Source organism: Trachypithecus francoisi, unplaced genomic scaffold (genome assembly GCF_009764315.1).
Source record: "Trachypithecus francoisi isolate TF-2019V2 unplaced genomic scaffold, Tfra_2.0 Lachesis_group5, whole genome shotgun sequence".
Taxonomy (NCBI): Eukaryota; Metazoa; Chordata; class Mammalia; order Primates; family Cercopithecidae; genus Trachypithecus; species Trachypithecus francoisi.
In genome coordinates, this window is record NW_022681470.1 from 49,662,010 (window position 1) to 49,734,098 (window position 72,089).

General features: G+C 38.5%; 1 long non-coding RNA gene across 2 annotated transcripts; it reads right to left on the reverse strand.

The window, feature by feature from the left end:
* Window positions 1–22,578: 22,578 nt before the first annotated feature.
* On the reverse strand, window positions 22,579–35,660 carry LOC117075109. 2 transcript variants are annotated; one of them, XR_004433849.1, is made up of 3 exons: window positions 35,526–35,660; window positions 32,842–32,920; window positions 22,579–22,945 (listed from the first exon to the last, which is right to left on the reverse strand). It is a non-coding gene; the product is annotated as an uncharacterized LOC117075109 (long non-coding RNA). The 2 variants fall into 2 exon arrangements; XR_004433850.1 differs by lacking the exon at window positions 22,579–22,945 and adding an exon at window positions 31,495–31,540.
* Window positions 35,661–72,089: the final 36,429 nt, after the last annotated feature.

The window sequence follows — 72,089 nt, forward strand, 5'->3', positions numbered from 1 at the left end:
TGTTAACAAAAAAAGGAAAGAGAGAGAGAGAGAAGGGAAAGAATTACAAAATGTGTCAAATACAGAAAAACTCTTAACTAGATGCAAATGCTGATGAGAATTTAGAAAAATAAAACTGAGCATCTATTGGATTTGGCTACACAGAACTCACTAACAAACACGGAAAAGTTCTTTAGGAAGTAATAGTAGAATACAGATTGGAGAAAATTCATCTAAATATGGTTTTCCTCCCTGCAGATAATTTCAAAAACAGTATTTTGGTTATTTTAGCTTATGCCTAACATTCACTATCAGGATCCTGGCTTATCCTTGGCCATTATCACTCATCTCTCATTTTGCTCTGTCAATTCCACCCACTCCTCATCATTCTCCTCAGCAATCCTGTCAAAAGTAATAGAATATGGATTGGAGGGGGTGGAAGAGTACATGAGAGGCGGGGAGAGGAAGGATGTGATTACAAAAGGGAGTTGTGAAACGAGGAGAGACGTGTTTGCAAGTGAGGTCTTTTTCAACATAGGAGATATGAAAGCCTGTCCTCATGCTGATAGAAAAGATCCTGTAGAGAGGAGCTGTGTCCATCATAGATAATATTGAAAGAACACTGTGCATTCCTAGGGAAAGCAGGAGAAAATAGGGTCTGTAACTCAAATGCGGAGAATAGCCATTAACACAAGAGGAACACTGCCTCCGTATTGTAAGGAAAAGAAGTAGAAAACAGGTGCACATGTGCATTGGTTTGTAAATTTGATAATGGGAAGGAAGATAAAGAAATTCGCTGATAAAAACAAAGCCAGAGTCTGAAGCCAGGTCTGTCTACAACAAAGCAGCATGGCCATTGAATTGACAAAATAGCCTTCTTAAAAACAGTTTTCTTAGCCTGGCCAACATGGCGAAACCCCGTCTCCACTAAAAATGCCAAAATTAGCCGGGCGTGGTGGCGATGCCTGTAATCTCAGCTGCTCAGGAGGCTGAGGCAGGAGAATCGCTTGAACCTGGGAGGATGTGGTTGCAGTGAGCCAAAATCGCGCCACTTCACTCCAGCCTGGGCGACAGAGTGAGACTCTGTCTCAACCAAAACAAAACAAAACACAACTGTTCTCAGCTGCTGAGCAGGGTGTTTGCAGAAACTCATTATTTTCTGAGAGCAAAAATGGCCATAACTGCCTCAGCCTAGCTAGAGACATTTCTGCTTGTTCCTCCCTCCAAACAGGGTCACTGCTCAAATATTTCAGGAAAGAACAGAAAGAAGATAGCTTGCTTTATTCTGAGAAAAAGGGCAAGCAGGCAAATTCCTTCCCCACCATTTGTGGGAGAAGAACCTGTCCCACTTGGTTGTCTTTTTCTTGCCTATTTTATGTGATCACTTAAAATTTGAAATATTTTACCCTTACTGGACTTTAAGCTGTCAGTGAATGTTGCTCCTGTCAAATTTAGAAACGGTTTCAGAGAACCATTTCTCTGAAATGTCAGTTGTTACAATGTTTGTCTCCTTTCTAGCCTCCCTCCACCTAACTTTCCTTCTTATTTCTCTACCCTTATTCCTGACTGTTTCTCCCAGTCTTTACTGAAGCAAGATCAAAGCCTTTCTCTTCCACCTACTCTCCTTCCTTCTCTTTGCCACCTATATTTTCTAATCTTTCTCTATCAAGAAATAGCATTCTTCCCATCAAAATCTTCAGGTTAAAGTCCCATATCCTACATGGTAGTATTTGACATATGCCACATTTTGTTTTACACAATGGTTTCTATGACGATCACAGAAAAGTCTTAAATTTAATTGTTTGAAAATCCATCTACATATGGTTTTCCTCCCTCTAGACAATTTCAAAAACAGTTTCTTTGTTATTTTAGCTTATGCCCAACATTCACTATCAGGATCCTGGCTTATCCTTGACCGTTATCATTCATCTCTCATTTTGCTCAGTCAGTTCCACCCACTCCTCATCATTCTCCTCAGTAATCCTGTCAAAAAATCAATTTGCTGCTTCCTCTGCTATTAAAGTGGATTATCCAGCAATTCTTTCCTTTTAAGGAAGAGAAACGAGGGTGGAAATAAGCTTGCCCCTGTTGATCCCTAACATAGGCATGACTGAATTTCTAATGCAGGTACTGTACCATTTTAGATAATTTGCAGAGACTGCTGCACTTTAGTGGAGCCTTATTAAAATGGAAATGCTTGTTATAATTCAAGAGCACTTGCTGAGTGGTACATTAATGTGTTCACTGAAAGCATTTACTTTCACGTAATATGTAATTACTAACATGACTCTAATAAATGCTATTGAAGGTGATGCCCAAGACTAGGCCAGGGACAAAGAAATCCAGTAATAAGTAAAGATTATAAGCCTGTAGGGAACACAAAATGTTAAATAATAAAGCAGTTTAGTTAGGGCTGCGGCTGCCATGGATTTAGTCCACCTAGGAGAAGAGAGGGTAAAGATATTATCCATATTTGGAAGTTATACTCTAAAACTTGAAAATCAGGACCGCGGCCTGAAAAAAATTAAACTGAAATTAACACTGAGAGGTGGAAGTTGTTCCTAAAAATATCAGGCACTGCCCTAGGCAATGACTTGTAAATAGGAAGCTGAAATTGTCCTTGAATCAGAGTGCAGCTCTAGTAGGGATCTCTTGGTATTTAAAACTGTGGCATTGATAACCATATTAAGATATCTAAGGAGGCCGGGCGCGGTGGCTCAAGCCTGTAATCCAGCACTTTGGGAGGCTGAGATGGGCGGATCACGAGGTCAGGAGATCGAGACCATCTGGCGAACACGGTGAAACCCCGTCTCTACTAAAAATACAAAAACTAGCCGGGCGAGGCGGCGGGCGCTGTAGTCCCAGCTACTCGGGAGGCTGAGGCAGGAGAATGGCGTAAACCCGGGAGGCGGAGCTTGCAGTGAGCTGAGATCCGGCCACTGCACTCCAGCCCGGGCGACAGAGCGAGACTCCGCCTCAAAAAAAAAAAAAAAAAAAAAAGATATCTAGGAAAAGAACAAAAAGAAAAGGAAAAATACAGCTACCAGATCCTCATGCATTCTTCACACTAACTCCGGAGATTAACCCAAAGGACTTGAAGAGTTCCGTTTCTGGGTATAAGTTCTTTGTAGAGAGCATTGATTCACACTAGTGACTGTTTTCACATTTACATTTTGATATAACTTCCAACTGACAGAAAAGCTGCAAGAATAGTATAAAGAATTCTTGTTTACTCTTAACCCAAATGTTAATGTTAGTATTTTACATTTGCTTTATCATCTTTCTCAGTATATGTATTTTTTTTTTTTAACTATTTGATCGTAAGTTGCAGACATAATACCCTTTTACTTCTAAATACTTCAGAGTATATTTCTTATCTAGCCATGGCACAATTATCAAAATCAAAAAATTAACATTGGTTCAATACTGTCACCTTTTCCAAGACCTTATTCAGATTTCACTAATGTCCCATTAATGTCCTTTGTAACAGAAACACAAATCCCAGCTCAAGCATTGATTCCATTGTCATGTCTCTTTAGCTTCCTTTTATCTGAAACTGTTCCTCAGTTTTTCATGGCAGTGACATTTAAATCGTACACATCACTTGTTTCATGAATGGCCCACAATTTGGGTTTGTCTGGTGTTTGTGATTAAGTTACCTTTATGCCTGTTTTGAGGAATATCACAGAGTGATGTTCCTATCTTTCTAGTGCATGATGTCAGGAGGTACTCATGTTGATTTGCCCTATTATTGGTGATGTCAACTTCAATCATTGTGTTAAAGTATTTTCTGCCAGGTTTCTCCACTGTAAAATTATTATTTTCTCCTTTGTAATTAATAAAAATTTGATGGGGAGCTAATTTCATAATATGGAACTATCCTATTATTTCTCAAACTTTTATCCATTAATGGTAGCATTTATCAGTGATTTCTGCCTGAATTAATCATTATTATCATGGCTGCCAAATGGTCATTTCCCCCATTCCACTGTCATTTGTTGTCAGGTTTCTACTATAAGGAAAACCTTTCCCTCCTCTCCTTTGATTTTATTTACTTACATATCAGTATCAACTCATTCAATTGATCATAATTCATACATATAAATACAATGGATAATAATTTTGCTATCCTTACTTATTTCGATGGTCAAATTTGAAACAGATTTAACCACAATGTAATGATTTTTTCGAAATTCAGAGTTCCGACGTTTATTGAAAAGTCAGTGCTCTGGCAAAACTGGGGCAATAATGCTTTGGATCAGAGTGACCGAGAGAACCTTAAAGAGGCCTGACTTCTCCAGTTTCCAAATTCCCCTCCAGGTTGAATGTACCCATTTACATTACCTAACCTAGATTGATAATTCTTATTCTATATGACAGAGAGACCCTTCATAAATTGATGGAAATTATTTTTATTTTGGCTTTACTCTCACCAGAAGAAATTTCTAATTATGATTCCTGTGTAGATTGACTACACGAAGAACATGAGCTGACTATGAGTTGTCAACTTCTCCCTTCTGCTGTTTCTTACAGTAAATTATTAAATAGATATTTTGGAATCTACTTAAGTTTGTTTGGATTTTAGCTATTGTTACTTAGTCTCCCAAGACCCTTTTAGACCTGGACATCAACTAGAGTATGTCGTGGGCCTTCAAAGGACAGGCTAAGTTCCATAGCAGCTAGTCAAGATACTACCTGGCCTTCTCTGCTTTAGTCAGAATCTTGTTAGACCACTGGCACACTTTTATCCTCAAATGTTTACAGAGACTGAAGAGTAAATTACAAAGCAAGAGTAGTTGTTTGAGGAGGTGGGATGTTTATGGTGTGCTAACATAGATAGAAAAGATGGTACAAATGGAAGCTGGTGACCTTAAGCAAACAACTTGCTTAGGAAAGGGAAGAGAAAACAAGGACATTAGAGAAGAGAATCACAGAAGACTGACTAGAAGCAGTGAAATGATCAGAAAGCTCTGATCAAAAAAGTGGAAGAGGGGAAACAAAGCATCTAAGGAGAGGTTAAGTTCCAAGCAAACTACCTAGGATGGTTTATGGTTCAATGTTGTTCTTTTTTTTTTTTTTTTTTTTTTGAGACAGAGTCTCGCTCTGTTACCCAGGCTGGAGTGCAGTGGCGCGATCTCGGCTCACCTCAAGCTCCGCCTCCTGGGTTCACACCATTCTCCTGCCTCAGCATCCTGAGTAGCTGGGACTACAGGCGCCCGCCACCTCGCCCGGCTAATTTTTTTTTTTTTTTTTTTTTTTTTGTATTTTTAGTAGAGACAGGGTTTCACCGTGTTTGCCAGGATGGTCTGGATCTACTGACCTCGTGATCCGCCCGCCTCGGCCTCCCAAAGTGCTGGAATTACAGGCGTGAGCCACCGCGCCTGGCCTAAACTCTCACTTTTAAGAGTTTAAGAATATGAGGAAATTTCAGGTTGAGCAACTAGTCACCACGTTTGTTTTATTTATAAAATGAAGTTGCTGGACAAGATTAGTAAAGGAACTCAAAGAAAAATGTCCAAGCACTAAGCATTTTCTGGTTTTAACTTGTGGTCTTTCTCTTGAACTATTTTCTGTTATCATACTTTAGGGCTTAGAAAAATGTACCATTAGTTATTATTTTCTAACATAGTAATTATTTTTCTGAATATTTTGTCAGTAAAGACAGTGAGACAGAATCCAATCATTTATCAATGACCCAAGTGATCTTTAAACATTCATAAGCCAAACATGTTCAATATTGCCTTGTATACTAAGTGATAAAATAACAAAGGTATCTGTAAACATTGGACTATGTCATTTTGTATCATAATTCCCTAGAGCCTGATACTGAATGTATTTTAAGCCTTTAAGCAATGTGACCCGAGACTGACAAGCAGTAGGTACTTAATACATTTTTAATAAATGAATAAATAAAATAACAAATGCTCTTAAAATTCAAAATTTTAAATGAATTTAGGACAAAAGTATAGTATTACATTACAAATGCTCCAAGTTGGCCGGGCGCGGTGGCTCAGGCCTGGAATCCCAGCACTTTGAGATGCCGAAGCAGGCGGATCACTTGAGCTCAGAAGTTTGATACCAGCATGGGCAATGTGGCAAAACCCTGTCTCTACCAAAAATACAAAAAAAAAAGAAAGAAAGAAGGAAGGAAGGAAGGAAGGAAGGAAGGAAGGAAGGAAGGGAAAAGAAAGAGAAAGAAAGAAAAAATCACCTGGGCATGGTGGAATGTGCCTGTGGTCTCAGTTACTTGGGAGGCTGAGATGGGAGGATTGCTTGAGCCTGAGAGGTGGAAGTTGCAGTGAGCCAAGATTGTGCCACTGCACTCCAGCCTACATAACAGAGTAAGACCCCATCTTGAAAAAAAAATTAAAAAAGAGTTCCGAGTGGCTAGTATAATACCAAATAAATAATCCTGAAAACGATATACAGTTTCTCTATTTAAAATGTATAGAATAAAGATACAATTAGAATAGGATTATCCCTTTACCTGATTTTTATCAATGATTAGTTATATAATTTACATTTTATTTTATTACATTCTTTCAGTACTTAAAAATAAAACACCTGGTATTCTAACAGACTTTAAAACAAAGTACTATCTGTTGAGTTATTGTTGAGGCAGAAAAATTAGGAATCAAAAACTGATTAATAGGTGATTTAAATCAGTGTGTCAAGAAGTTGGGCTGCTTGCTAGAAATAAGAAACTGACATCTGTTTTTCAAGATATAAAGCAGAGAAGTAGAATTGTACATGTAATAGAATGTGATTGATTCTTTAGAAATTGAGTTTATAAGCAACAAGGTAAAACAATTCATCAACACCTGCCAAAAGTAATAACTATGCCAACAACATGCTAACTGGAATTCTTTATCTTTACTTTTACTCATTACTTACATATATTTGGAACTCTGTTAGATAAGAAGCTGTACTTCAGCAAGCAGAACTATGATCCATTAACAGGAAGTGGTGTTGCGAGGAGAGCTGGACATTTAGGATCAAATATGAGAAATTAGACAGAAATGATGTGAAAGAAATCTCACCATATAGACTAGCTAAACTCTTTCAAATATATAACTTAGCTTAGTATTAAATACATTGAAAAATCAGTAATGATCCTAGCTAGGGGCTTTGAAACTTTTCATCCAGTCATTTCCCCAAGATTTCCCTTAATCTTCCCAAATCTCCAATTTGTGACATAATAACAAGTTTGGTGTTTGAATTCTCAGTGCCATAACTAAGCCACTTCATAGAGAGGGTTCAAAAGTCAAATCTCCCCTTTCATAAAGCTCACAATGCTAGCCTGCTACTACCAAGCTCTTTAAAAAAAAAAAAAAAGAAAGAAAGAAAAAAAAAACTTTCCTGTAATAAATAATATTTATTATTATAAATATTTTTTAAGGTAGGCCAAGGACCCAGGTTTTCCCCTTTCTCTGAACTCCCTGCATCCATCACTTCTTGCCCTTGTAGCCCATAGGGCAAGAGAGATGATGGCTTCACCAGTTGCTCCTTAAAAAAACCTGATGCTTGTTACCCAAGAGGCCCTATGAAGTAGGAGACAGAATGGCTGGCTTTGGAACATGGAGATTAGCCTTTGACTCTGACCTCTGCCGCTTGCTATCTTGCAACTCATCCTCTTCATGTTTCTCTTCCTCCCAGGCAAAAAAAGTAGTATCATCCTTTCTACCAGGGTGCCATAGAGATTAAATAAGATAATATAAGCAGAGCACTTTAAACAAGATGCTCAATAAGTGGTAGTGATGATGAGTTATTTTAACTATTTAAACCTATGTTAATCTGTGTAAACATATCGCAGGAGATAGGAAAGTGAAAGATGAGACCATCCAAAACCCCAAAGATAGGCCTGCTCAAAGAGCTCCAATTTCAGTTTATCTCCACCCAGTTAGGGTGGAGGCTATGTCTGCTTTTTCCCTACAGTCTGAAACATGTCCAGCATATAACTGTTGAATTCATTAATTTGAAAACCAATGACCTAATGAAAAAGTAAAAAGTATCTTAAAGAGAAATTATAAAATTAAAGTCCCAGCTGGGCATGGTGGCTCACCCCTGTAATCCCAACACTTTGGGAGGCCAAGGTGGACAGATCACCTGAGGTCAGGAGTTCAAGACCAGCTTGGCCAACATGGTAAAACCCCATCTCTACTAAAAATACAAAAATTAGCCGGGCATGGTGGCAGGCGCCTATAATCTCAGCTACACGGGAGGCTGAGGCAGGAGAACGCTTGAACCCGGGAGGTGGAGGTTGCAGTGAGCTAAGATGGCGCCATTACACTCCAGCCTGAGGGACAAGAGTGAGACTTCATTTCAAAAAAAAAAATTTCTTCCAGAAGTTGAATCCCTGAATAGACCTCAGGCTCTGAAATTGAGGCAATAATTAATAGCCTACCAACCAAAAAAAGTCCAGAGGTACAAGGAGGAGCTGGTACCATTCCTTTTGAAATTATTCCAATCAATAGAAAAAGAGGGAATCCTCCCTAACTCATTTTATGAGGCCAACATCAACCTGATACCAAAGCCTGGCAGAGATACAGCAAAAAAAAGAGAATTTTAGACCAATATCCCTGATGAACATTGATGCAAAAATCCTCAATAAAATACTGGCAAACTGAATTCAGCAGCACATCAAAAAGCTTATCCACCATGATCAAGTGGGCTTTATCCCTGGGATGCAAGACTGGTTCAGCATACACAAATCAATACATGTAATCCAGCATATAAACAGAACCACAGACAAAAACCACATGATTATCTCAATAGATGCAGAAAAGGCCTTTGACAAAATTCAACAGCCCTTCATGTTAAAACTCTCAATAAATTCGGTATTGATGGAACGTATCTCAAAATAATAAGAGCTATTTATGACAAACCCACAGCCAATATCATACTGAATGGGCAAAAACTGGAAGCATTCCCATTAAAAACTGGCACAAGACAGGGATGCCCTCTCTCACCACTCCTATTCAACATAGGGTTGGAAGTTCTGGCCAGGGCAATCAGGCAAGAGAAAGAAATAAAGGGTATTCAATTAGGAAAAGAAGAAGTCAAATTGTCCCTGTTTGCAGATGACATGATTGTCTATTTAGAAAACCCCATCGTCTCAGCCCAAAATCTCCTCAAGCTGATAAGCAACTTCAGCAAAGTCTCAGGATACTAAATTAATGTGCAAAAATCACAAGCATTCTTACACACCAATAACAGACAAACAGAGAGCCAAATCATGAATGAACTCCCATTCACAATTGCTACAAAGAGAATAAAATATCTAGGAATCCAACTTACAAGGGATGTGAAGGACCTCTTCAAGGAGACCTACAAACCACTGCTCAATGAAATAAAAGAGGACACAAACAAATGGAAGAACACTCCGTGCTCATGGATAGGAACAAACAATATCGTGAAAATGGTCATACTGCCCAAGGTAATTTATAGATTCAATGCCATCCCCATTAAGCTACCAATGACTTTCTTCACAGAATTGGAAAAAAATACTTTAAAGTTCACATGGAACCAAAAAAGAGCCCGCATTGCCAAGACAATCCTAAGTCAAAAGAACAAAGCTGGAGCCATCACGCTACCTGACTTCAAACTATACTACAAGGCTACAGTAACCAAAACAGCATGGTACTGGTACCAAAACAGATATACAAATCAATGGAACAGAACAGAGCCCTCAGGAATAATACCACACATCTACAACCATCTGATCTTGGACAAACCTGACAAAAACAAGAAATGGGGAAAGAATTCCCTATTTAATAAATGGTGCTGGGAAAACTGGCTAGCCGTAAGTAGAAAGCTGAAACTGGATCCCTTCCTTACTCCTTATACAAAAATTAATTCAAGATGGATTAGAGACTTAAATGTTAGACCTACAACCATAAAAACCCTAGAAGAAAACATAGGCAATACCATTCAGGACATAGGCACGGGCAAGGACTTCATGTCTAAAACATCAAAAGCAATGGCAACAAAAGCCAAAATTGACAAATGGGATCTAATTAAACTAAAGAGCTTCTGCACAGCAAAGGAAACTACCATCAGAGTGAACAGGCAACCTACAGAATGGGAGAAAATTTTTGCAATCTACTCATCTGACAAAGGGCTAATATCCAGAACCTACAGAGAACTCAAACAAATTTACAAGAAAAAAATCCCATCAAAAAGTGGGCAAAGGATATGAACAGACACTTCTCAAAAGAAGACATTTATGCAGCCAACAGACACATGAAAAAATGCTCATCATCACTCACCATCAAAGAAATGCAAATCAAAACCACAATGAGATACCACCTCACACCAGTTAGAATGGCAATCATTAAAAAGTCAGGAAACAACAGGTGCTGGAGAGGATGTGGAGAAATAGGAAGCTTTTGCACTGTTGGTGAGAATGTAAACTAGTTCAACCATTGTGGAAGATAGTGTGGTGATTCCTCAAGGATCTAGAACTAGAAATATCATTTGACCCAGCCATCCCATTACTGATTATATACCCAAAGGATTATAAATCATGCTGCTATAAAGACACGTGCACATGTATGTTTATTGCAGCACTATTCACAATAGCAAAGTCTTGGAGCCAACCCAAATGTCCATCATTGACAGACTGGATTAAGAAAATGTGGCACATATACACCATGGAATACTATGCAGCCATAAAAAAGGATGAGTTCATGTCCTTTGTAGGGACATGGATGCAGCTGGAAACCATTATGCTCAGCAAACTATCACAAGAACAGAAAACCAAACACCGCATGATCTCACTCATAGGTGGGAATTGAACAATGAGAGCACTTGGACACCATAAGGGGAACATCACACACTGGGGCCTATTGTGGGGTGGGGGGAGGGGGAGGGATAGCATTAGGAGATATACCTAATGTAAGTGATGAGTTAATGGGTGCATCACACCAACATGGCACATGTATACATACATATGTAACAAACCTGCACTTTGTGCACATGTACCCTAGAACATAAAACATAATAAAAATAAAAAATAAAAATAAAAAAATTTAAAAAAAGAATATTACACCCCTAATAGTTATTGTCAGATAATTCTGTACTTTTAGATATGAAAACAGTTATGAAAAGTCTAATTTATTGACTACTAGACTTTGGGATTTAAGAGACCACTTAAATATAACAAGCAAGATAAAGTGGATGGCAACAATAAAATTATCAACTTAGAATTTTCTCATATAAAGATATTTCCTTACTCATATCTTATTTATAGAAGATAAAAATTAAACTGTAAATAATTTTTTAAAAAGTCCCAGTCAGAAGTCTGATTGATATTTAAGCAATTTATTTAGCTTCATTTGTCTTAGTTTATCTGCTAGCTGGAATTAATAATGTTTACATCTGCTTATCTGAGAGAACAGTCAGGAGAAGAAATGCAAGCAAACCTGCCATAATACAAATGGAAACTGACAAATTATAACATATCTTACTTTCTTTTGATAAGGATATTATAACGTAAAATAGGTATAATAATACCCAGCTTTTATAGAGTTGCTTTGAGAATTAGAAGTAATGCATGTAAAACCTTTGCACAATGACTAACATAAAATAGGAGACCAAGAAATTATAGGTATTATTTTTATCATTATTATTACTGAGAGACTTTGGAGTAATTTCTGTCTCCTGTAAAAGCGATATGACAGAACAGCTGTGCAAATAATGTACAAGTTCCTTGAAACTGATAGAAAACGTTCACGTCTCAAGCTTCAGGAGTCCATTGTGTTCTTGTTTGCTAAGTGAGAACACCACGTACAATGGAAATGACTCAGTTCTGTCCAACCTTCCTTAGGATGTTATAAAATTTGGCATAATGTTAATTAGCAGTAATCATTGCTCTTTAAGCTCACAACGATGTATTTCATCAGAGCTGCATCACAAAATAAATAGGATGTTTATTTTTATCACCACACCTGTAGAGTCATCAATGATATAGAAGTCAGCCTAAGAAACTAAGAAACTCCCAAAGCAAACAATATAAATATGTCTCTATAGGCTTATCATTTGGCCAGTCTAAACATGTTACAAGTTTAAATGATCTTTTTAAAAGTTCTCTAGCTTTGTTATAGACATAAAGTATATTATACCTATCTAACATGTTTTCATCATCATTAGTCTATTTTATCTTTATACTGACCATATGAGAGATTTAAGTAGATATCATGATCTCTATTCTACAAGCTGAAAAACTGAGATGTTATAACATTAAGCAACTTCTGCAGGGTCAGTGATTAAGACAGAACTATAATCCAAGTTTCTGGGTCTGGCTTCTTTCTACTGCATTTGGCTATTTTCAGATATCTCCAAAGCTCCAGGAAAATAAAATGCCTCTAAACAATCCACCATTTTTCAAAAGTGACTACAAATAATACATCCAGACAAATATAATACAAATTATTCTAGAGAATTGATCTAATCTTACTATTAACAATATATAAAATGAGGCTGGGTGTGATGGCTCACGCCTGTAATCCCAGAACTTTGGGAGTCCGAGGTGAGTGAATCACCTGAGCTCAGGAGTTCAAGACTAGCCTGGGCAATATGACAAACCCCTGTCTCTACAAAAAGTACAAAAAATTATCCAGGTGTAGTGGTGTGTGCCTGTAGTCCCAGCTACTTGGGAGGCTGAGGCAGGAGAATCACTTGAGGCCAGAAGGCAGAGGTTGCAGTGAGCCAAGATCATGCCATTGCACTCCAGCCTGGGTAGACACAGTGAGACCCTGTCTCAAAAAAAAAAAAAAAAAAAAAAATATATATATATATATATAGAGAGAGAGAGAGAGAGAGAGAGAGAAAATATATTATATATATAATAACTTGACATCTCAGAAGAGAAAATTCAAAAATGCTAAAGATAAGAACTAATCCATGGGAAAATTGACCCCATGTAAGTGTGAAGGCAACAGGAAGAGCTTCAGGCCAGAAATCTGGAAATCTGGATTCCAGGCTAATTCTGGCTCTAATTGTGTATATGACTTTAGATGAATTCCTTATTTCTGTAGTGTTCCAGTTTTATCATCTATAAAATAAAAGAGTTGGTCTAAGTGTAAAATTTAATTGGCAGAATGTTGAAATTCTCAAATCTGCAAATCAATAGTTGACTCCATTGATGGTGGTGTTCACTCCTTTAGTAATGATTTACTAGCATAAACACTGATATACATAAATATTAGCTAAAGCTAATCAAGTTTACAGTAGTGTTCTGTATAGAAAAACATGTAAACTATTCTTGTGAATAAGCTGCTATAAAACATAGGGTTGCACCAGCAAGCATTTTAGAGCCTTCTGAAGGTTAGAATTAAAGACATTTATTGGGCTAACCAAAATGTCCTTGTAGCTGCAACTTTTAAGAATAAATAGATTTTCATTTCCTTTTTTTTTTTTTTTTTTTTCCTGAGACAGAGTCTCGCTCTGTCGCCCAGGCTTCAGTGCAGTGGCCCAATCTCGGCTCACTGCAAGCTCCACCTCCCGGGTTCACGCCATTCTCCTGCCCCAGCCTCCCGAGTAGCTGGGACTACAGGCGCCCGCCACCACACCCAGCTAATTTTTTGTATTTTTAGTAGAGATCGGTTTTCACCTTGTTAGCCAGGATGATCTCGATCTTCCGACCTCGTGATCCGCCCGCCTCGGCCTCCCAAAGTGATGGGATTACAGGCGTGTGCCACTGCGCCTGGCCAATTTTCATTTTCGTGCTCTGTTCATCCTGTGGTTTCCAGACACTGAGGAGAAGAAAACAAACCAAGATCATCCTGTGCCTGGAAGAGATCTCAGTTGTATGGAAATAATCAGCCAGTATGACCATCTACTTCTGGAAAAGCATCTGTAAGACAGAGTGGGGACTGTATCTCTTCACTTTGCATGCATAGTTCTCAATATGTATTTTTTTAATTGATTACCTTTTCCCCTTGAAGGATTTCATAAAATCTATTTAAACTTACTTTTACCTGACCTATGTCCCAGAAATTGTCTTTTTTCCTATTGTAATTGCCATTGAAAGTAACAAAAAATACTTGGGGAAAAAGTTCATCTTTCTATAGCTTTGTAAATATGGAGCAAATATATCTTCATTTGATGAATGTCCATTTAAACCAGCATTGAGAGAAATGAATTATCATCTTCCACAAAAGATCATTGAAAAAAGACCAGTAAATGAATAGTAGTGGATCCTTAATGCTGCCCTAGAGGAAGAAGAACAATTTCAGATGGCAGGAAAATAACTTTTATCTTTTGTTAAAAATTCAAACAATTATTTTACCAACACATACCATTGCAGATAACCTCAAAAAGAGTAAAACAAATTTTCAGAGTTCTATACTTCTAGAGAGTGCTCCAGAGGCAACTGTGGTGTTAATTTAATTAAAAATTGTTAATTCAAAATTCAGAATTGTTCCACATACAGGTTAGCCTCTCATGTAGTAAATATATAACCTAGGTTTTCTATGACCAGCCTAATATAAACAATTCTGTCCCACTCTATAAATAAGTGAACTTCGGCTTGTCAGACCATGATTTGGATATAATGTCATGATATCCACTGACCATATGGAAAATGCCTTCCCTTGGAAATACTCTAACCTCCTAGTACAGTAGCATAAATAACTTATACCAAAATATTATACTAATAATTCTTAATGATATTTCAACTTTTTTAGGACTATGAAAATCAGACACGGTATTTTTAATTTGCACAGTTGTCTTCCTGTTGATGTTGGTTTGCTAGTCTCAAATGGCTTACAAATACGAAGTGAAGGTATCTCTATGCTATAGAATTTTACCAGGTGACTTTTTACGCTCCCCTGGCCTAAGCTACATCTCTGTGCAGATGACTCTTTAATCTATACTTTGTAGTCTACTTTTTCTTTGACCTGTCTTATGAACTCCAGAACTATATTTTTAGTTGACTTATCCAACTTACATCCTAAATTCAACAAAATCATACTCTAATCATCAGATATAGATCCTTCAGAGTTATTTCCTTCCATACACTGAGTAGTCCATTGGTCACCAAATTAAGAAAAATGTTCATAACCTTCACAGCCCTTCAAACCAAACTGTTATGCAGTCACCACAGGAAAGTGGTTCAACACATGGATTTTGATGTCAGATACAGCTGGGTTTTAACCACCATTTTGCCACTGCTGGTGTGAGAGTAGACTCGTTATTCAGTTTCTCTGAATCTCAGTTTTGGAAAGACAATGGGGATAAGAAAACTATCCTTTAGGGCTGTGTGAGAATTTATTTATTTATTTATTTATTTATTTTGAGACGGAGTCTTGCTCTGTCACCTAGACTGGAGTGCAGTGGCACAATCTTGGCTCACTGCAGCCTCTGCTTCCCAAGTTCAAGTGATTCTCCGGTCTCAGTCTCCCAAGTAGCTGGGATTACAGGCATGCACCACCATACCTAACTACTTTTTGTATTTTTAGTAGAGATAGAGTTTCACCATTTTGGCCAGGCCAGTCTCGAACTCCTGACCTCAAGTGCCTCAGCCTCCCAAAGTGCTGGAATTACAGGCATGAACCACCGCACCCGGCCCTGTTTGAGAATTTTTTTTTTGAGATGAAGTCTTGCTCTTGTCCCGCAGACTGGAGTGCGATGGTGCGATCTCGGCTCACTGCAACCTCCGCCTCCCGGTTCAAGTGATTCTCCTGCCTCGGCCCCCGAGTAGCTGAGATTACAGGTGCCTGCCACCATGCCCGGCAATTTTTTTTATTTTTAGTAGAGACGGGGTTTTACCATGTTGGCCAAGCTGGTCTAGAACTCCTGATCTCAGGTGATCTACCCGCCTCGGCCTCCCAAAGTGCTGGGATTACAGGCGTGAGCCACTGCACCCGGCCCTGTATGAGAATTTTAAAAGGTAACACATGCTAAGAAATTAGCATAGTACCCAGGGTGCTCAGAGTAAGATCATCATCATCTCTCTCTTTTGTAGACAACTATAGTAAATAACTTTGATAGTCTCACTGCTTTCTCTTTTCTTCTCTTAGTCCCTCCTACAATCTACACTACCACAGTGAAGATCTAACTACAGTACTCTCTTAATTAAAAGCATCCTGGTTACCAAGGGAAAATTATAAGTCTGTACTGGGGGAATGAAGCTGCTCTCACTGCAATCCAATGATCAAACTTGGCACCACTAATCATGGTGAAATCTTGCATGTATTATCTCTTGAAGTGAAAAACAGGAAGCACCCAATATTGCATGTGTTATATTAAAGAAAAAAATGTTTTACTAGAATCTACTCAGGCTTATAGGTCTAATTCACACTTGATATGAAATACAAAGAATAAAGTAAGAAGCTAAACAATACAAACAAACCAGAGAATCCAGAAGGTAAAAGATGGATATCTGCACTGGTCTATAAATTCAGTGACTGCCGAAAAATAAGGGGGAGGGAAGGAGCTAATCTAAGTTAAAACAGGTTCAGGGACCATAACAACAAATATAATAGTGGTCCTGGATTGGATCCTGATTTTGACAAAGCAACTATAAAGACATTTTGGGGACCACTGAGACATTTTTAATATAGACTGAACAACAGACAATGTTAAAGAGTTATCTGTATTTAACAATTTGATAGTGTTATTTGTTTATATAGAAAAGTAGTATTTTTAAAAGATACAACCTAAATCATGATAGGTAAAATTATGATATTGACAACTTTGAAGTACTACAGAATTAAAATCAAAAAGTAAATTGTAAAAGTCTACAATTTGAGTACATTACCATTGTCCAAAAAATAATGCCACTAAAATGGAAATATAATGTGAGCCATATATGTATTTAAATTTTCTAGCAACCACATTTTTAAAAAATAAAAAATCTGAAAATAATTTAATAATGTATTTTCTTTAGCATATCTAAAATATGACCATTTTAACATATAATCAGTATAAAACATTATTGGTGAGATGGTCGACATTCCTTTCTACTAAATCTTTAAAATTCAATGTGTATTTTATACATAAAGCACTTCTCAATTTAAAGTAGCCATATGTAGTTACTGTCTTTGGTACCGGGCTGTAACCTGACCTCAGAGCATGTTTCCAACCCTGTCTCCGGCTCTACACACGGTGCTTCAGCCATTCCCTGACTTGACCAGTTTATCCACACTCACATGCTTTAACATAGACCACAGCCCTCAGATAGATTTAGCCCTCTGCTTTTCTCAGTCTGAAGAACTTCAACTCACCTCGCCCTAAAGATGCTCCTTTTATTGCATCTCATCATGGCACCTGCCATTTTTCAAGTATTTGTTGCCTTCTGACTCTGGCTAAATAGTGAGTTCTGTAATAGAGAGCCTGTCATAATTATCTCTGTACTCCTAGCATTTTTGAAGAATAAATTAGTGAATGAATCTAGAAACAAATGAAGCATGCTACTAAAACATGGATGTAAAATGTAGCATTTTAGATTTTCCTTTTTTCTCCCTATATGAGGTTCTTTGTTCCTTCTAGTTCTTCATAGTTTTATTCCTATCTTATATAACCACAGAAACATAGAATACAAATATGTTTTGAATTAGTCATACCAAAATTAAGACATCAAATTAAAAGCATTGGCTATAACAATGATCACTTACAGATTCTGATGTGATTAAAGTGGCCACAAGAATAAATAATTTCTTGGGAAAAATTTTTTTTATCTTTTAATTTTGTTTTTATGTTTTAGAATAGAAGAATAACTAGCAGTTGGAGTTTTGTGGACCTGAGCAAGACAATTAACTTAGGCCTTGGTACACTGAGGAGGCTCTAGTGAAATGAAGAGGTTGAATTAAGGAATCATTATAATTTAGTTTAGCTTTAAATGTTTATGATTTCAGGATTTGTCTGTTTGTAACATATTCCCAAAGTAAACTGATTTATAACCATTTATGAGGATAGATACTTGCCTCAGGATGTGGTAAAATGTTAGTTTTTTTTCAAAGGCAGAGAATATAGAATTGGTTCATTTAAAAAAATAATTTACAAATTTAACTTCATGGTTTTACTAATTCTGCAAGCTTATAATGTTTTTGACATTCTGGAGTGAACTCAGCAAAGTAGCTTTTCTTATGACTCTTCAAAGAACATCTGGTGGCAATTTATACAATTATTTGTGTTTAAATTTTAGATAACTAAATGTTGGCACCTCATTTATTTATTTATTTATTTATTTATTTATTTGAAAGGAGTCTTGCTCTGTTGCCCAGGTTGGAGTGCAGTGGTACAATCTCAGATCACTGCAACCTCCACCTCCCGGGTTCAAGTGATTCTCATGCCTCAGCCTCACAAGTAGCTAGGATTACAGGTGCCTGCCACGACACTTGGCTAATTTTTGTATTTTTAGTATAGATGGGTTTTCGTCATGTTGGCCAGGCTGGTCTTGAACTCCCGACCTCAGGTGATCTGCCTGCCTCGGCCTCCCAAAGTGCTGGGATTATAGGCGTGAGCCACTGTACCCCGCCAGATGTTGGCATTTCTGTACATACATGTAAAATATTTATGATTGCACTAAAAATTAATCATCATAATTCTTTGTGGGCAGAGAGTGCGGGGACTGAGTGAAAACAATGTTGCTTTCAGGGCCAAAAGAAAGGATTTCAATGAAGTCAGGTGGGCTTGGGCTTGGCTGTAGGACCCTCCCACATCAAACAACATTCTAGAATTATCTCTGCCTTTAAAAACACGCAACATTCTAGGTTGGCATCATCCCTTTTTCTGTCTAAGTCCACTCCCAATTTTTGGTTAAGACTTGCCACCCGCTATATCATGAAACACTTCTGTGGAGTAAGCATGGCACCATTCGTTTCCAAGACACGTAGTTAAAGTCCAATACTGGGCTTCTAAGACAAGACAGCAAAAACTCCTCACATTTTTCCATTGGGCCTTTAAGAAACCAGGTATCCAGTGAACAATGAATTAATATATTATTATGAAAGATAGGCAATTAAAGTAAATTGCAAAATAAGTCTTTGTTTGTTTTTAAAGATTTTGTTACAGCTTCTTCGTTTTGATCATGCTTCTCAAAGCAGTTGTTAGTTCCACAGCTTGGGGTGAGAAGGGTCCAGATAAAATCTTATTAACACTGGTATGATAGGTCTGCAGCACATTACACTGTGTTCCAATAATATATGATATCTGCATTCATTAAGAATCTCTTGCTAAAAAATCATATATATTTATATTTTTTTAATGAGGAAAAGGCAGCTAGAGGCTGGAACAGTGTTTCTCAATGTGTGGTTTGAGGTTCACTTGCATAAGATTATTTGAGGAACTCGGTAAAAAGGCAGATTCCTAAACTCTTTCCCAGGCCTATTGTATCCAAATCCTTAGGGTGGAGCCTGAGAATCCTGGTTTTTATCAATTTTTAAAAATATAAATTGCATGCTCAAGGCTGAAAAAAACAAATCAAAATAATTTCTCATTTGTCCTTTGATTGAAAAACTCATGCTGGGCCGTTGGCCCTGACCTTGACTTATTGCTTGTAGTACAGTCACACTGTCATCAGTAAACAGAAAAACAAAAGAGCTAACAAGGTACCAGCTACCAAATAAAAAGATCTCATTTCCATGCTTTTCATATACCAGCATTTAACTTTTTTTTCATCCTTGGGAGGTGTTGTTGCTAATAATCTTATAACAAGCAGTTATGATCATGATAATGAAACATCTGAATTATTTTATTATGATGAATCCAGTTCCTGTAATGAATAAGCATGCTGTAAAAGAAATGCTTGTATTGTATCCAGTTTCTATCAATAGACCACCAAATATCTGTATATAACAACATAAATGTATTCATATATTTCTAAATATTTAGATATGTCTAATATTACACAAATAGCTGAAATGTGTGGATTCTTACAAAAAAGGTCCACTTTTATTATTTATTTATTTGAATTTTTTTCTTTGTAGTGACAGTCTTGCTTTGTTGCCCAGGCTGGTCTCAAACTCCTGGGCTCAAGGGATCCTTCTGCCTTGGCCTCCCAAAGTGCTGGGATTACAAGTGTGAGCCACTGCACCCACCTACTTTTCTTAATCATGTTTTTAAGTCCTCTTACTATCAAAAATTATATCCAGAAAATTTTTTGTTGTATACAATCTATTGTAGAACTGAGCTGTACAGATAATAAAATTAAATAGTTGTTTGCCTAAATTTGCTCTTATAAAAAAACTAAAATATTATTAAACAATTGGGAAATTATTATCTAAAAGGTTATTGTATTTATGTTGATTTTCTTTCCAAACAATTCTACCTTGGAACAACCTACAGAAGGGATCTTTGTTGATATAATGTATCCTAATGCTTCTTTGAATAGAAACTTTGTGAGAGCATAATTTTCTTTTAATTTAAGGACATTAAGCTTAAAATGATTCATGATACCCTTTGAAATAACTATATCAATCACACATTTAAGAATTTGCAATAAATGAGTCTGAGAAGATCAGAATTGGTGTTCTTTTATTAAATTATGTAATTTTTTCCCACAAGCAGTTGTTGAGCACTTTCTCCATGATATATATGGCATGATGGAGGGGAGGAGATAGACAAAATTCCTGCACTTAGGTGGTTCACATTCTCAGTGGAGATGAAAGACAATACAGATGATGGTAGCTATTAGAAACTAGAATAACATACAGAAACTGTGCCCATCATTTCTCAGCCTCTTGGCTAAGATCAAGTGTAAAAACTGTGTCCAGCTTTAATCATTAATTGTAATTATTTTCATAACATCTTTTGGAAATTAAGGTGTTACACCTTCCCAATAATATTTACATTTTAATCAACTTTGCAATGTCATTATTAACTTTTTTGTTATTAGAGAATGTATTGAGCAGATGTGGTAGCTTACTCTTGTAATCCCACAGCACTTTGGGAAGCAAAGGCAGGAGGATTGCTTGAGCCCAGTTTTAGACTAGCCTGGGCAATGTACAAAAAATTTAAAAAGAAAAAGAAAAAACTAGCCAGGTGTGGTGGTGCATATCTATAGTCCTAGCTACTCAGAAGGCTAAGGTGGGAAGATCACTTCAGTCTGGGAACTTGAGGATGAAGTGAGCTTTGATTATGCCACTGCACTCCAGCCTGGGCAACAGAGTGAGACTTCGTCCCAAAAGACAAGGAAAAAAAAAAGAGAGAGAGTGTCTTAATTTGTGTTATCTTAGAAACTTACCCTGAGACAAGATTAAAGTACACATTGTAATTTTGGAGATGATATGGTTTGGCTCTGTTTCCCCACCAAATCTCATGTTGAATTGCAATCCCCATTGTTGGAAGTGGGGCCCGGTGGGAGGTGATTGAATCACGGGGGTGGTTTCTAATGGTTTAGCTACATCCCTTTACTGCTGTCTCAGGACAGAGTTCTCATGAGATCTGGTTATTTGAAAGTGTGTGGCATCTCCCTCTTCGCTTTCTCTCTGTCTCTCCTGCTGGCCATGTGAAGATGTGCCTACTTCTCCTTCACCTTCTGCCATGATTGTAAGTTGCCCAAGGTCTCCCCAGAAGCAGAACTCTATACAGCCCACAGAACCATAAGCCAATTAAATTGCTTTTCTTTATAAACTACCTAGTCTCAGGTATGTCTTCATAACAGTGAAGAACAAGCTAATACAGGAGGTAATACCAGAAATTGTAGAACAGTGGAAGAGTGAGTGGTAGAGAAGTGATAGCAAATAAAGCATGAATTATCAGACAATTCCCCACTGCGTGTAAATAGTGCATAATCCCTCTGAGGAACACTGGGCACCGGTAGATGACACACCTCAAAATAAAGCAGGAGCTGGGGTATTCATACACCAACTACCACCTACAAGCTGCTCCTGAAGAAACATTCATTCTCTGACACTTTCAGCCTACCACACATTTCACAAAGTTGACTCAGATGACCAGACAATGCCTCAGACAAAGAAATACAGGAGCTGACAGTTGCAAGTTGGGCCATTGTGCCCTGAAGTGAAGGACGAAAAATAAGCAGCAGCATTTGCTACAGAGAGTGAGCACAATTTGAAAGCAGTTCAAAAGAGATAATTGTTTCAGTCATTCATCATCTTCTTTCAGACTACCCTTATGTAACTTTTTGCATATAACCATCCTCATGTATTTTTTACAAACTTGAAGTCAAAATGTGTATACTATTTTATATTTTATGTGTCACATAATAATCTATCACCTATTTTTGTATTTTCACATTGAAGATCACATAGTATTCTTTACAGATCTACTTAGTATTCATTTCTTTTGATGTTCATTGAATGCCCAGGCTCTTATTGAGAGCTGTGCATAGGTGCTGAGAATGGGTATAGAAATGAATTTGAAAATTTTGAAGAATTGATTGACCTATATGCACATGTGCACCAAGTTCAATGCTAGAGATGTGCTCAGTTGAAAGAGATGAAAACTCAGAAGATGGTGGTTAACTGAAGGCCATCAGAGAAGGTCCCATATAGGGGGACAGATGGACAACTATGAAGCAGTGAGGACATGCCAAGCCAGAGGAACACCTTGTGTGAAGGACGGAGGTGTGATGGTTCATTATTGTTAGAGTATTACAAATAAAGAGTATAAATCATTCATTTCACCATTCTCCTCATACGGGCTATTTTTTATTATTTTCCTCTCTCTGTTATTAGAGGTAATATCTCAGTGAGCACCACTGTGCTTCTAGCTTTTTATTTCTCTTAGATTATTTTTAAAATGTGAACTTCAGAAACTGGAATTAACTGGTCAAAGGAAAGGCTCTTTTGTCAGGATCTTATTTTATGTCTTAACTTTGCAGAACGAATAATGTGGGAATTTCAAGCACAGTGATCCAGCGGGCTAAAGGTAGCAACTCCAGTACAAGACAGAGCCTGCAGAGAATTTTCTTTCTTGCTTGCTCTTCTGCTTCAGCTCTTGGCCTTTCTTACAACTTTCTACAGTGAAGTTCAGCTGGAGGCTCACGTGCTTCCTGAGTCTATTTGGGCAAAAGGTAGTAAATGGAAGAGAACAGCAGAGTTAAGATGACAAATAAACTTAAATTATAATAGGGCTGCATTTTAAATTGCTTCTTTTTCAAAGAAGAAAGAATTTTGTATCATCCAAATTGAAATAGCAACCAAAAAGCAAGTTGTTGTCTTATATAAAAGAAAAAAAAATAACTTTAAGACTATTTCAATGATTTATATTTTCGATTTCTGAAGAATTTTAATAAATATTTTTATAAAATGAATTTCATGGTTTCTCTCTACTCATCAAATCTTCAAATTAAAAGAAAAGTAACAAGAGAAAGAAAAAAGCCTTCTAAACACTTTTTCTATAGTTTTTACATAAATAATAAAAAACAGCATAGAGCAAATTACTTTTAAAATTATATAAAAAGTCAGATAAAAATTTTGGTCAATATGTAGAGATGTATAATAATTTGAAACAATATTCACCAAAATCACAGTGTAAATCTGTCATTAAATTTTAACCAAGTCAAATGCTTAAAAAAATGCACTGTATATATATATATATAATATATATATATATATATATATATATATACACTTGTTTTGCTTCATTTTTTTTTTCAGAATTCAAGATGCAATGCTTGATTTGGTTTATTAGTCACATCAAAAAATGAAATTAAGTAAGTGATCCTGATTCACACAATTCCTAGCTCTTATACTCAGTAGTTTTGCTTATTTTCCTGTTTTCAACTTTTCTTGGTGAGTTACATACTGGAAGTAATTATTGCTTCAGATGAAATTGCTTCAGAGCATTTCCAAAATGACTTAGGTAATATTCCTCACTTCTTTGATTTAAAAAAAAATCATTGTTTTCAAGTGTGTATAAGAAAAATGTAACAGAAAATCTCTCCACATCAGTTTACCGAGTCTAGCATCCACCCAGGGTTGAAATTCAAATTGTCTTTTGGGTCATTCAGTCTCCACTCCAGCAAAATTATTTTTAAGAAGCCATTGGAGATTTTACTCATCTCTTCCTTCCTTGCTTTGTTTAAACAAAATTTTTGAGACAGAGAATCTCCGTACCCACGCCTGGCTCCTCAGAGCCACCCTGGCTGCAGCTTGTATCTTATGCATCTCAAATCCATCAAAATGACTCAGTATGTGGTCCTCATAATTGGTGTCACTATTGGATAATTAGTCTTTGCTCAGATATTAAATGTTGGTAATGGCTCAGTGTAATCAAGCACCATATTAGAAAGAGTTGTGTATCTGGAATCAGAAAATAGTCTCATAATCTTACACCACCACTAGCCAAGTTATCCTGGCAAGTTATTTCAAGTCTTTCGGAACCTCCATTTTAACAGTGTAGCTCAACATTATTGAGCACCTATTACGAGACACTGATCTAGGTACTTGGGATACAAAAGTAATTGAAAATGCCCTGGTCAATGCACTTGAGTAGTTTATCAATATTAGATGAAACAGGAAAGTACTACAATATGATATGTAAAGATATTTTCTGCAGGGAGGGAATGAAAATACAATTGTCTTCCAGAGCTTTTGTTTCCAAAATATTAAGCTTTGGTAGCACCTCTCAGAAAAGTTCTCCTCTTACTGGAACTTGAAAGTCTTTTGACTTTTTCTCATTAAATCTTCTTTGCCCTAGTTTAAAGATATTGTATGAAGTAGTTAGAAAAAAAATGCACATTAAGGGGATTTTGCTGCTGGTTTAGGAAAGATTTGCAAGCCCTATATTAAGTCCCTGCTTCACTGGGTGTAGGTCAAAAGTAAGTGGATGAGAATATCTAACCTAAGTATTGAAAGCAAATGAGGAATCATCTGACCCCTCGCTTATTTACAGGTAAGGAAACGGAGGTTGGAGAGATCAAATGGCTCTCCCAAGCCACACAGCTAGTGAGTGGCTGAGTAGATGCAAAGCTGGATACTGACTTTTCCTCATTCTCTCATTCATTCCTTTAACGAACACTCACAGAGTATTCAATGCATACAAATTGTGCAAAACACTTCAGGGAATTTCTTCATGTATGAGACAGGCTCTCTGCTCTTCTCCTTCAATCTAATGCTGAATGTTAGCAGCACTTTATGTCAGAGATGAAGAGATAGTTGGAAGATTGTCTATCTGAAGAGATGAGTTGAACAAAATTAAAAAGTCTGGATTAACGTGAAGTACACAAGGTGACATGAGTCCTCAGGGTAATACAATTAATGAGCCATCACATACTGGTAGAATCTAATGAATATTCACACTCTAATCAAAATAGTAGCTCGGTTGAGTGAGGATAAGTGACCTGAACTGTGCCTTTGATCTTAATCTTAGGGAAAAAGAAGACAGAAAAGCAGCAGCAGAGAAACAGTTTTCTAAACAAAGGATTAAGGAGAAGGCTAAGATCGAAAATTTGCTGCTGTCAAATTGACAAAAAATGGGGAGAGGCTTATTTTGTGGGTCCTATATTTCCTTGAGAGCTTCTTTGGAGGTTCTAGCAGGGGAGTGCAGTTACTTGTATACCCTTGACCAAAGACCAGTCCTCTATTGGAAATGGTCCTCCCCTTTGACCAAGCATGCAGCTTCAGAAAGGATGCACATGGAGCAATGAGGGAGGAAGGGGAGACTCACCTAGGTAGCCAGAGCAGCCAAATCAACCCTGACAATCAATGACATGAAAGACTGCTGCAGCCAGATCGCCCTCACATGCAAAGTTGTCTATTTCCATGTGTCACCTTTACAGACCTTGACTGTAATGGAATTGTATTAGAATTCCAATTAAAATCAGCTCTCCTTTAGGGGAAAAAAAAAAAGGTAGATGAGAAGAAAAAAAATAAGAATCTCTGTGAATACTTTATTATGTTGCATATTGAACCATTCCTGGATGTGTTTCAGTAGATTCCACTGTCAAGTACAGCTAGTGGGAGGGTCAGTAATAACTCTCTTTTCAACACTAAGCAACTGGATTCCAACCAGAAATCCTATCTGAAAGATGTGTCTGTTGCTCCATGGATCTTTGATGATTTGAATCTCTTTAAGAACTTTCCCTCCGGTTGCAGGAGACAAAGAAGAGATAATCACAGCTATCCATTTCAATACAAGACTGCCTGAGATGTTGTCATTTTCTTCAAATCCCAGAGACTGTCAATTTGTGAGTTGCTATTTCCTATCTTTTTCTATCTAAATCTTACTTTGAAACTAGGATTGGTCACTTCACGCTACATACTGCCCAATTTCTTTATTTTTAAAAAATTTTATCTTCGATTCTTTTGTTTTTATTTTCTTATTGTGTGCCTTCAAGCAGATATAGCCAGGACACACTGCATGATTTCATTATGATAAATGGTCACAACAAAAAGAACAAAGCACCCTGGGAAGAGTCTTGGTGAATACCAACCACTGTGTTGGTTTTCCATATACCATGTCAAGTGGCTGCAGAATTCCCACAGTGTGTTCAGAAGGCTTGAAGGCAAGTACTCTGGGTACTGAGACTCTCCAAGGCCCAGGACAATTTTGCTGCTGAAAACCCATAGTGGACCATGAGTTGCAGAGAATTCACGTGGCATTTTCCCAGCCCTTGAAATAGGTTGGTTGTTCTCCAGCTGTGATGTCCCCAAACAGCTCATGGTATTAAACCAGAGTTAAAGTCTGTTGTATACCATCTGTGACATGATAAAATAACCTAACGTAGAAGTAAGGGCCCTACGTGTGTTTTATCTTATGTGAATTCCTGCTTTTCCAGTCACTGCCAGGCAGGATATTAATATACCTGTCTTTTTTTCTAAGGAAACTTGTACTTGAAGGGAAGAAATACGCACAATTCAATTTCATATAAATATTCAGAGTTAATCCTTCCACAACGCAAATGGAAAGAGTGTGACAATATTAATCCCATTTCTAAAAAATTACCTTTGATGAATGCCTTTGAACAACTAGGGTTGTTTTGAGTCTCTTTGGGGAGAAGAAAAAAAAAGTGTGCCTAGAATAAAGCACATCAGGCTTCTTAGCTGCAACAAAATCATCCACAGTTGTGGAATCTTTTGAGGTAGTTCAAGTCTAGGAACAGTTTTTCAGAAATGAGATGCAGGGTTTATAGTGTAGCCTATAAATTTCCAGTGCAGTTCTTGAAGATACACCAAATTCAGTGACTATATTTGGGCACTAAATCATATACAAACAGGCAGTGGCATGATTTCCACCTTATCTTCATCCAGATCTCCAATGAAAACAAGAATTGCATGAATGCATACTATTTATTTGTTTTTTGGGGGGGTTGGAAGATTTTTGCTATTTCGTTTTTTTATTTAAACCGGAGCTTGGGGAACCTCTTAGGAGTTCAGCTACCGGTCAAGCTTTGGGCTGAAGCAAGCTGAACTGAGCCCTCTTTCCTAATATGTTTAGTTCCTCAGACTAGACACATTCTGTGCACAAACAAACCATGAGAAAAGGGCACTAGTGGTTGACCACAAAGCAGATTGGGCCAATTACCATAATGCAAGTTTACTAGGCAAAGACCACAGAGGTGACTGACTCCTGCTTCTGTATGTGGCCCTTTTCACTACTTTATGACAAGATAACTATAAGGAATTTAAGCTATTTTAGGGGCAGTCAGGCTAGTCTCACTGCCTTCTTCACTGTTCTAAACAATTCCAATGTGTGGATGAGACAGGAGCTTTCCTAGTCACCCAGTCTACCATGGAGGTATTCCTGATAGTAAGTTTATTGTTTAATTCAACCTGGATCATGGAGGTAACATAATGCGGTGGAGTCAGGCAGTCTGAATTCAAATTCTGAACTCAATTCCTTACTCGCTGTGCAACTTTGATCAATATACTTGAAATTCTGAGAGATTTCTCTTTTTCATCTGCAGTTCAATTCTGTTAAATCCAGTGCATTTTGGATCAGTAAGTACTTATGAGATACAAAAACTGTGCTGGACATAGGAAAATAAAAGCTACAGAATCTGTATGGTCCAGGCTTGATCAGTTGGGGAGAGGCACAAAAGTCACATCAGGTGGCTGCAGAATTCCCATAGCATATTCAGAGGGCTCAAAAGCAAGCACTCTGGGTACTGGGACTCTCCAGGACCCAGGACGGTTTTGCTGCTGAAAATCCACAGTGGACCATGAGTTGCAGAGAATTCACATGGCATTTTCCCAGCCCTTGAGAGAGACCAGTTGCTCTCCAGCTGTGATGTCCCAGAGCAGCCCACGGAACTAAACCAGACAGCCCAAGAGGAAACTTGCCAGGAGCTTCTGCCAAGTTTGGATAAACTCAGACCTGGACTCTCCTCTAGAAACCACAATGCATTTCTCTTTTGAGAAGAAGAAATTAGTAAGGGGGCCTAAGGACGAGCAAACTTGGCAAGGAAGCAAAGGGCATCCATAGGAGGATCTCCCCTTTGGATGTACAGAAAATCCTCCTCCCAGAGAGGAAAAAAGAAGCACATAATATTGACAGCAAAGAGTCCTGGGACTGATTTCTCTGCCACTGGCCACTGTGGGAACCTAAGTCACTGTTTTTTTATTGGTCCAAAAGTAGGGTTAAACCAGATTACTGTTCAGGTTCCCAAAAACCTCGACATACCCCAAACTATGCTATGCCCAGCTTCCATCAGCTCCCAGCAAATAATCATTCTAACACACGTTCCTTCCAAATGAACATTGAGCAGGTCCCATATGTAGACTTGCTGAAGAGAAGATCATTGACAGCAGAATCATCACCAAACCTGCCAGAAATGAACCCAGCTACGCTCTGACACAAGAACAATCCAAAATTTTCTCCTCTGCTATGTTGTCTTGTTAAAACAGAACAAGAAATTCCATGGTCCAAATCTCTGGCAAGGGAAAAATGTCTTCCTTGAAATTAGGAGAGGAAATTCCTCTCCTCTTCCCAAGGCCTATCACAGGGACCTGTAGCTTGCTTGACTCTAGAGGAAGGGACCCGAAGACCTCTTGGGAAGTCTGTGAACCAAGTGCAGCACTATGGGGCAAGGTTGAATCCCAGAGGCAAGGAGAAAGATGAACAGGTAAGAGCCAGACAGTTACCTGGGTCCTAGCTTGGCCTCTGTGGGCTTTTGGACAAATTACTTTGATTCCCTAAGAGTTGGTTGATTCTCCCTCCCCACCTCACAGGATTATTGGGAGGGTAACTATGATAGTCATTAGGGCTCTTTATAAGTATTCTGGTAACTATTTTCCTTGCAGCCCTTTGGTTAAATTGTACTTTCCATCCCACCTCTCCCCAGCAAAAAATAAAGTATGGGCATGTGATTTGGTTTGCTCATGAAATGTGAAAAGCAGCTTGTGTCACTGCTGAGCAGAAGTTTCAGAGGCTGTGAACAGTTCTTTGTGACTCACCATGCTCTCTTTCTCTCTGTTTGGAGATGAGCAATGTTACAGATAGTGACTGTCACCCCTGGGTCCCAGAGCATACAGCTGACCTCTGGTGGTTATGTAGCATACTGTTGTTGCTCTTGACCACCAACATTGGGAATAATTGCAACAGCAGCATAATATAACCTATGCATTCTCAACAGGGGCAGTATTGCCCCCCAAAAGAACAAAAATCTGTTCTTGAGTTGTGAAAAAATATATAATGGTCTATGGCTCTCCAAAAGACCATAGTGCATAAACCAATGTAAGGTATATTTGTGGTATTAAAATGTCATGGAGGGGAAGGGGGAGTTGGCATGGATTTAGAGAGAGAAAAAAAAAAAAAGCCTGGAAAGACTCCTTAAGGATGCAATAATGAAAAAAAAGAAAGATTGAGAAGCATTTAAGCCTGTCCTTGCTTATAGAGTAGCATATAGATAAAGGACCTAGCATAGAGTTATTTCAGTTTGCCTAAAAGAGATTCAGAGAGAGTCACTATATTATATACAGTATATTTTATTTCTTTCTCCTGTTTATTATCTTTCTCCCCAGCTCATGAAGGTAGGGAGTTTTTCTATCTTGTTAGTTGCTGAATCCCTCGTGTTTAGGACAGCACTAGCACATAGCAGGTGCTCATTAAAACATTTGTTGAAGGAATAAATAAATCATTAAGACAGAAATGACCCCAGTTCTCACTAAACTTCCAAGCATAATGAGGTGTCAATCACATGCTGATGCAGACAGAGCAGGCCACTGCTGGGGCGCATGGGAGAAGGAACTAACCCAGATCTGGGAAGACTCCTGGGAGGAAACGATATTTAAAGTATGACCTAAGAAATGGAGAAGTTAGACAAACAAAAAGCAAAAATCAAGGGTTGGTGTAAAGTGAATTAAGTAAGAAGAAAAAAAAAATATTTCAGACCAAAGGAATAGTACAAAGATTGCAAACCGGCAGCTATTGAGTTGGAGTTGGATTTCACCAACAGAGATGTTTTATTTGGCCAGAGTTGACTCATGTTTAAAAATCAAAATTTACATTACAAACATGTAATTCCAGCTTGTCTTTAAATACTTGAAAGATTTGGGAAAAAAAATGGCTACATGTGAATAACACTCCAGCTTTCAGTTACATACGGCCTCTAAGGGAGGAGACCACCTCTCATATTGTCTTATGCCCAATTTCTGCCTTCAAAGAAAGAAGAAGTAAAAACGAAAAGGCAGAAATGAAATCTACAAGCAGACAGCCCGGCGTCACACCCTGGGCCTGGTAGTTAAAGATCTACCCCTGACCTAACTGGTTATGTTTTCTATAGATTCCAGACATTGTATGGAGAAGCACTGTAAAAATTCCTGTCCTTTTCTGTTTCGTTCTGTGCGTTCTGGTGCACGCAATCCCCAGTCACGTACCCACCGCTTCCCCAATTGATTAGGACCCCCTCACGCGGACTCCCTTAAAGTTGTGAGCCCTTAAATGGACAGGAATTGCTCACTCGGGGAGCTCGGCTCTTGAAACAGGAGTCTTGCCCATGCTTCCGAATAAACTCCTTCCTTTAACTCAGTGCCTGAGGGGTTTTGTCTGTGGCTCTTCCTGCTATACCTCCATTATGGACCTTGAGACTGAAAGACATTGCTTTTTATAACTGTATATATCCCGTTATTTACTTCAAAAAGAATTAGGGCACCAACTGATTATATACCACAGCCATGTGTCTATCAACAGTAGCAAAATGAAGGATAGATTGATAGGGCTACAAATTTCAAGCAAAATATACATATGTATTGATGTTTGGAAGAGAAGAACATGACCATGCAAAATTCTAACCTGCTTTATTCAATATTTTGAAGGCATTTCAGGCTGTCTTCCTTGGAACAGTCTAAATAAAGTCTGAAAGATGAAAGAGCTAGGGTACATTTAAGGAACTGAAAATGTACTCTGGCTCACATATGTTTATTGCAGCACTATTTACAATAGCAAAGACTTGGAACCAACCCAAATGCCCATCCATGATAGACTGGATAAAGAAAATGTGGCACATATACACCATGGAATACTATGCAGCCATAAAAAAGAATGAGTTCATGTCCTTTGCAGGAACATGGATGAAGCTGGAAGCCATCATTCTCAGCACACAGGAACTAACACAGGAACAGAAAACCAAACACCACATGTTCTCACTCATAAGTGGGAGTCGAACAATGAAAACACATGGGCACAGGAGGGGAACATCACACACCAGGACCTGTCAGGGGATGGGGGACAAGGGGAGGGAGAGCATTAAGACAAACATGTAATGCATGCAGGGCCTAAAACTGAGATGACAAGTTGATAGTTGCAGCAAACCACCTGTGTATACAGGTGTACATGTATACCTATGTAACAAACCTATACATTCTGCAGGTTTGTTATACAAACATATATATAAAAGACTTTCTAGTAAAAACTCACCCTCCCTCCCTCATCCTTATTTGGAAGCCAATGGGTACTGTATGGTGTTAGGAGGGGACTTGAGGACCTATTGCAATTTTAGAGTTTATAAAATGTATCTCTGAAAATCAGAAGAAAAAATAAAAGAGTGATACAATGGACTTCGGGGACTTGAGGGTAAGAGTAGGAAGGGGGCGAGGGATAAAAGACAACAAATACAGTGCAGTGTATGCTGCCTGGGTGATGGGTGCACCAGGATCTCACAAATCACCACTAAAGAACTTACTCATGTAACCAAATACCACCTGTACGCTATTAACTTATGGAAAAATAAAATCAAAAATATAAAAATAAGTAAAGAAAGAAAGAAAATGTGATCTGGCTAAAACATAATTTGTGACATGGAGATGGAAGATGTAATAAACTCCAAATTTTGAAGGCTTTTGAATACCATTTTAAAAAGTCTGAACTTAGTCCTAACAGCAATGAGAAGTCACTGAAGTGCTTAAAGCAAATGAGCGATGTGTTCCTGTTAGCGTCAAAGAAGACAGATCAGTCTGCCAGAATATAAAGAGTAGACTGAGGGCTGAGCGCAGTGGCTCATGCCTGTAATCTCAGCACTTTGGGAGGCCAAGGTGGGCAGATCACAGATCACAAGGTCAAGAGTTTGAGACCAGCCTGGCCAACATGGTGAAACCCCATCTCTACTAAAAATACAAAAATTAGCCCAGCGTGGTGGCACATGCCTGTAATCCCAGCTACTTGGGAGGATGAGGCAGGAGAATCCCTTGAACCCAGGAGGTGGAGGTTGCAGTGAGCCGAGATTACACCACTGCACTCCAGCCTAGGTGACAGAGCAAGACTCCATCTCGAAACCGAAACAAAACAAAAACAAAAACAAAACAAAACAAAAAAAAGAGTGGACTGGTGTTAAATAAGACGAGAGGCTGAGTGGCAAATTATAAGACAATTGCAGAAATTCAGGCAAAAGAGGATATTGATCCTAATGAATAAGGGGTGATAATGGTAATGGAGAAATTCTAGAGGCATTCATTTTGTCCTTTATCATTAATATTACCCTTACTTATTTACAGTGTTATGCCCAATAAGACTTACCCCCTCAGATGCCTTTGCAGAGCCTTGGTAACTTCCTAGAACAGTTGTGCCAGTCCTGGACTATTTTCCTGGATATTGTCTGTTAGGTTAAAATAAATAAATCTTTTTATTATCAACATGCATGAAGTGCAATGCAATTATTGAGACATAGAACTGACAGAATTTAGTAGATGTAGGATGGAGACTTACTTTGCAGAATTTTTGTAAGGATTTAGCATAGGGGACCCCAACCTCCGGGCCACTGACCTGTACTGGTCCATGGCTTGTTAGGAACCCAGTCACATAGCAGGAGGTGAGTGGTAGGCAAGCAAGTTTTACTGCCTGAGCTTCACCTCCTGCCAGATCAGTGGCAGCATTAGATTCTCACAGGAGCACGAACCCTATTGTGAACCGTGCATGCGAGGGATCTAGGTTGCACACTCCTTAAGCAAATCTAACTAATGTCCAATGAAACTGATGGAATAGTTTCATCCCAGAACCATCCCCTGCCACCACCACATCCATGGAAAAATTGTATTCCACAAAACCAGTCCCTGGTACCAAAAAGGTTGGGGACTGTTGATTTAGTGTATCGACTACCTAACAATGTCCAAAATAGAAGTAAGCAACAGGTATTAATTCCCTCCTTCTCTCTTCCTGTTCCTAAGATCAGAAACCACAAATTCTAGTTTTCTTTGAAAGGTATCTACACTTAAACAGTATACACACAAAGAATTTGGTACTTGGTTGTGGCTGATAGACTAGCAATTTTAATTAATGTTTAAACATGATTTAGACATAGGGAAAGCAATGTTGTAGCAAATGTTTTCAGACACACACATAAATTACAGATGGATTATTCAGGCTAATGCAGCTACAGAAGATAATTGTACCAGGTGAGTTTTATTCTGTGAGATATTTAGCTCTTCCAGCAATTTGATCAGTTTTGACTGAGTCATGCTCAAAGCTGAAACAAACTTTATTTTTGAAGATTTTATTCTGATTAGATAATACTTTGGGTAATATCTGATCATTGAAGAGAAAGTACAAAGTAGAAAGCAAACACAGAGCACAGAGAAATAGCAAAATAAACGATAAACTATATTACCTTCTCTCTTAATGCAGTTATATATGCAGTTTTATGTAAAGAAGAATAAAGATTGCTTTTGTAAATTTGTCCTAATCTTCTTTTTGTCTGCTAAGGACAAAGTGTAATAAAGCAAAAATCAATTAAAAGGTAATTATAAATATGATCTCAACTCTGTCGCAAAAGCAACTGCTTATCTATGTGCATATTGAAGATGTCCACGCAAAGAGAGGACTGGAAGGAAATGCACAGGAAGTGATCAGATATTCTCATGGAATGATATACTTTCGTGTAGTTTGCTATATTTCTATATTTCCTGTGATGGCATGTATTGCTTTCATAATCAGGAAAAATGTTAACTTACTACAAAATTTTTATGCAGCATTCCTTTGACTTAGTAAACAGAGTTGTTTATGGATTTTTAGTCTTGGCAAGTAATTAGAGTAGATTCCATCACTGTTGATATTTATCCCCTCTTCACAACAATACACAGAAGGGGAGAAAATAGTATATTTCCTATACAAAATGTGGACAAAAGAATACAGTTAAGAGAACTAGAACAAAACCATAGACTAGGAAAGCAGCCAACAATATTAGCTTTGCAAATTTATCTTAATAAACCAATGAATGCTTTGAGTTTGAACCTGTAAAATTATTTATTATTTGCAAACCTATTGCTTACAATAAAACAGAATTATAATGTAAAAAAAATTTGTGATGAACAGGGTTTATGCACTGTGTTGCTACACTAAGTAGCATATGAATGCTCTTCAGTAACTGGAGCAACCTAGTCAACTATAAATAAAGCATACTATGATGCCCTCAAACCAAAATTCATTCATCTTACTTGAATGAGCAATTCTGTTCAGTGAAACTTGACCCCCTACTGTTAACTAATTATATTTTCCAGAGAAAAACACATCCGCTGAAAAAAATAAGTTGTTCTCTGCAAAGAAATAAGATCTTCCAAGCACATCTGGTAAGATGTATTTTACTTTTAATTTTTTAATCTTTGGGTACAAAGATTTGACACATTATTTCAAAAGAATACAACTACTCATGCAGTGGGAATAAATTCAACAAACAACTGAGGAGCAAAGTACTGGCTTTAAAAAAATAAACTAAGTAAAAATTTTTCCCTTGGATAATAAAATAAGAATAAAAGAAGAGACATTGGGTTAAGAACCCTTAGGGCAAAATAAAAACACAATTGGTTTCTCAAAAACTTGCTTTTGACATGTCAAAAAGAGTCATGCTAGGGAAATGAGCTAAGAAAGCACATTGTTATTTGTACGTGATAGCGTGACATCCTTGCCGTGTTGAAGGTAAGACCATCTAAATGTCAGGACAGTACACAGAGACTATAAAAACAAAATGGAAATAAAAAGCAGGATAATAAAATGAAAGGAAAAGTAGAAACTGCTAGAAAGAAGCAGAAGCAGCACAACTGTCAAGGAGACAGTGTAAATTCAGATGCCATCAAGTTTTACCACAAGGAGATAAAGGAAAAGGCCAATTTTGATGACAAATAACAAAGTGTAACATCCAAAGAGTAGCAGGGAAGAGAGAGGTCGTATGCCCTCCTGTGAACATTTGAATAGTTCTCAGATACACTTACTTTGAGCAGAATTATATGATTGCTGAGTTCTTCCCTCTCTGCTTGGCAAAAATGATGGAAGTCTTGTCTCCAATTTTAACCCTATTTGCCTTTCTGCAACGATATGGCAGGTTGTTTACATGCTGGGTGGGGAAAGGGAAACTAAGAGTAAAAACCAACCAGTTGTTACTTTGCAAAATGGAAATGTAACTCTGAGGACTAAGCAATCTTGACTGCTAACAAACTTAATTCCTGAACACTATGAAAAAGGACAAAATGCATAGAGATTGATACTTTAAATATTCAGCAGGTTCTCTTATTTGGCAAAACCATTTTGAAGCAAAGCTGATCTCATTTTGGTTTAGATCACACCAAAGGATTTCCACCAAAAACGACTGAATTACTGCTATTTACTAAAATGGTTTTCATTCTGTGACATTTTTCTCTTTCAACCAAAATTGGTGTACTAAAAGTCATTTTTGGCACTGACCATCTAGAGTTAGTGCAGTCTCCATAAGTTAAGGGCTTAATCCTTCACAAATCTTCCCTTACTTCAGATTCCAGCTGTACTTTGGGGGTCTCCAGGTCACCCACACGTCTGAACAACTAGCTATAAATTTGGTGATTCCCATGACCCCCTTAGGTTCAATAATTCACTGGAACAACTCAGACTCAGGAAAGTGTAGTACTTAGGATTAGAGTTTTATTATATAGGATACATTCTGGATCAGCCAAATGAAAAGACACATGGGGAAGGTCTGGGAGGGTCCCTAGTGCGTAACTTCCATATCATCTTCCCATCAAATCAAGTAACGGCACCATCCCAGCACATCGATGTGTTCACCAACCAGGAAGCACCACTAAGCTTTGGTGTTCAGTTTTTATTGAAGTTCCATTAGGTAGGCATATTTGATTAAATCAATGGCAACATGACTGAACTCAGCCTCCATACCTTGTCCTCCCTGGAAGTCAGACTGGCTCAAAGTTTCAAGTTTCAACCCTCTAATCACATGATTGGTCTTTCTGGTGACCAGCCCCTGTCCCAAAGCTATGGAATAGCCCACCATGAGTCACCTCATTAGCATAAACTCAGGAGCCATCCAGGAGGCTCAGGAATAACAAAACAACTTCTATCTCTCGGGAAAATTCCAAAGGTTTTAGAAGCTTCATGTCAGAAACCTGGGGCAAAGACCAGACATATCCTCCATTATGTAGCAGACATATTAAACCAAGAATGGCAAAATGACATAAAACAAACAAATATTTAAAAGACTTATAAGAATTCTGTGTTTGTTATTTGTAGTATACATCTGAAGTATGAAAGTCATAAGTCTGGTGTAGATCACACAAAGATTTTGTGACTTGAATGTGTACCTCCAGGGTAAAAAAGCATTGATTCTATCCTAAGGAGGATTTACTTGGGCAAAAGACAAAGAGAAAACTGTTTTCTCTTGAATACGCTTACTTTCTATTTCAATGCCCTCCCATTTACCTAAATTTCAGTCTTGCTTATAGGTCCCAGTCAACTCTTTCTCCAAAAGTGTTAAGTTCAATAAACATTTATTGAGCAACTTCGATGTACAAAGCACAATGTACAAAGGTCCCAGTCCTTACAAACCTGTCAGTCTAAACAAGATGACAATCATGTTGAAAATTAAGTGACACGACAAAGGTAGAAACAAAATACTTTGCAGTGTTTGAAACATAAGCATTTAATGAGACAAATCATGGGGTGGCTAGAGGGAGGAAGCACTTCAAAAGAGTCTTGAAGAATGAGTAGGATTTCAGAACAGGATGGAAAGTCAAGAACTCTACCAAGCAGAAATGCGAAGACCCAGGAACCTGAAAACATGTTTGGTGAACCCACATGGTTGCAGTAAAAGGCATATGGCTGGGTATATTAGGAGCTGAGGCTGAAGAGGTGATTGAGGCCTTATCATGGGGTGCTGTAAATTCTTTGCTGAGGAGTTTGAATGCTGTTCTTCAAGCAATGGAAAGCCACTGGAGATTTTTGAAGAAAGATACTTCGTTGTGTCTCAAATTCCTCTTCTTTAAGTCTCCAGGAACTCATAGACAAAAAGTGAACCAATGAGGATATTATATAAATAATCCAGACAATAAATGGCAAGGTGCTGTGGTACTGAACACAAAGCAAGAATACCAAAAAAGAGAACTAACAGAATTTAGTAATGGATTGTGGGGGCAGAAACGGAAGTTGAGGATGATTTCCAAACATCCAGCCTGCCTGACTGGGAATATGATGCCACTGAAAGAAATGCAGAACCATCTTAGTCTACTCAGGCTGTTATAACAAAATACCATAAATTGGGTGCCTTAAACAAGAAACATTTATTTTTCACAGTTTTGGAGGCTGGGAAATCCAAGATCAAGATGCTGCCAATTTAATTCCTGGTAAGAGCCTAATTTTGGGCCCATAGATAGCCATCTTCTTGCTATGTCTTTACATGGAAGCTAGAAAGAGAGAGCGAGCGAGCCTTGGTCTCTTTTTATAAGAGCACTAATCCCATCCTGAGGACTCCACCCACATGACCTCATTTAAATCTTATTACCTGCCAAAGACCTTGTCTTCAAGTACCATCAAATGGTGGGTTGGCGCTTCAATATATGAATTTTAGAGGGACAAAATTCAGTCAACAGCAGGAAACCAGGAGAAGGATTGGAATGGAGGATGAAGGGCTTAGTTTGGACACATTGAGTTTGTGGTTTCTTCTCATTACTCAAGTGGCAATATCTAGCTGGCAGCTTGGAGATAAGGAGTAAACAATTTTAAAAGGAGATCAGAGTTCAAGTGTTGCGCCTTCCTGGATATATAAATTTTGGTAGACATTTCTTAGAATGGAAAACCTCATTACCCAAAGGATTAAATATCTAATGGGAGTGGCTACCTACACTGTCTATGTGGTATTATTTGAAAAAGATAAATTCATCCTTAACTCATTATAAAGAAAAGTGTGAGGGCTCGGGAGTCAAATTGTTTGGATTGAAATCCTTGCTGTTCTTATTACCATCTGCATGACCTTACATAAGCTACTGGAACTCTTAGTGCCTTAATTTCTTCATGTGTAAAATGAGCATAGTAATACCCTTCTTACACAGTTGTTGGAAAAATTAGAAGGATTAATATGTGTAAAGGATTGAGCCAGTACGTATTAGCTCCTCAATAAATATTAACTACTGTTGTTTCACAAAATTATGTTTCCAGTACGCTCCTAAAATCTGAAATTCCACCATTAAAATTTTTCCTTTGGTTCTAAGAAGATTTCCATTATGTATTTTCTACCTAAATCCGTAAATTTATCTCTGGTATTATGAACTGAATCTGCTTTGATGTATTTATATATCTTTAAATATAGGCCAGTTTTCCCAGAATAAATGAATCTTTGTGAGCATATTATGCTAAATAATTTAGAATTGAGAGGAAATAATTCTAATTCATTGAAAAGAAATTTACTACTTTTACCCTGAGAGTCATGTAGCAGTTATCCTCCCTAAACAGAAGAGAAACATATTATAACGCCTAATAGCAGCAATAAGTATAGACATCTTGATGGAGGTCATCTTACAGAGTGAGCAGAAATTCATTACCAAGTTCAAATGGCTTATGCTGAATCTAGTTAGGCCCAACCTTGACAATTTTGTCATTTGGTTAGTATACAATAACAACTACTATTTCTTGAATAATTATTTTGGTCCAGAAATTTATACATGTGGTCTATTGTAATCCTTCCATCTGCCCAATGAAACTATTATTATCATTCTCATTTTCCCAGATAAGGAAACCAAAGCTCCGAGAGCTCATTACTTGTCCCAAGTTACACTGTTGATTAGTAGCAGAACCAGGGTTTAAGCTCCCTGTGCCTGGCCCGACACCAAAATCCTTGCTTTTCTAACCACCAAACCTTCTTGCCTTTCCTTTTGAACAAGCACCAGCAGACACTGTATTTATGAATTAAAAATAACTTTTAGTTATCCATGACAATGAGTTCAGGAGAATATTACAGAATTTTGGAGCTGAGATGGATTTTAGGGATCAGCCAGGTCAGAGCCCTCATTTTCACAATTATAGGAATCAGAAATCTTCACCAAAGAGTAATTTAGAAAATATCCAATACAATCCCTTCATTTTACAGATGAGGGAACCAGAATCTGTGATTTGTCCACAGTCACATTCTAGTCGATAGCACAGTTGTATAACCATGGCCGATATTCTTTCCATTCTCTATCTAGTAATATTTCCATAATGTACAAGTACTCCATCCCCTCTGGGCACAGTACTCCAGAGGCAGATTCCATTTGCCCTTGTGCTAGGCGGTCTAAAACCACATGGGGAAAGCAAAACTAAATTAAAACCTAGGTAGTCAACCAGGGCCCACAGTGGCTTTGAAGCAATACAGATAATAACTAAATAAATAATCATAATGTGACAGGATCTTTGGGTGTTGCTTTTCTCCCTGGAAACCTCTGTGGCCAGTGACACCTTTGCCCAAGTTCATGTCCTGGGTCCAGGAAGAATGAGGTATGCAGACAAGTGGAGGGTGAGCAAGACAAAGAGGAGCTTTATTGAGTGTTAGAACAGCTCAGAGGAGACCCACAGTGGGTAACTCTTCTTTGCAGGCAGGTAATTCTGTCCAGTGTTCAGCTCTCAGCAGAGAGGAGGCCCTGGAGTGGGTGGCTCCTCTCTGCAGCTGGTAGTCTCAGTGCCTCTGCAGGTCTCTGAAGCTCTCAGCAGAGAGGGTAGTTCCTCTCTGCAGCTGGTCATCCTGCGGTCTCTCCATCCTCTGCCTTGCTCTGGCTGGAGACCAGGGCTTTTATGGGCCTCAGAGGGAAGGAAGTGCATGCCGATTGGTCCATGGGCAGTCTTGGGCTGCCAGAAAAGTCACCCCAAGTCCCAACTCTGGTCAGTGGAACAGCAGCCCAATCCTCAGCCTTCAAGACCTCCCTGCCTGAAAGTGGGGTCTTACCGGGACCGCCCCCTCTGCCCAGGAATCTGTCTGCCTCCCACGGCTGTTCATGACATCCAGGCCATCCCTGACTTTGCTCTGAGACCCCAGCAGGTGCTCACCGGAGGGAGAAGTTAGGCAGTGGGAGGAGGCACTTCTGAGCATCCAAAGGCACTGGGGCCTTCCCAGGCTCCCAAGAGAGAAGAGATACCTGTGCCTGCAGCCATGTGGGCAGCTGCAGCTGCGTCCAGGGGGTCAGGCTGCTTCCTGCTCCCTGGAGAGGGAAGCCCAGGTCTACAGCTTTAGTTTGGGTGGCTGCAGCCACACCCAGGAGGACAGGAATCCTGTCTGTTCCCAGTGCCAAGAGCACAGGGAGGCTTGGACATGCAGCCACAACTTGGGTGGCCACAGCCTCGCCCAGGAGGGCAGGGTCTTCTGCCTGCTCTCTGGAGCAGGAGACCCAGGTCTGCAGCTATGGTTTGGGCAACTGCAGTGGCAGCCAGGGAGCTCCCTCCCCAAGTCAGAAAAGGTGGGTCTCCCGCTTGTTCCCAGCTCCCGTAGGCTCCACGGAGCATGCAGTCCCAGTAGTGTCTCCCTGCTGCAGCCAGCCAGCAGCAGGCCGTCTGGAGTAGTTGCTGCCATCATTAACTTAAGAACTAGTAAAATTGTAATTAAAACATCAAGGGATCCAGAAGAGGTTTAAAACAGGAGAGATGGTAGGGCACAGTGGCTCATGCCTGTAATCCCAGGACTTTGGGAGGCTGAGGCGGATGGATAACCTGAAGTCAGGAGTTCAAGAGCAGCCTGGCCAATACGGTGATACCCCGTCTCTACAAAAAATTAGCCAGGCATGGTGGTGGGTGCCTGTAATCCCAGCTACTCGGGAGGATGAGGCAGGAGAATCGCTTGAACCCGGGAGGCGGAGGTTGCTGTGAGCCGAGGTTGGGCCATCGCACTCCAGCCTGGGTGACAAAAGCGAAACTCTGTCTTGTAAAAAAAATATACCAGGAGAGATGTTGTCAGAACATCTCTCCTTCTAGAACAGTACACTTCAATTTCATGTGGCTTTTATTGCAGTATATAACACTCTGGATATAAATTATTCAGAATTCATATTTTTGAAATACCAAAACCAAAATATTACCTCCCTCCAAAATATTGATGGTTCAATAACAAATAGCACTATTTACCATAATTCTAAAGCCCAGCATTGCCATCACCCCAAGCACCCTGAGCATGATTCCTAAGGTGTCCCTGACTTGGCCTCCATCTCTCTCTTCAGCTTCAATTTTTATCACTCTTTTTTACTCTCATCACTCAGGGATATTGAGATACATACGATTCCTGGATATGTCACACTACTCTTACTCATGCTATTCCCTATCTAGAATGCTCATTTCACATCTACCTCTTTATTCTCCTAATGCTACTCATCTTTCAAGGTCCACTTTGGGCATCATCTCTTTGTAAAATCTTGCAGGGACATGTCTTCCAGGCTGGATTGGGATGCCATCATAGGATATATTATACCATAAAGTGGTCACTGGTTCATTTTTCTGCCTTTCCCATTAGACCATTCGTTAGGCCTTGAGATCAACAACTCTGTTTCATTCTGCTTTCTCCCTCCAACACCTAATAGTATATGGCAAGTGACTGCATGTAAAAAAATAAAAGTGTGTCCAACTGGTTAATTGACTTCTCAATACTCAAATAAACATTCATGAGTGATTAATATGCAAAACAACACCCCCGAATGTTCTGCTCCTCTCAAGTGTGTTGGCCCTTGTTATTTAAAGATCTATTTAAAGGGCCGTGTCTAGACTGGCCAAAGAAGGTAAGAACAAAAAAGACTAAATGTAATTCCTCCCAAGAAATGTGATCTGTTTTAAAAACAGTGCTATGGACCAGTCCCAGGACAGCAAATTAGAATAGAGCATCTTCTCATGAATCACCTCACTAAGATGATTATCTCTGAAGGACATGGAAGGAAGTTTATTTGAAATGAAAACACTGGAAAATGAGAAGCAGAAGAATTATGTAGACATGGCTAAACAAGCAAAGAATGCTGAATACTAAGGAGATAATTTGAGTTTGGCATTAAAACATAGATAGTCCATGCTTCTGAAAGAATAAATGTGATCAAAGGGATTAAAAGAAAGATGATTTGGGCAGAAAAATCTTGAAGGCATTAAATTAGAAATTTCATTTGTTCAGACTGTACCATATTTTCTTTGAGAATGTAAGTTCCTAACCCCATAACTGTTTTTATTGAACACCCACAGCAAATGAGGCTTTGTTCAGCTGTGTCTAACAAAGCACCAGTGTAAATCATTCAGCAAGCATGGCCAAAGGATCACCGTACTAGCAATTAATTGGGTTTTCCTTTTGTTCTCATTTCTAAGGGTTAAAATGTTGGAAACATTATATCTAATAAATTTAAACCTGACATACATATGCTAGGTCCAGAAGAATCTATTATAAAACATAAAACATGCCCCAAATAAAACCGTTTGGCCCCTTGCAGTATTTTCTGAAGCATTTACAAACACATCCAATCTAATAATAGGGTATAAAAATGTTATCAATTTTAAAAGAACACAAAGTCAACTGCTCTATAAGCTTGAACAGAAAAAAACAGGTCGATTTGTTGTACAAAATGTAATTTAGCAAAACCTCATTGCAGCCTCCTGCTCAATATCCAGTAAACTAAAAAATATGCATTACTTTTAATAAGAAGATGAATAGTTTCAAAAAGGGCTATGTCAACAATCACATAAAGACCTATATAAATGTAGCGTTTGTTGGAGCTAACAAAAATATTGATAAAGGAATCTCTAATAAGAACTATAAAATTGAGAGCTAAGAGTTAGAATGCTTAAAAAAGCATAAGCATAAAAAATGCTTATGATTTCTGATTTGGGGGGATAATATAACAAGTCAAGAAATTCTGATTCACTTTAATATTTCTGAGAATTTTTTTGTGTCTGACAGTTCACCTTCATTCAGGGTTTATTTCTTCACTCCAAACCTAACATTTTGGAGCACCTACTATATGCCAGGAATTGGATGAACACAACAAAAGACGTGCTCTGGAGGAGTTCACACCCTAATAGTGAAACTGATATGTAATTAACTACCAAACTGAGGGACTATTTTAATGGAAAGGTGTTGGCCAACAAAGAGATCATATCTCCCCAGTGGCATTCTGGAGGAACTGGTAACTCAAGAATGACTTTAGATAGGAAAGAAGGGGATGGGCCCTCCTAAAAGTGGAAACAAATACAGTATATCACAACTAGATTATCAATTCATTGAGGGCAGAACCCATCTTTTACTTCTTTATATAATTTATATTGCATAGTATTTTTTTAATAATGATATCATAGATAGTTCTGCCTTGCCAAGCTTAGGTGACTTGGAATTTGGAAAACTGGAGACATCAGATGAAAGAAAAATAAACGAGAAAATAAGAAATTAAATTTTTAAAAGTTAAAAATAGTCATTAATATGCCTTAATAAGAAAAAAAGAAAACAGTCAGAAGTAACCACAGGGTGGATAGAAATAATTCTGAAGCCAAATAGACACTCTTTTTCCAATTGCACCGATTCATGTGCCTCATAACTCATAGTCATTAACTACTGGTGTGTCCGGAATTGGTTCCTTCCGGGGGATTCTTGGTCTTGCTGACTTCAAGAAGGAAGCCATGGACCCTCGTGGTGAGTGTTACAGTTCGTGTGTGTGTGTGTGTGTGTGTGTGTTACAGTTCTTAAAGATGGTATGTCTAGAGTTTGCTCCTTCGGATGTTGAGATGTCTCCAGAGTTTCTTCCTTCCAGTGGGTTCATGGTCTCACTTGACTTCAGGAGTGAAGCCGCAGGCCTTTGCAGTGAGTGTTATAGCTCTTAAAGGTAGTGGGTCCTGAGTTGTTTGTTCCTCCTGGTGGGTTTGTGGTCTCGCTGACTTCAGCAGCGAAGCCGCAGACCCTGGCAGTGAGTGCCACAGCTCACAAAAGCAGTGCAGACCCAAGGTGTGAGCAGCAGCAAGATTTATTGTGAAGAGTGAAAGAACAAAACTTCCACAGAGTGGAAAGGGACCTAGACGGGTTGCTGCTGCTGTCTTGGGCAGTCAGCTTTTATTCTCATATTTGGCCCTACCCACGTCTTGCTGATTGGTCCATTTTACAGAGTGCTGATTGGTCCATTTTTACAGAGTGCTGATTGATGCATTTACAACCCTTCAGTTAGACACAGCACACTGATTGGTGCGTTTTTACAGAGTGCTGATTGGTCCGTTTACAAACCTTTAGCTAAACAGAGAGCACTGATTGGTGCGTTTTTACAGAATGCTGATTGGTGCGTTTACAAAGCTTTAGCTAGACACAGAGCGCTGACTGGTGTGTTTACAATCTTTTAGCTACACAGAAAAGTTCTCCAAGTACCCACCCGACCCAGAAGCCCAGCTGGCTTCACCTCTCACTAGTAACAATCAAGCTCTGGGTTTTACAAACCCACAATATGAAAGGGAGCTCTTATGGTGAATACCAGAAGGTTTTGGCCTATACTTGGCTATAAGGCAAAAAATATAGGGCTTAAAATAATTTTAACCTTAGGCCAATGGAGAGATTTAAGACTTTACAATTAAAGAAAGAAAAAGAAAAAAAAAAGGGAAAGAAAAAAATGAAGTAAAAATAGAAGAAAAGGGGATAAGAAAAGGAAATAGAGAAGAGGAAGAAAAGAGTATTGTGGGAAATACTAAAAAGCCACAGATAGTCTATCACTAGAATCCGGACTACCACAAAAATTCCAGATCAGAAAAATCTCTGCACAATATCACCACTAATCACTAAAGATTTAGGCAGTAATTATATGTCAAAATGTATGGAAATTCATACAAGGTGCACCTTAGTCTTTAAGAAATGTTCTGTTCTTTAACAAACATGGGAATGCAGATGTACCTCTTCTACACACTGATTTCATTTTCATTGACTATATATCCAGAATTGGATTGCTGGGTCATATGGTAGTTCTATTTTTAATTTTTTGAGGAACTTCCATACTTTCATCATACTGGTTATAGGAATTTACATTCCCACCAACAATGTGTGAGTTCCTCTTTCTCCATGTCCTCACCAGCATTTCTTACTTTTTGTCTTTTTAATAATAGCCATTTTAACTAGGGTGAGTTAATGTTTCATGTGGTACTGATTTGCATTTCCTTGATGATGAGTGATGTTTATTCCTGTGCTAATCACAACAGCCAAGATGTAGAATAAACCTAAGTGTCCATCAACAAATGAATGGATATTTTAAAATGTTTTATATATATACACACACACACACACACACAAATATATATATATATACACACACACACACACACAATGGAATAATATTGAACCATGAAAAAGAATGAAATGCTGCTTTTGCAACAACATGATTGAACCCTGAGAACATTTTGTTAAATGAAATAAGCCAAGTACAGAAGCACAATACCATGTGATCTCACTCCGATGTGGAATCTTAAAAAGTTGATCTTATAGAAATAATAGAGGGTAGACTAGTGGTTACCAGAGGCTTAGAAGCGTGAAGGGGAGATGGGAAGAGGTTGGTTAACAGGTACAAAGTTATGGTTAGACAAGAGGAATAAGTTCTGGCATTCTAATACACCATAGAGTGACAACAGTTAACAATAATGTATTATATACTTCAAAAGAGCTGGAAGACAGGATTTTGAATGCACCCACCACAAAGAAATAACAAGTGTTTGAGGTGATGGATATGCTATTTGCCATGATTTGATCATTACATAATGTATATATGTATGAAAACATCACACTGTACCCCATAGATACAATTGTCATGTGATAATTAAGAACAAAACTTTAAAGTAATTGTTTTCTCTTGTTATTGATGATTTGAGGTGTATATTTGTTTTGACTTTCCAGTTTAAAATGTGCCTGCTTCCTCAAAACTCTCATCAGCTGCTTCTTCCAGTAAACAGTTATAAATCTCTAGCACTCATTATTATCTCTAGGTTAGCAGATGCTCTTGTCCAGATGGCAGAAAGGAGCCAAGAGAGGTGCAGTCTCTGAGTCCCCTTGAAAGTTGAGAAAATGCTTAGGCTCTCCAATAATGGTGGAATAGCCCTTACTTTAGGAATTTTGGTGTATTGACTGCAATATAATACCTGTTAGATGAGATGCAATTTTTAGCAATGAGTAATGTATAAGGATAATCAGTTTTTAGGACAGTTTAATGAGGGACAAATCCTCAGTCCATGAAAGTGTGATATGATGGATATAAAAATTTGAGGGCAGTGCCATTCAACAGCCAATCCATTTCTAATCTCTAAACAGGCTGTTTTCATTGGGTCCTCATTGCTATACAAAACAATCTAGCTCATCTTTTAAGTTGAGATTACCTATTTTTCTTTGTTTGTTTCTTAATAGTATTGAGAGTAAATAAACCTTTTCACCATTTAAGTAACTATTCTGAAATATAACTCTTCTCTAGATCTGAATAGATCCAACCATCAGAAGAGCATCCTAATAACAGCAATAATTTATGTAAAATGATAAATATTGATATTGCTGACTCTCTTCTGTTTTCTCAATGAAGAGAATTATGTTTTCCTAAAGATATAGTTGGCCTAAAATGTTTGTGTAGAAAAAATACTTTTAATTAAGTCATCCAGGTGATGAGAGTCAAAAGTAAAAAGAAAAGTCTACTTGTGGTCCCTGAAATATTCTCCATAGATCACCTTACCCAAAATAAATATTTTGTAAATGTGATCATCTTGCCCTAGAGATTTTTATGCATGCAGTGCTTGAAAGTACACACATGTGAATGTAACACTCACCAGAGAGCCATCAGTGAAGTATTAAAATAATGTTTAGTGGTTGACAAATTAAAGATACAATTATTTAAAATAACATCTAGGCAGTTTTCATATGTCTGTTGCATTGCAGTGTATATCTTAAATTTCCCAATTGTCACTTAATTCAATAAACAGTCTATCAAAAACTATTAAAAGTATGTATTGATTTCTAGATACCATTCTAAAATGATTTGCCAAGTCTCCATTATCTCAAAAGCATGTGAGAAGCTTATATTTCTATGCTCCCCAAACGATGTTCTCATCAGTACACTTGATAGCAACACAATGATCATTAAGTATATTTCGTAGCTTAGTGACTATGCCATTGGACTTTCTCTAAGTTTCAAGGATAGATAAGTCTGCACAATAGATATGTTTGTTGTTGTTGTTGTTAGACGGAGTCTCGCTCTGTCGCCCAGGCTGGAGTGCAGTGGCATAATCTCGGCTCACTGCAAGCTCCGCCTCCCAGGTTCACGCCATTCTCCTGCCTCAGCCTCCCGAGTAGCTAGGACTACAGGCACACACCACCACGCCCGGCTATTTTTTTGTATTTTCCTTAAAGACAGGGTTTCACCATGTTAGCCAGGGTGATCTCGAACTCCAGACCTCGTGATCTGCCCGCCTCGGCTTCCCAAAGTGATGGGAATAGATAGGTTTAGATCTAACATCTCTACATCTTCTTTAGACAGCTGTGTTTACTTTTAGAGACAGTAACATTCGTTTTAAGGCTTATTTATTTATTTATTTGAGATGAAGTCTCGCTCTGTCGCCCAGGCTGGAGTGCAGTGGCCGGATCTCGGCTCACTGCAAGCTCTGCCTCCCGGGTTCACGCCATTCTCCTGCCTCAGCTTCCCGAGTAGCTGGGACTACAGGCGCCCGCCACCTAGCCAGGCTAGTTTTTTTTTTTTTTTTTTTTTTTTTTTTTTTTTTGTATTTTTTTAGTAGAGACGGGGTTTCACCGTGTTAGCCAGGATGGTCTCCATCTCCTGACCTCGTGATCCACCCCTCTCGGCCTCCCAAAGTGCTGGGATTACAGGCTTGAGACTATACCATTTTTAAGGTCCCACTGACGTTTGAAATTAAGTTGGTGGCACCTTCGAAAAAAATATAGTCCTATCTTCTCATCTAAAAGATGTAAAAACTGACTCAGACTGCTAAAGTGGGTTGCTTATGAGCACAAGGACAGTTAGAGAAAGACAAACCTCAAACGTCTTATCAAATCCCTGGGCAAACCCTTTGATATTAAACTCAGAGACTATCCCTAAATATCATTTCAATTTCTAAGGTAGGATCCAAACTAGTTCATCAGCAGGACACCTCTGAATGTCTTACACCACCTAGGGCATGTTATTATAAGCATCCACTTATTTTAAGCAGGTTTCCAGTCATAGACATCTCATTATTCTGCAACAAAAGCATTCATTAAATATTGGGCATAACCTAATAAGATCCTTTGCTGCTGCTCTCACTGAAGTTTTAAAGCAGAAGTTGAAAACGGACAATCATGGGCTGGAGTCAATCCTAGATGTATTTGTTTGGCAAACTAATTTAAATATTTTTTATTGAAAAATTTTAATTTGAGAAATTATAAACAATAATCAAAACTTCTTTCCATAAAAAAAATTGTATCTGTCAACACTGGTAACTGTCGTTCCACTTGGCAACAATCACAAAAGCTGACTTGCTGCTTTGCCTTTAGACACGTGTTCCCTGGTTTACCAGGGTCTCCATCTCTTCTTATTGTCTTTTGTTCCAGCTGGCTTGTCCCATTTCTGTACTGCCTGGTTCCTATGACAGCTGAATTTACAATATAAGTTTAGAGACTTAGTTGACAATTCTTTCCTCATGCTTTAAAAGATACAACAGATTTGCTGGGTGTGATGGCTCACACCTGTAATCCCAGCACTTTGGGAGACCAAGGCAGGTGGATTGTCTAAGGTCAGGAGTTCAAAACCAGTCTGGTCAATATGGTGAAACCCTGTCTTTACTAATAATACAAAAATTAGCCAGGCATGGTGGCACGCACCTGTAATTCCAGCTACTCAGGAGGCTGAGGCAGAAGAATCGCTTGAACCCACAAGGCGGAGGTTGCAGTGACCCAATACCACACCACCACACTCCAGCCTGGTGACAGAGCTAGGCTATGTCTCAAAAAAAAAAAAAAAAGAAAAAGAAGATATAAAAGATGCAAAGGTATTTACAGGATGAAAATGATTGAGGGAAAGTAAAGCATTAATGATACACCAGAAATGGTAACTCATTCTGGATTATTATAAGCATATTTCATTTTCTTTCTTTTTTTTAAGACAGAGTCCAACTCTGTCACCAGGCTGGAGTGCAGGGATGTGATCTCGGCTCACTGCAACCTCCACCTCCCGAGTTCAAGCAATTCTTCTGCCTCAGCCTCCTGAGTAGCTGGGATTACAGGTGTTTGCTACCATGCCCAGCTAATTTTTCTATTTTTAGTAGAGACGGGGTTTCACCATGTTGACCAGGATGGTCTCGATTTCCTGACCTCATGATCCACCCACCTCAGCCTCCCAAAGCATATTTCATTTTCTAAGTAAACCATTCACAAGCCCAGGACTACTGTCAGTAATGTAGTCAACTCTAGATTACCTGGGATAATGGGTGGATGTGATCATTTTTTAAAAATAGTCAAACATGATATAGAATGATTTCATGTTAACTTATTTCATTAAATTTTACAATTCTACATTCTCCATCCAAAAATCTTTAAAAGAATGCCAAAAAAATAAAAGCCAAACCTATGTTCAGGAGCAATGACTATCACATAATATGCTAACTGAAAAAGTGGCACAAAGTTTCTGCTTTGTCGTATCCTCTATTACAATAGTACCCAACTTAGACACAGACACAGCTCAAGGCAAATGCTCTTCTTTCCCCTCCTTTGTCTTAGAGTCAACGAAGACCTAAATAAATGAAGATATATATTGTGTTCATAAATTGGAAAACTCTATACTTCTAAGATTAAAAATCAGATCTTTTCAAACTAATCTATACATCTAATGCAATCTGTCAAAATCCTAACAAGACTTTAAAAAAAAAAAAATAGAAAGCAACAAGCTGGAAAGGCAAAATATTTAGAATAGCCAAAAAATTCTTTTTAAAAAGAAGAGAAAGCTGGAGGTACCACACTACTCGATTTATAGACTTACTATAAAGCTACAATAATCAAGAAACTATGGCACTGGCAAAAAGATGTGGATGTGGATTCTTGGAACCGAAATAGATCCACACATACATGGTCAATACATTTTCAAAAAGGTGCAAATGCAAGTCAATGGAATAAAGATAGTCTTTTCGAAAAACAGTCTTGTAACAAATGAGATACTCATGTGCAAAAACATAAAAAATCTTTAAGCCATACCTTCTGCTTTATACAAAAATTAACTCATAATGAATCATAGACCTAAATGCAAAACCAATAACTAAAATTCCAGAAGAAAATGTAGGAGAAAATATTTGGGTTAGACAGTTCTTAGATATGACACCAAAAGTTAAATCCATAAAAGTAAATTAATGAAGATTAGACTTCAAAACCAAAGATTAGACTTCAAAAGTTCTACTCTTTGAAAGATACTAGTAAGAGAATGAAAACACAAGCCACATATTGGGAGAAAATATTTGCAAAACATATACAGTGTCTGATAAAGACTTGTGTCTAGAATACATATATAAAGAAGTCTTAAAACAAAATAGCAAATAACCCAATTTTTTTAAATGAGCAAAAGATTTGGAAAGACATTTTCACTATGGAAGAAACATTGGAGTAGAGTGGGCCCTTAACCAATATGACTAGTGTCCTTATAAGAAGAAGAGAAGAGACAGACATACAAGGAGAATGCCAGTTGGCAATGGAGACAGAGATTGGAGTCATGCAGCTACAAGTCAAGGAATGCCACGGATTGCCAGTGATAACAGAAGCTAAGAGAAGGGCACGGGACAAATTCTCCACAACTTTCAAAGAGAGCATGACCCTGCCAACACCTTGATTTTGGACTTCCAGCTTCCAGAACTACAAGAAAATACATTTCTGTTGTTTTAAGCCACCCAATTTGTTTTACTTTGTAACAGCAGTCCTAGGAAATGTGCGTGTGTGTGTGTGTGTGTGTGTGCGTGTGTGTGGTGTATAAATGCGTTATGTATTTTCTAAAATTCTACAAACCTCATGCAGATTCCCTACCTTTCCTCATATGACCAGTTCCATGTCTTCTTTCAGACATTTCCCAAAGAACTGATATCACTTTATTACTTTCTGTGGTAAGAAACTCATGTGAAATACTAATACATTTTTATATTTTATATTTAGTAATTTTTATATTTTACTTCCTTTTAAAAGCTTTTATATAACCGATTGGAAGTGCATAATAACAGGCTTCATAGCTACCATTTATTAAGAAGTTTTTTTGTTCTGCATCATGTCTAATACTGTAAAGAATTTGGAGGTTATTATGTTAATTGTCCAGAGTAGAAAAGAGGTTTAAAAAGATGAAGTCTCCTACCAGGCTGTGAACTCTTTTAAAGACTGTATCTAATGCATCTGTGGAATCCCTCGACTATAGTACCAGGTCTGGCTACCACTGTCTTGAGTATTGGGGAAATTAATTAAATTTACCCCTAGTCATATAGTAAATGAACTATGGAGCTGGAATTCAAATGACGTCTGTCATATTACGGCTCCATTTAAATACATCCAATACCATTTAGAATAAACCCAAACTCCTTATTTTGGCTAATAAAGCTCTCGGAATCAGGCCCCTAGGGCTCGTTTTACACCACCCCTCGCTTCTCCTGACCCTGCAGCCACACTTCTGTTCAGTTCCTCAACCTCAGCACTAACTGTGCTCCTGCCGATAGCATCTTCCCTTGTTCTCACTCCTTCATCTTTGCATGGCTCTATCCTTCGAGTTATTTGGATCTCACCTGAAATGCCATCTCCTTAGAAAGGTCTTTCCTGATCACCTGGTGTAAAATAGCCACCCAGTCACTCTCTATTACTTATAGTCTTATTTTAATTTTGTTGTATTTAACTTATCATTTTCCAAGTTTTGTTTCTTCACTAGTATATTTAGTCTTTTTCTTCTACTAAACATGCTAAGGTTCATATTTTTCATCTTCTAGATTTAATACAAAAACAAACATTGAGAGCTGATTATTTTTATTAGATACTTTAAGATAACAAACATATCATTTATCATGTTCATTACTACATCTCCAGAAAATGGAAAGTCTCTGTCATATAGTGGGAATTCAGTTGATAGACTTTGAATAAATAATGAATGCTTCATTTCATGCTGTTTCCCTATGTCCATGCTTATTGCCCCAAATTCAAGAATTAAATTGTGACACAACGTGGTCCATCTGGCCTATCATACTAGATCTCTGAAATGTTCTGGCAACTCCAAGGGCTCTTGTACGTCTTTTATCCACATGGCCCTCTATCTTCCTAATCTGGCAACAGCCCCCTAGTAACTGAAGCAAACTGTAGAAATTAACAACTGCACCACTGACTTTAGGACCACATCAGGGAATTCCCCAGCAGATGCCAAGTTTAAATATAGGCTACAGGGAATGTTCTATTGCCAGTGTGCAGTGGGATGCCAGACAGCTGTGGTACATTGGGATTTCACTGGGCCATGTGTCTCGTTAGTGTTTATATCACCAAGTCATAATGAAAAGGGATTCTCTTAAGACCACTTCTGCTTCTTTTATAATATTGGAAAATAAAGAAGTTTCTTGGCATTCTATACATAAATTTGTATGAAACTACTTTATTCCTCTGTCCTTATTGATTTACAAATTACCCAAATGTCTTATTTCAATGGAAAAACCTTATAACTTAAATTTGGCCTGTTTACTAATTTGCTAATTTCCTAGACTTACTAATGGCTCACAAACGTAATTTCACTTGTTTGCAAAGCTTCACTCTTGGAGGAGCTGTTGACAAAAACCCATGCTTCCCATATTACTTGGTGAAATGCTTTGGAAATTGAAAGTAGAATTCGAAGATGCTTCTCTACTTAAATTGTGAATGTGTTTTTGCTATGTTGGTTCAGGTCTACCATTACTTGACAGTGAGAACTTCTTGCACTTTTCAATTTGATATTAACTTGAAAATAAAAAGTCCATCTCAATTCAATGAACTAAATGGTCAATTTGGGCACTGAGGAATCACACTGTCATGAAAATTGCCAAGCAATAGATACTTCAAGTTCCCTTGATAAGGCATTAGTCTTTTTAAAACTCAAAACTGAAGATTGAACAGCAATGGTACATAGACCTTGTATTTATGTAGCATTTTACAGTTTAAAAATAAAGCTTTATTATTTAGTGACTTTGGATGAATAACTTTCTATAAGATGAAGTGAAAAAAGCAGGATACAAAATTGTATATTTATATTTTGGTTTTAAGAAAAAGAAAAAAATTGTTAGTGGTAATCTCTAGGTAGTGGAATAATACATTGCTTTTATTTTGTTCTTTATGCTTTTTGGTATCTTAAAAATTTTTATGGTGAATATGTACTATTTTACAAATTAAAAAATGATTTTAAAATGCCTTCACGTATTTCAGGAAGTGCTCAGTTATTCTGTAAGTGTAAATATCCTCATTGTACAAATGCAAAACTGTTTGAGAAGTAGAGATAGTGACTTACTCCAAAGTTTGAATACTCTTTATTACATTGCCAACTTTTCACTGAATCCTGCCACCAGCCCCACACTGACATGCCAAGGAAATGAAGTGTAGTTATAAAAAAGTCTGAAGAAACAGAAGTGGGGGCATGTATATGTTTTGTTCACGATTTTGACAAATTGTAACTGACTCAGCAACGCATGGCCATCGCAACCTTTTTGAGAAGATCAGTCATGTGAGGCATAAACTGTCATACAGATCAGAATGCTCCCAATAGTTTGGTTTTGGTGATAACAACTGCAACCACTTGCTCAAACGTTAAAGGAAAGCAAAAGGAACACACGTCACTGGCTGCTAGCTTACCGACAGCAGCCTACTGTGATTCATTATTCTGGCAAACATATTAGAGATAGGAATGTTTTATTTAAAAGTTTTGTACAGTTTAGCAATGTTCAGCGGTTGTGTTTCACAGGACTTCACCAGGGGTGCATCACGTAGGTTTTACAAACATATCCAAATCAATCATGAATGATTCTCTTAAGCATATAATATAAAATAATAAACTTCCTTATTTTGTTGTTATATTAAATCTGGGAGCTACAAGTGGAAAATATGAACAATAGCACGTTTAATCGACTATTAAAATATCATATTCCACTAACTGCAAAGCATTTCTAAGTACAAACGCAATTCTCAAAGCAAATTATAAAATTCACACTATACTCCACATGGATTGAATAAAAATATTATGCAATAGCCACTGGCTTTGAGAAAAGACGGTCTTTTTTTATTATTATTATTATTATTCTCTTCTCTGTCTCTTTCTGAGAAAAACGTAAGAGTACATAATGACCTCAAAGCTTTGATCACTATGAAGTTTGGTAACTATGTTAACCTGTTCGGAGTAAAATTTCCTGTATCAAATTTTTATAAAAGAATGTGTGTGTATGAGTGTACTTGAGGGCCTATTATGTCAATTTCATGTGAATCTTACTTTTTTTTACATTGCTGACCATAAAAAAAAATTAATCCCAAAAACCTATCAAACATTTTAATTAAAATTGCCAAATATTACTAATCTTGTTCAGTCAGGCATTACTCACATAAGGTACTGTAATACTAATTCAAGGTACTTGATGCTACTTTGTGACTATTTTATTAGTATAATTAATTATATATACAGTGATTGCTTGTTCTTACTATAAAAATAATCCATGCTTGTAAGAAATTCAAACAAGGCAGGACATAAAGTAGAAATTTAAAGTCCCATCCTACCCAATTGCACTTGCCATTGGTAAGAGTTTTATGTTCATTTTATATAGCAAACTTTCTGAGAGCACAAAGACAAATTTAGTCAAAGCTGGAGTTCTTTTTTTTTTTTTTTTTTTTTTTTTTGAGACAGAGTTTTGCTCTTGTTGCCCAGGCTGGAGTGCAATGGTGAGACCTCGGCTCACAGCAACCTCCACCTCCCAGGTTCAAGCAATTCTCCTGCCTCAGCCTCCCAAGTAGCTGAGATTACAGGCATGTGCCACCACACCCGGCTAATTCTGTATTTTTAGTAGAGACAGGGTTTCTCCATGTTCAGCCTGATGAGGTCAGGCTGGTCTCGAACTCCCAACCTCAGGTGATCTACCCACCTCAGCCTCCCAAAGTGCTAGGATTACAGGAGCAAGCCACCGTGCCCAGCCAAAGCCGGAGTTCTTACTGCTGCCTCTACTTCTGACTCAGCAAGTGACCCTGAGCATGTAAAGAACAGAACATTTCCTCATCATAGTAATTCACTCATTCATTGTTTATTCATTCATTCAACAACTATCTATCTCCAAACTACAGTTGCTGCAGTTTTATCCTTGGAGATTCATTTGGGAGCATATAAATAACTTTGCTCTAGAAAATAATTTTTTAAATAACAGCAGCAAAAACATTTATTTGATAATTACCACTTACCCAGCACTAGGTTAAGCACTTTTCATTGGGTATTTTATTTAATATTCACACCAACCCTATGGGATAAGGACTATTATTATGCCCATATTCTAACTGAGGAAATGGGTACCTACAGAGGTGGACTGGCTTGCTCAAACCAAGGTCACTCTGCCAGTAAATCCAGGATAACAACCCAGAGCGACCTCACTCCAAAGCCTGTCCTCCCAGCCATAGAGCTATATTGCCCCTCAATGTAAGTTTCCAGTGGATAGAGAATGAAGTCTTACCAATTATTAATACGTGGTCACACTAGCCACATTTCAAGTGCTCAGTAGCTATCTGTGACTGGTGAGTACCTTATTACACAGCCCGATATAGAACATTTCCATCATCTTAGAAATTTCCATTGGGCAACACTAGTCTAGATATAAACCCATGGAGTAACACAACATTGGGTTTAAGTAGGTAACTAACCTGATGAAAGGAGAGAAATAATGAAAGTAGACGATTTAAGAATAAGAAAAGGGATTTAACAATATGTGTTTATTGGAGAAGAATTCAAGAAATACTAAATGAGTAAGAGACCGTAACTACGTAATATTATTGAATTGTTACTGAGAGAAAATTATTTGTGGCTGTGAATGTGTTATTAGTTGTTGTATATATTGAAGTTGGAAGTTAGATGAAGTCAGTAATATAAGTGAAAAAAACAATTTTCCAACTCCAGAAACCATCCTAGTGCATTAAGGAAACAAGGAAGACTAAGTTGATAGTTAGATGATGAGATCCAAAGGCTGAGAATCAGGGAAGGAAAGTTCTCAGAAGAGGTGATATTAAAAAAAAAAAAAAGTAGATTAATTAAAGCAAGCCCAATGATGTGATAATGGGACAGAGAAATGAAAGAAGGAAAACTGCTGTAAGGAAGCTATGGAAATGAATGAGATTGTATTTGGTAAGTGAGCTTCCAGTACAGCAAGCTGCTGGTTACTTGGTTTGTTTGATATGTGAGGAATACTGCAAAGTTGTTATAAAAAGAATTGCGGAGTGTAAAATTTTTCTTATTCATTTTTGCACGGTTGCTATAAGGAAATATCTCAGATTAGTAAACACTGTTTCTGCCATCTAGGAATATAAAATCTAGAGTGAGACAGGCAACTACAAAGACCCTCTTTCACTCAGCTCCTCTTCTGTCAGACATGAGGCTGTGTTCTTCACACAAATATGTGCCATACTCACACTATCTCTGCCCAGTAGGCACAGAAACTCCCTGACTCACCAGTACGACATGTTCCTAGAGGTTGTTCTAAGTCCATTTATGCAAAAGTACAAAATGACTTTATTCAAGCTATCACTAACATCTTGCCGCAAGTTACTTCTGTATTATTACTTAGATTTATGAACTTTCATAGGTGCTCATAAACAAATCTAGTGTTAGAAACAGCACGAAGTGGAAGAAGTTGAAAGTGTAATAGAGGAAATTCTCTATTTGTTGACCTATTTTACCAATGAGAATGTTGAGACTCAAGAGTCTCAGTTGCCTAAGGTCAGGTGATTAGCAAGTGCAGAAGCTAGGGTGAAGCCCTGGGTTTGTGTGCCTACAGAGTTCCTGATGTGAACTGTGTCATGCAGCCTCTTATCAATTGCGTCACAAGACAGAATGGATGAAGGAGGCAGAATTGTTCAGCGGAAAGAGCAGAAGTTTTATCCTTTATTTTAGGATGGGTTTCCCCTAGAAGCCGACCCTGAGGAAAGGATATGTTCGTGGATTATTTGGAAAGTGATCCCAGGAAGCACTGCCAGATGAGCTCAAGAAGTAAGACAGAAAGGATACCCATACAAGGTGTGCTAATGCAAATGTTAATTCTGTAACTGGGAATAAATCCTACTGGGACTTCTGGGAAATTGTGGAGACCAGTCATCAGAACTGTCCACACAAAAGAGGAAGCTGAGACACTTACACTCCAACTCCAATGCCTTCCTCTATTGGCTGAGGTCTACTCTCAAGGCCATAGCTCCAATCTTTCCTGGACTGCCCCAGGCACGGCCCAAAAGAAAGGCCCAGGCAGAGAGCCTCAGGTGCTCGAAGTCAGAACCTTTTGAAAGAGAAAGGCTAGTATGAGAACAGTGAATGCCAAAAGGATATGTGCAGGGCATGGACAGCATCTCTACAACCTCAGGCAGACCTCGATAAGCTTGAATTACAGTTCTGCTGATACATGCTTTATGACTTTGGGCAAACAAGGATCCCAAAAACCCCTAAACACTGTAGTTAGTGGTTATAACTGCTATGTCTCTTAATCTAGAATGGTTCTCTAACTCTTTTTTTCCCCATAAAATTGACTTTTGGCAGAAATTGGAACAATTTTCTGATAGGAGGTCCCATTTCATAGTTTGGTCTGATTGTCTCTTCTTCAGGTTGTATTTTAACATGATCTTCTATTCTCCATATTTTCTGCAAACTTGTTGTTGGATCTAAAGACTTGACTAGATCCAGGCTATTTTGCCAAGAATCCTTCATAGGAGGTGCTCTGTGCCTCACATTACATCACATGAAGAGGTTCACCATGTCAGGCCATTCCAGTATTAGCTATGCTCAGATTCATCAGTGGGGTAAGGTGGTTACAGCCAGCTCTCTCTGAGACTCAGATTCTGTATTTGCAATAATGTATAAAAATAACCATATTGCTGGATTCCTATGATAATTAAATAGTATAATCAAAGCACCTAATTCAATTCCTAAATTCAATAAGGGCTACATTAATGACAAGTATACTACATCTGGAATAAGTCCAATGGAAGAAGAGAAGAAGTAACTACATTTGAATGTACCTTTGACTTAAGAACATGATTTTAAACTGAGTTTAAGAACAGATGAGGAAGAATTGCTTTCTGGTATGAGTCATAAGGAGAATAAAAATACAAAGTATTAAGCCCAAATAATGGCATGGATTGGGAAAGTTGTGATAAGGAGAGATTGTTGGAGGATCAGATAGCATATTAAGCAGATGGGATCTTATTCTGTAGATGATGGTGAGGTAGGAGGTAGGGCTCGAACTCTGGACCACATTGAAGACTGAAACAGGAAAGAGGTGAAAGTACCTCTCCACAAGATTCGCCCACCACTGCCATGTCAGTTTACCATTGCCATGGCAACACCTGAAATTACCACCCCTTTCTATGTTAATGACCTGGATGTTTTCACCCTTTTTCTAAAAATGTCTGCATAATCTACCACTAAGCATGTAATTAAAAGTAGGTATAAATATGACTGCAGAACTGCTTCTGAGCTGTACACTACTTATGTGGCAGCCCTGTTCTGCACAGAGCAGTACCTCTGCTGCTGCTATACACACCACTTCAATAAAAGTTGCTGTTCAACATCACCAGTTCGCCCTTGAATACTTTCCTGAATGAAGCTAAGAACCCTCGCAGATTAAGTCCCAATTTGGGGGCTCACCGGCCCTGCATCCATGGAAAGCCATCAAACGTGGAATTCTGTTTTGTCTTAGGAATCGTTTGACTGTATTTTGTTGTTGTTGTTGTTTTTAGGAATGCTAGGTGCCAGAGATCTTTGTTTTCCCTTCAAGATCCTCTCTCACCTTTCTCTAAGTGGTTTCCTGCCCCAAGAACCTGCTCTGTATGCACCCCATCAACAGACTTTTTTGTTCTCTGGATTCTGTGTGGTTCTGACAACCAGGGAGCCCCAGCAGTGTCGGAGAGGGGAGAGTGAAATAAGGGCACTTCCCCCACATCCTGCCTTGTGGGGTCACCGGGCGCGGTGGCTCAAGCCTGTAATCCCAGCACTTTGGGAGGCCGAGACGGGCGGATCACGAGGTCAGGAGATCGAGACCATCCTGGCTAATACGCTGAAACCCCGTCTCTACTAAAAATACAAAAACTAGCCGGGCGAGGTGGCTGGCGCCTGTAGTCCCAGCTACTCGGGAGGCTGAGGCAGGAGAATGGCGTAAACCCAGGAGGCAGAGCTTGCAGTGAGCTGAGATCTGGCCACTGCACTCCAGTCCGGGCGACAGAGCGAGACTCCGTCTCAAAAAAAAAAAAAAAAAAAAAAAAAAAAAGATAGTTCTTTCTCCCTACCCAAGAAAACAGTTCTGAAGGTGTGTTCTTCATGGGACCCTCTCATTTCAGATTATAGTAATGAGTCTTTTTCTTTCAGGCCAAGGAGTTTCCCTGTTAGTAGCCTGGGGAACTCCAAAACTATGGCTTAGGACTTTCTTATACCCTGTACAATACCTTTGTGCATAGTCCTTTTATTAACCTCTCCCTGAATTATCATGTAAGTTGCCATACGTTTCCTGCTACATTTATTAATAGTACCAAAAATAACCTCAAGAAACAGACACTCAAAAGAAGAATCTGGAATTGATTTGCTTATTTACTTCATGATCTGAGAGAAATGAAAGTTCAGATTATCCTACCAGGAAAGAATCCCTGTCCAACCATAATGCTGCCAAAAGGAAAGGAGAACATAAGAGATAGGATGTATGGTAGAAAAAGGAATTCTGCTTACCAAATTATGTTCTGTGTCCAGCTACAGATGTGGGGATAGTATCAGCTACTGTTTGTGCTATTTGTTTTCCCTTTTTCCCTCTGCTACCTTACATGGAGAACTCAGTGATCATTAATGTTTTCACTTCAGGCACAGCTGTGACTCAACTGATGTTACCCTATTATGATTTGGTAGCTGATGGAACTTCCTGTGTCCCCTGTGATGGAGAGACAAACTTTTCCTGCAAACAAAAGTAGATGCTGAGGGGCCAGGAGTGATGGGACCAGATGTCTTGTGTACCTCTCTGGGTCCCAGGATGCTATTCAGTATGGAATACGTCAGTTGGCTCCTTTGCCTCCTAGTCTGCAGTTGAGTTCCTCTAGAGGCCCAGCAGGAGGTCTGAGGGAGGGATGAGAATGAAGTGAGGCCAATTACTTCCCTGCTCCCACCTGGAAGTTCCCTCTGGCTGGCTGCATCCCACATTCAAGGGATACAGTTCCTGTAACAGTCTCTCCACAAGACCATCTCTTTTCAGGTTCTTTTGACAACTCACTTTCTACTTCATGCCTAAGGATGGGTAACAGTCTCACTATATTCCTTTTCCTTTTGCTCACCTGCACACATTGTATAAATGGCCCCTTTACGAAACCCTCTTTGATGTATCCTATTTTTAACATTCCATCTTTTCCCTACTGGGCCTTGCTTGAAGTAGTAATTATAGAATTCATGTGAAGGTGTGCTGGAGAATATGGGAGTTTACAAGAAGGAGGACAGGTCTGGGGTCCTTTTTCTTTCAGCAAGTATTAACAGAGTCCCTGCCTTGTGTCTTGTGCCAAGCAGCATTCTACAGCAGTGAAGAAGAGAGGCAGAGTCCTTGCGCTCAAGGAGTTATTTCATTATGAGAGACAAATAATACACAAGTGAACAAATAAATGAGGTAACTTTAGGTCGCAACCTGAGCTTTTAAGGAGGCACAAAGCATGATGAGATGGGCAGTAAATGAGTTGAATCTATTTCAGATAGTTTGGTCCACAAAGGCCCCACTGAGCAGATGACAGAAAAGATACTGAGAAGGTGGAATCCACAGTATTGATTGTTGATTAAATGTGGAAAATAAAGGAGAAAAGAGGATAGAAGTTTATCCCAAGATTTCTGTCTGTGTAACTGCAAGAAAATGGCACCACCTATATTTAAAACAGACGTGGAATAAGTTTATGTTTTCTGGCAGGGGTTGCAAATAAAATGCCCCCTCTTTTTGTAAATAAAATGTTATTGAAATGCAGCCACACTCATTTGTTTACATATTGTCTGTGGTTACTTTCACCCTGCAATGGCAGAGTTGTGTAGTTTCAACATCATATGGCCAGAGAAGTTGAAAATACGATCTGGGCCTTTCTAGAAAAGTTGACTGAATTCTCCTCTATGGCATGTTGACATAGCATCATAATTTATAGGAAATTGAGGAGGAGTCAATTTCTCTAAGAACTTTCTAGCAGATTGGGTCATGGTCTGTTTAACCTTTTGTGCCCTTGAGTGGTAGGAAAATTCACGCTCAAGTTTAATCAGTGAATGGGGAATGGGATAATTTCACTTTCTCATTTCTCAAATAAACTAACCCAGAACTCTAGTAGAGATAACCACAGTTAATAACATTGTATATTTCAAAATTGTTGAAAGAATCAATTTTTAACGTTCTCACCACACACACACACAAAATGATGTTGGTGAGGTGATGTATACGTTAATTAGCTGGATCAAATCTTTCTATGATGCATATATAGATCAAAACATTCAGTTGCACCCCATAAATATAGACAATTACTGTTTTTCAACTAAAAATACATTTTTAACAATTTAAATATACATTCCAAAAAAGAAAAATAAGAAAGAAAAAAAATTCCCATATTCACGATAAACAGGCAGAAAAGAAAGCTCCACCCACTGGCGCTGGGCCGAACTCCTCCTTGTGAATTCTGCATGACCAAGCAACTTGCAGTTCTCAGCTTGCGGCATATTTCTCAAGTCCCCACCCCCTTGTACTGTTGATTCTAGCTGCTAATAACACCTAGTCTACCAACAACATCTACATCAGAGATGACTGAAATCAGAGAATCCTCCCCCTGCCACCCACTTTGCTGCCTCTGAAGAAGCCTCTGCCACTGTCTGCAAGTTAAGACTTGCCTTCCACTCCCAGAGAAGGAGCCAAAATTATCCTAACATGGCTCTCATATAGGCAAATCTGTTGATCCACTACGTCATCTACAAAGTAACTTCTTGCAAAGTTGAATTAACCTTAGTCTCAAGGACAGTTGATGCTTGAAATAATGTATTTTATTTCAAAATAAGACTGTGTTCACAGATTATCCCTGCTCCTATTTTAAGATTGGAATCTAATAAACAGCACAGGCTGCTCTACCATCATTTGCTGTGTTGCATTTGCTGTGTTACCCCTTGTTTGTATCTATTTTTCTGTTACTATTTTTGGCTATGCTTTTAGCCACAGGATTGAGTCTGAAAGCAGTCAGATATGGACTCAAGAAAGATAAATCATGGCTTAAATTTGTTCTCAAAGGATGAAGACCAAAACAATGTTCTCCTATTTAAAGAGCACTCAGATCTGGCTAGTTAATTGCCAATGTTGAGCAACCTAAAAAACATGACAAATGTATAGGTGTCTAGTCGTTAATATTCCTAGTATAAATAAACCCTCATTTGAATCATCTTAAATTGATAAATTTCAGAGCAAAATAGCTGTAGAGTTTGGTGGTCAGGAGAAAGAACGCTGGACTTGATATTAAATGATCTGGGCATGAATTTAAGCTTTGCCCTTTCCTCTGTTCAACTCCAGCCAAGTCACTTAATCTCTACAGCATGAAGTTTCCTATTTGGAAAAGGAAGGGATTGGATTGGTTCAACAAAGTATCTTCCAGTACTAAACATCTATGAGTCGCCTTCTTTTCTAGTTTAATTCCTCATTTTATAAATGCAGAAACTGACACACAAAGGTGAAATCTAAGGCAGCTAGTTAGTGATTTAGCTGTGTTTGCGATCAGTCTTTTGATATTTTGTTTCAAATTAACTGTGAGTGTGTGTGTTTTCTGAAGAGCTCAACATCATAGATATCCAGTACCCCCTGGCCCTGGACCTGTCTCCATGTGAATTTCTGCATCCTTCTGTAATTAGGATTTCTGTTCTTGGGACAGAAGGAACCACAGAGATCATACAGTGGCGCCCTACTCTATTTACAGGCAAGAACTTGCAAGACATACCAACTGGAACATCAGAGCTGGGGTCACATCTCAGTTTCTAGAACATCTAAGGGCCTGAACAATGGTGTGGCTTGTATTGACTTTCAGATCAAGTGATATTTCCCCGGTTTTCTTAGTAACGAATGATTTACGAATAAAGCTAGTGATTAAACGTCATTTGTGTGTTTTCGCTAATTAAAAATCATTTTCTTGGAGTCACTCAGTACTTAGTATAATGACTTTATTGTGGCATTATTTTAATTTTACTGTGGAAATAAGGATTATACCAATTTCCTTAGCCTCAAAAGCCATGGAATGGAAAATTCTGCTTGTGGAAACACATGTCTGTTGGATAATTCTAAAATAAAATTGTACTTTTAAATAGCACTGGTCTCCGTCACAGGAGGCATTTCATCAAGAACACAACCACTTACTAAATTTTGTTCTGAAATGTAAGTGTACTTTTGCAAATTTTATTCAATGGTAATGACAATCCTGTAACCAAACAATATGAATCCAGTCTATCTATTCAGGGTACTTTGTTTAGTACTGCACATAATTAAAACGAAAATGTCACTGCCCTGCAAATAAATGAAATGCTCAATAGATGACGAATTAAATACATTATGACACATTCATAAAATGGAAGACTATCCATTTAAAGACATGTTTTAAGAAAAAAATGTTTATAATAGATGAAAACATTCATTAGTATTTTTAAAAAGGTTACAGAACTATTCACACCTTGTGATCCCATTTTGTATGTCTGTGTGTATACAATTCTACAGATTGATTACTTTGGAAATATCAAGTCAATTTCGAGCAAAGTATTTCCATTTTTTAAAACAGGTACAAGTTTTTCCTTTGATCTGGAACAATTCATTCCTGTCATTCTCCCTACCCCACTTCACTGCCACCTACTTCCCCAAAGACACCATTTCTTTGAACTCATAAGAATTCATATGAATTTAAAACTGTATCATTCTCTTTCTTTTTACAGGTCATATTAAAAGCTTTGTGGTTCAATTACAGTAAGAAAATCTAGAGTCTAAAATAGATTTGTCTCTGTTTTTTTCTTTTCCAGTTAATGAGGAAGTGTGCTGGTCTGATGCTGTAAAATGAATCAATTTTCAAAATACTATAAATCATAGATATTGCAACTTCAAGGCCCATGTTACTTCCTTGTATAACTGGAAAAGAGGAAACCTACACACACATTGTCCCAATTCCTGGCCCTTGGGACTGTTTGTACTGAAGAACTGTTAATTGCCTTGTTTTGATTTATACAAAATGATGTGGGGACACCCTTCCCTGCCTAGAAGAGCCATTGGCCTAGAGCAAGGAAAAGAAATGTTAAAGTTTTGACTTTTTTTTTTTTTTTTTGAGACTATGTCTCTCTCTGTCACCCAGGCTGGAGTGTGAGCTCAGGTAACTGCAGCCTCCACCTCTGGGGATCCTCCTACCTCAGCCTCCTAAGTTGCTGAGACCATAGGCACAAGTCATCATGTCCTACTAATTTTTGTATTTTTTGTAGAGACGGGGTTTCTCCGTGTTGCCCAGGCTGGTCTTGAACTCCCGAGCTCACATGACCCACTCTCCTCGGTCTCCCAAAGCGCTGATTACAGGTATGAGCCAGCTTTGGCCTCTTTGAGTAGGTACCAATAGAAGGCTTTGTGATGAGCCCTTGTTTTTTGGGAAGGTGGTCCAGGGAAGTGGAGTAGGATGGAGAGTGACCTTGAGCTTGTTAAAAGAAAAATGTCAGCTGAATTAAATTTGAAAGAGTTTAATTGAGCAATGAACAATTTATGAATCGGGCAGCCCCCAGAATCACAGCAGATTCAGAGAGACTATGGTGCAGCCACGTGCTGGAAGAAAATTTATGGACAGCAAAAGGAAAGTGATGTACAGAAAATGGAAATGAGGTACAGAGACAACTGAATTGGTTATAGCTCATTTGCGTTATTTGAACATGGTCTGAACAGTTGGCTACATTCATTGGCCAAAACTCAGTGATTGGCACACGTGTGGGCTATGGTCAATTTACACCTCCACATCTTACAGTTCATGATGTATGGAAAAACCTTCAGGTTGAACTTAAATATGTAAGGAGGCAGCTTCAGGCTAAGCTTAGTTTAACAAGCTGCTTAATAATGTTAAGTCCGTGTACTGATAATGAAGTAGTTACATGGAGTGCCAGCCTAACTCTACTCAGATCTTCTTCACTGAGCTTAGAAACCTATTGCCCAGCTGCTAGGAGTATTGGCTGCCAGCAGCTCACACCTACTCCCCTACTCCAAGCCTCTGCCCAGTAGGGTTGTGTGCAGGACCTTAAGTCTCTGCCGTCCTTCTACCAGAGCCCACTGCGCATAACTGTCACTGGCTACAAAAATGAAGCCACCATACCTCAAGGAGGACACCCTCTGGAGTGTGATTTTACGCTCTGGAGCCCAGCCTGCTCACCCCACCCCATCTCCTGGATCAGGCCTAAGACAGATTTCATCTGAGCTCACACCCTTCCTGGCTCCATGCCTCCGCTGCCCTACCTCTCTCAGTCTCTGAGAGGTTTCTCCTGAAGAGTTTATCCTCAGTCATCACAGGTACCCCAGCACCTGGCACGGGCCCTGCTTCTAGGGAGCCCAACCTAAGTCATCACAGGTACCCCAGCCCCTGGCACGGGCCCTGATTCTAGGGAGCCCAAGCTAAGACAGATAAGTTGGGCTCGAGGAAATGATTTCATTTCCTGAGCAAGTATCTGTATTGTCCTGTTTCTGAGAACTAATGTTCTCAGAACAGAGATCTGTTCTAATGTCTATCTTTGAACATATGTGTGTCTGTGGGTGGCTCATTAGTTCACTTCTGATGGTGATGACAAATTGTCCTTCTGCCCTGGCCTTGGAATGCCAAAGGCCAGCCCAGAGGGCCCGGTGGAGCCCCACTACCATGGTAGCCATCTAGAATGAATAACTCTGATCCCTGCGTCCTGCTGATCATCTACAGCAGGATAGCTCTGGGGGCAAGACTAGCCCTGTGTAAAGGCACTGAGAGCTCTTAAAGGTGAAGGTGGGCAAAGATTCTGTGTATTGTGGAGTATTTCTCAACAACAATGGACAATCTGAACTCCACTCTTGTTTAATAATTTCCCTTCCCTAAAAAGCACTTCTTCCTTCTTACAGCTTCTCTAATGGTACTCACCCTTCAAGACACTACTGTGCTCATGTTCTCCATCCTCTATGTCATCAGAAAGACTCCCTGCCACAGAAATCTCTCCTCTCTCCAACTTTATACAACTCTTGCTTGCCTATGCTATTCTTTTAGCACCTCACATATATTATCATGCATTGTTCCTATCATCTTCATGTGCGTGTCCCTTCTCTTTAACTCCTTTAAATGTACTCAAGGATAAGGACTATGCCTTACCCAGAATCTCCCTAAATATTATGCACATGACACATACTCAGTAAATATTTATTAATCATGTTGACATGTATATTTGCTGCATTCAACTTGTTAAATGATACAGGATTTTGTGAGGAACTGCTTATTAAGATCTTTTCCTAGCCTAGGAGATTACCAAATGATTGCAGGGATTGACGAGGAGTTGGTGTTTTGTTGAAAGCAGAGATACACAATTCAAGTTCAAAGAGGGCTCCATTTTTGCAGGTAGAGCCTTGCTCTGCCCTCAGGTACAAGAGAGGATGACCTGCTTTGACATCCTTTAGCCATAAGAGATGTAAGAGGGAACTCTATGCCCCCCAAACAGGGATATTGGGGAGGAGGAAGAAGGCAGTGTTTATAAGGAGAGGCTGTCTTCTTTTATTAAGTTTTTTACGAATGGTTTGTCTTGAAAAATGTGAGCTAAATTCAAGAAAACTTGCTTCTGAAGTTCTTGGGTAACTGAGAGACAGTGATAATGGTACTTTGTTGCCCAGTTGGATATCCTCTGAGCCACCAGAATGGCCAGTCTGCCCCAGTGCTACTAGTGTATAGGAGAAAATTAGCATGGCAGAAGGGAACTGAATTCTCCCGTGGAGGTACACAAGATAGTACTTGTCTGTGTCATCAGGCTGCAGAGTTGAGGCCACAGAGGATGGAATGGAGCCCTGGTCAAGCAAATTGTTCCTGCCTGCTTCAGATGAATCCTGCCTGAAACTACCAACTAGAGGCCTGCGGACAAGGAGCTAGAGCAATCATGATGAACAACAGAAACCAAACAACATCCTCACTGTCACGGACATGGGGCTATCCCACTGATGTGGGACAGTCGAACTCAGAATTGGGTCTTAGCCCAGGAAAGTTCCTGGCTTCACACAGGAAAGAATTCAAGAGCTAGCCAGTGGTAGAAGAAACCAGTTGTATTGAGGCAACAGCGTTACAGCTTTGTGACTGCTCCAGCAGAGCAGGGCTACCCTCTAGGCAGAGTAGCAGGTCTGTGATGTCATGCAGTCATTTTTATATGCACTTTTGATTCCATGCAAATTAAGGGGTAAGTGCATTGTTTAGAAACTTTTAGAAAAAAGGTAACTTCCAGGTCATTGCCATGGAAAGGGGTGGTAACTTCCAGGTGTTTTCATGCCAGTGGTAAACTGACATGGTACTGGGGCTTGTGTGTTACGGAGATAAGTTCCTATTTCAGCCAGTCTTCAATCTGGTCAGGAGTAAAGTCCCACCTCCTACCTCACCACCATGTCCACTAAAGCGATGTTGCCTTTCTCCACCCCTGACACTGGAGGAGCTTACAGAAGAGGGACAAGAGCACGGTGAGTTGAATATGAGATTGGAATTTGTAAGTGGAGAAGATGTTTAAAGCTTAATAACCAGGACCAGCTACATAGCTTGCAGAGGCCAGTGCAAAATGAAAATGTAAACCCCATTGTTTAAAAAGCAAGAAAAACATACCCTTAAGAGTACTGAAATATACAATTTTTTCCTTTCATCCACATGATCTCTCTCAACCTGTGATGGTGGTTTCTTACTCACTGTTTAATGTCATGATTCCTCAAGCACAGGGATAATGAAGGGGCAGTGCTGACCCTCATAGGTTCCTGAACTAAAACGCAGGGTGCATGCTATCCTTGGGCCTGACAGCTCCTGGGTTTCTCCTGCCAGGAGCTGCAGATTCCCAAGGGTATTGCAACTTCAACACCAGGACACACACACCCCCACCGAATTGCCTGCCAAACACACCTTGGCACTGCTGGTGCTACTAGTCCGGGCAAGGCACCTTTGCAGAGACACTGTGGGACCCATGCCCAACTCAACCTTTTTTCCTGCCGCTGCACCCTTACTAAATTTTTTACCTCAGGCAAATTACCTAGCCCTTTTGCACCCCATGGTACTCATCGTACAAAATTGTTTGAGGATTAAGGAAAGCAAAGCATATACATTGGACTTTACCCTCCTTCTCAAAAATCTAGGCAGACTCCTTGGCCACAATGTAAGGAATGCGGCATTCTATAATTGAGTGTAATTCAGTAATTTTCCTAAAGTACAGATTGCCTGACCCTAATAGATAGTTTTTCTGGGAGTGCTGCCTGCTAAGATTTAGTCTCATCTCTCTTATATGGGAATATACTGTTTACCCATCAAGGAGGTTTTGGGTTGGGGCCCAGAAGTGCTGTGACTGGCCAGAGAAGGACCTTAAAAGGGCAGGAACAGAGAAGCCCAGGATATAGACAAAATCAGAATTCTACCAATGAAACACTTTGATAATGCCCAGGAACACATAAGGCAAACCACTATTATTTTGTAGATATATGTATGATGCACTTCAGAATATTAAAAAATCTGAGTGCAGTACAAAGTTGTTCTTATAAAAGGGTTTTCTCTTTTGCTTCACAGAGTATTCAATAGAAAATTTTATCTAAAGATCATAATGTATTCAAGCATTTACACCATAGACACTCAATAAATCAGAACACTTTAATACATGTGCCTGAGTCACAAATAGTTATAAACAAAAAAGCAAAGTCAGTAAATCAATGCTTTTTTAAGAGTTTGAAGGAATCTTGTAAAGTAAGTAGTTAAAGACTGTTATTCTACACATGTGGCTATTTAGGTTTAGTGAAGATAAGCAATTTGTCCAAACTAAGTCATGATAGTAGCAACTATATACTACTCCAAAGAATATAAGTTACTGCAGATTATTATTTGACATATAATTGCTGAATTTACACATAAATTTTATATATATACACATAAATTTTATATATATACACATATATCTTAGATTTGTGAATATTTTATATTTTATATGTACATAGAATTCTTCACCTTTCCTTTTATATTTGTTTTATATAATATGTATAGCAAAGAAACACTTTTCTACCTGTATATGTGTAAGAATATATATACAGCTAGCTCTCTGTATTCTTGGGTTCCACATACATGGATTCAACCAATTGCAAATGGAAAATATTCAAAAAAGAAATTGCATCTGTACACATGCAGATTTTTTCTTGACATTATTCCCTAAACAATACAGTTTTACATAGCACTTACATTGTATTAGGTATTATAAGTCATCTAGAGATGGTTTAAAGTATACAGGAGGATGTTCATAGGTTATATGCAAATGCTATACTATTTAATATGGGGAATTTGAGTATCTATGGATTATGGTATCCAAGAGTTACCAAGGGACAACTGTATACTACCTATATAATATATATATAATAATATATAGATGTACCAGTTCATTAAGTACATATTAATTTAACTCTTCATTCCCTACAGCACTTAATAGAGCATCTTGCACATATGACATACTTGATCAACTTCAAGAAATTAGAAAATTCAAGTTCATCCTCTTTCATAGTCCATACCATGCCAGATTTACTGCTTCAAGGAGCACCAAAGAAGTAGCAGAAGGTTCCCCAGTCTCCACACAGACTCTATCCCACCTCCATGTGCTCTGATAAAGAAATGGAAATCTAGAGACACTGAATGGCATGGTCATTGTCACACAACATGGTAGATATAGGACTGGAACTAAAAAAGCACAGATCTTCCACATTAGAAGCACATTCTATCATCTGGAACTTTTTACTTCAAAGGTAGTAGTAGTTATCTTTTCTTAGGAAACTACTGTCTTCCCCAACTAGAATGTAATCTTGAGAACAGAGATAAAGTCTTTTTCCTTTTTGTACAGCTGCTCTCCCCACCCCAAAGTGCTTACAATAACTTGCCCATGATATTAATTCATAAAGAGGTTATTGTGAGGCTTGAAGAACGCAATGGTTTTAAAGCCTTCCATAAAAAGCTAGAGTCAAATTCTCTCCTTGAACACAAGTGGCCTTAGTGGCTTGCTTCTAATGAAATAAGGCAGCTGAAGCAATACTATGTGCCTTCTGAGGATAAATTAGAAAAGGGGACACAGCTTTGGCCTGGTACTCTCTGTCTTTCTCTCAAGACACATGCCTTAGAAACTCTTCGCTGATATTTAGGAGGTACAACTACCCTGAAGCTATAGTACCATCTAGAAAGACCACTTGCCATGCAGAGATAGACAGGCTCAAGGATCCCCACAGCCCAGGCCTCAGCTGTTTGAGTCTTCCCTGTGTCACCTACTAGACATGAATGAAATAATGATTCCAGTCCCCAGCCTTTGAAACATCACCAGCTGAAGCTGGTTGGAGTAGAGATGAGCCTTTTCCTTTGTGCCCTAAAATCCTAACCCAGAAACCAGAAGCACAATGTAAGGGTTGTTTTAATGCCACTGACTTTTCAGGATATTGTTGCACAGCATTAGATAACAACAATAGATGGTAAAATGACTTTCTAAGAATAGTTAATAACAGTAAATAGTAACTAGTAACATTAGTAAATAACAATATTGACAATCAAATTCAGGTTTCTGTTCTCATTCCTGCATATAACATTTTTCTGAATACTACACAAAATTAAATTTTTTATTAAAACTAATTTGTTACTTTTACTAAAACTGTGTATGTCTTACAAGGCATTGTGTCATCCAGGGCCTAAATACTCAGGTTCTGTTTTAATTCTCTCATTAATTATATATATATTTTTAAATTGCTTGCTCTAAGCTAGCCTTTGTGCTCAGCACTTCACACATATTATCTTAGAAAACATGCCTTAGTAACTCCTTGCCCATATATAAGAAAGACAAAAATTTAACTGAAAGGTTGACAACACCTCTAGAGAGTTAACACTACTACTATTACCCCCACTTACAAAAGAGGAAACTGAGGCATAGGGATGTTATGTTCTCTAAGGTCACACATGAGAACCAGGAATTGACTCCAGTTATGCCTGACTCTTCATCAGCTACACCCTTCCTCTACTTTTGATATCAGCCTACCCAATTAAGTTCTCTGCAGCTCAGTTTGGTCATTTGTAAAGTGGGAATTATTAGAAAGACACTTGAACAAAATCAGTGTAAAAAAAGTCAGCA